The 72,089-nt window shown below is 41.2% G+C and overlaps 1 protein-coding gene across 2 annotated transcripts; it reads left to right on the top strand.

Annotated features, from left to right (window-relative positions):
* The first annotated feature begins 36,299 nt into the window (after positions 1–36,299).
* ZIC3 (Zic family zinc finger 3) lies at positions 36,300–47,575 on the top strand. 2 transcript variants are annotated; one of them, XM_037063760.1, is made up of 4 exons: positions 36,300–36,324; positions 36,663–37,889; positions 38,939–39,102; positions 39,921–40,116. In XM_037063760.1, the coding sequence occupies exons 2-4, from the start codon at positions 36,827–36,829 to the stop codon at positions 40,098–40,100; spliced, it is 1,407 nt and encodes a 468-aa protein (XP_036919655.1). In that variant the 5' UTR covers positions 36,300–36,324; positions 36,663–36,826; the 3' UTR covers positions 40,101–40,116. The 2 variants fall into 2 exon arrangements, with proteins under 2 accessions (XP_036919655.1, XP_036919656.1); XM_037063761.1 differs by lacking the exons at positions 36,300–36,324; positions 39,921–40,116 and adding an exon at positions 47,055–47,575 and having other exon boundaries at positions 36,386–37,889.
* Positions 47,576–72,089: the final 24,514 nt, after the last annotated feature.

Raw genomic sequence — 72,089 nt, 5'->3', positions numbered from 1 at the left:
TGCCAGTCACAATAGCTACTTGACCTAATAGGCTGAGCCCTTGGTCACAAAAAAAAACCCATCTGATTAGTCTGACAAGGCATAATTTTGGTAAAGGCATGAGGCTGTTACCAGTCTGTGGTTTTATTATTTAGATCAACATATTCTAGATTCTGAAACTAGCTATCTTTGCCCTGTAGGACCTAGTACCACTTTCCTTGTTTGTAACAGGTATCAAATATTTATTTTTTTAAAGATTGTATTTATTTATTTTTAGGCAGAGGGGAAGGGTGGCAGAAAGAGAGGGAGAGAAATGTCAATGTGTGGTTGCCTCTCATGTGCGCCCTCTACTGGGGATCTAGAACACAACCCAGGCATGTGCTCTGACTAGGAAACAAACTGCCAATCCTTTGGTTCACAGGCCAGCACTCAATCCACTGAGCCACACCAGCCAGGGTCAAACATTTATTTTTAAGTTGAATTGGATTACTCGGTGGGTTTTTTATGTCTAAGAAATGTTGTTTACTACATATGATACTTAGAATACTACTATTAAAAAATACCCAGTAAAATTCCAAAGGCACATATACACATCCACATATACATATATAAAATAGCTATTGGTCCTAGATTATTTTAGTTTGCCTTTAGCCAGTTGCATTTTTTAAAGTTTCCAGACACTTCCAGAAGCAAATAGGCACCACTTAAATGCCACAGCTAATCACTTTTAATTCTTCCAGCAGTCATTTTGATAATATTAGACATAATGAAATCACTTATCAGAGTCTAATTTCCCCTATGCAAAATAGTCCATTTTAATTCAGGTTTGGAATCCCTGCCAGAGTTCTCAAGGCTGCTCTTTCAGTAGTGTCATTATTGAATGAATTTATTTTTATAATAATAAATTCTTATACAAGTAGATGCCACACAATAACACAGAATCTCAGGTAGTTTTTCCCAATAGTTGTCATGATGTATTATCATACTCAATGTTATATGAGTAAATAAGAAGCTGACAGTTTTTGAACTACATGAAGTGTCCTAATGGGGATGACTCCTAGATCCTTGATAATCTGTCATAACAATAAGGATCTAGATTAAATAAATCTTTTAAAATCAGATATGAATAAATTGAGAGCAGAATTGTTATTATCTTTAATATAAATACAGATCGGAGCACATCTTTTTTTAAGGCATAATTTTTCTTCTGAACTATGCAGTTTATCTGGAATCAAGGTCCTTTATGTAATTTTAGTCCATAATTTAGATACTCGAGTGTGTTACACCATTTTTATTTTTTAGAGTGACATGAGCTTGGTTAATGGAAGAAAGATGCACCCCTGAGGATTCTCAACTAAATAGGACAAATCAGTTTCCTATTTGGGTCAGACAAAGTCAGTGAAGATACTTGCTGAGTGGCCAGGAAATGGAAAGGAAGTTGAAGAAAGAAAAATGGGAAGGGAATGAGTCAAAGTCATATCCTTGGTCTTGACCATTTTTCTTCACAATGGGATCCTCTCTCTTCTTCAAGTTCCTTCTTTTGCATACAAAACCTGGCAGCCTAAAATTGCAGGAAAAGTGGTGGCACCATTAATATCTAAAGCATAGAAATGCCCTAGCCTGCCCACAGACTAGCCAACTACTCTGTCTTTCACCATAAGACTTGGAAAATATGAGCTCACATGGTATGAAAAAAAAAGCCTTGTCTTAAAGTATCTAAAGAGAATAAAACTCACTGTGAAAGTGTGTTTTATTCATTCCACTTCCCTGTCTTGGTGCATCTACATCCTCACAAATGGATTCTTGCTGTACCAGTCATTATTCATGTTACAATGTTTGGACCAAATTCATAGAAAAAGATTCAGCCCTAACTCTCTTGCATATTTTTGTTATTGTTGTTTAAGTCAACCAGATCTGTGTCTCATTAACTGCTTGTCATATTTTCATATGTGGATCAGGAATTGATCAATAGATGACAAAATTTAATAAAAGGAGCTCATTTCTAGAGAAAGGAGCTCGTTGCCATGCCAACTATCGATCTTCTCTGATGGAGGCTCAGCAGTCAATCACAAAAAGGTCCCTGTTAGGCAGGCCCTACTGTCTGTCCATAGGAAATCACTGAGTTGCCAGCCTCAAGTGAGTTCCTATAAATGATTTCAGGTTCACAGTACAGAGAACTGTGCTACACATGTCTGCAGAAAAGACTTTCTAACTCTTGTGGAGGACACATTTATTCCACTGAGCACCCAAGAATCTTGTCATATAGCTGGTATGGAATGCAATATTATAAAAAATAGCATAGTATTCTACCTTGTGCCATGCTTAGCATATTATACTCATGGAGAAAGAATGAACAGCTTGGTCTACTTATTACGGCTTCATGTTTATGAAGTGTAAATGTGGAGAAATCTGTTTACTCTCTGTCATTATGTACTCACTTCCTAGGTGTGAGAAAGATTAATAGCGTTTTTATCAAAGAGAGATCTGGGTCTGTACTATGTTGTATAACATAAAGGCCAGAGGGGGGGAAAGAGAAAAAGAATAATAATCAAAGAACTCTTTGAATTTTTGAAACTTTCAAAACTCCTTTAAAGTTAAGAAGTCATCAGAATATTTGAAAATGTCACAGATTCTAATTTGAGGAATTCCAATGGCTTTTACATAAACTATGACATCTTCAAATATGGAAACTGCATTTTACTGTATCATTACCAAATGAATAAAGTGCTTTTAATATTTGTTCAACAAATACTTATTTGAGTGCCTAAAAAAATAGAAGGCAAAGTTTATGAGTGTGACTGCTATATTTTAACATGTTTTTGGAATTATACTGCCCTATATGTTGAGACAAGAGGTAAAGCTGTGTTATTTAAGCCTTGTTTAGCAATCTTTAAGCCCCAGGATCATGGAATCTCCCCTCCCAGTCTACTAAGAAACTATGTCATGATGGTGAGAGAGGCCCACACTCAAAATAGAACCAACCCTCATATATATAGTGAATTGGTTTGGGGCAAACATGCAAAAACTGTTTAATAGGAAAAGAACAGTCTTTTCAACAAACAGTAGTGGGAAAACTGGATATACACATGCAAAAGAATGAAATTGGACCCTTACTTTAGACCATATACAGAAATCAACTCAAAGTGAATGAAAGACACAAATATAAGACCTAAAACTGTAACACTCAGAAAAAAATCACTGGAGAAAATTTTCAGACATTTGATTTGACAGACATCATGGATGTGACACTAAAAGCATAGGCAAAAAAAGAAAAATAATTGATCATTAGATTTCTTCAAAATTAAGAACTTTTGTACATTACAAGATACCATCAAGAAAGCAAAAAGACAAACTACTGAGTGGAAAAAATATTTACAAATCATATGTCAGATAAAGCATTGATATCAAGAATATATAAGGAACTCCTACAGTTCAACAACAAAAAAACAAACATCCTAATTGAAAAATGGGTAAATATAATAAAATACATGTATTTCCAAAGTAAATATACAAATGGCCAATAAACATATGAAAAGATGCATAACATCTTTTGACCAAAATGGAAGCATAGGTAAGCATGCCTTGCCTCTGCACACAACTATAGCAAAAAATACAGCTAGACTACAAAACAAATATCATCCAGAATTGTCAGAAAATTGAGCTGTGTGGAAGTCCCAAAACCAAGGACTTAAAGAAACCACATTCATCCACATGGGTAGAGAGGTGTGAAGAAAAGAATGGGTGGTCCTACATCCATATGTGGTGGATAAAAAATGGGAGGGGTACCTCAGGAGTGAGAGATCCCAGCCCTAGTTCAGACCAACTAGCTGAGGGTCCCAGTACCAGGAAAATAGGTCTCCATAACTTCTGGCTATAAAAACCAGTGGAGTTTGGAGTAGTGGAAGAAATTGTGTCCTCTTAAAGGACCTGCAATGGACTTAGGACTCACACAGATCCACCATGTCTGGGATTCAACACCAGGGAAACACCTGGAAGGGCACCAGTGGCATGTGGGGAGAAAGTGAAGTGTGAGTAGGGAACGAGATTCCTCCCAGGCAAAACTCCAGAGGCCAGGCAGCAGCATTGTCCCCTCTGTGAACCCTCCCCCACACAGAGCCACAGAGTAGTGACATGGGTTGCTCTGCCCTAATGAGTACCTAAGGTTCTGCCCCATACAATGTAATAGGTGTACTAAGACAGGGGGTCAAAGAAGCTCTACCTAATACACAGAAACAAACACAGGGAGGCTGCCAAAATGAGAAGGCAAAGAAATATGGCCCAAATAAAAGAACAGAACAGAACTAAAAAAAAAAAACCCTAAAAAAATGGAGATAAGCAACCTAGCAGATGCATAGGTCAAAACACTGGTTATCAGGATGCTCCAGGAACCCACTGGGTATTTCAGTGGCATAAAAAAAAGACCCAGGCAAAAATAAAGGTTGCATTAAGTGAAATAAAGAAAAATCTGGCCTGGCTGGTGTGGATCAGTAGATTGAGCACCAGCCTGTGAACTAAACTGTCACTGATTCAATTCCCAGTCAGGGTGCATGCCTCAGTTATGGGCCAGGTCCCCAGTGGGGGCTGCATGAGAAGCAACCACATATTGATGTTTTTCTCCCCCCCCCTCTCCTTCCCTTCCCCTCTGTCTAAAAATAAATAAATAATACCTAAAAAAAGAAAAAGAAAAATCTACAGGGAATCAACAGTGGAGAGGATAAAGTCAAGAATCAAATCAATGATTTGGAACACAAAGAAGGAAAAAGTATTCAATCAGAACATCAGGAAGAAAAATAAGAATTCAAAAAATGAAGATAGACTTAGGAACCTCTGGGACATCTTTATGTGTACCAAAATCTAAATCATGGGGATGCCAAAAGGAGAAGAGAAAGAGCAAGAAATTGAAAGCTTATTTGAAAAAATGATGAGAAAAAAAATTACCTAGTTTGGCAAAGGAAACAGACATGCAAGTCCAGGAAGCACAGAGTCCCAAACAAGATGAACCCAAAGAAGCCCACACCAAGACACATCATATTTAAAATGCCAAAGGATAAAGATAAAGAGAAAATCTTAAAAGCAACAAGAGAAAAGCAAAGAGTTACCTACAAAGGAGTTCCCAAAAAGACTGTCAGCTGATTTCATGAAAGAAACTTTGCAGGCTAGAAGGCACTGGCAAGAATTATCCAAAGTGATGAAAAGCAAGGACCTGCAACCTAGATTATTCTATCCAGCAAAGCTATCATTTAGAATTGAAGGGCAGATAAAGAGCTAAAGGGAATTGTATAAATAAAAGAAGATCAAAACAATGAACATTAAAATGGCAATAAACTAATAAATATCAATAACTGAATCCAAATAACAAACTAAACAAACAAGCAGAACAGGAACAGAATCGTAGATATGGAGGTCATTTGGAGGGTTATCAGTTGGGAGGGGAAAAGAAGGAAGGGTGGAAAGGTGCAGGGATTAAGAAGCATGAATTGATAAGTACAAAATAGACAGGGAGGTTAAGAACAGTATATGTAATGGAGTAGTCAAGAATTTATGTGCATGACCCACAGGCATGAACTAAGGCGGGGACTGGTGGAGGGAATAGGGATACCAAGTGGAGGGAGGCAAAGGAGAAAAATTTGGGCAAACATAATAGCATAATCAATAAAATATATTTAAAAAAGAAAAGATGCACAGCATTGTTCTTACTCATTAGGGAAAAAATTACAACTACAATAAGATACCACTTCATTTCTACTAGGATGCTTATAATTTTAAAAACAAACAAACAAAATAAGTGTTGATGAGGATGTAAAGCAATTATAACTCTAGTGTGTTGCTGGTGGAAATGTTAAATTGTTCAGCCACTAGGGAAAACAGTGTTAATTTCTCAAAAGGTTAACCATAAAACTACCATATTACCCAGCAATTCCACTCCAAAAGAACTGAAAACAGCAACTTAAATGGATGTTTGTACATAGAAGCCTTATTCACAATAGCCAAAAGTTGGAAAGAACCCAAGTGTTCAGCAGCAGATGAAATTAATAAACAAAATATAATATATACACACAATGGAATATTATTCAGTCATTAAAAAGAATTGAGTGTGTTGCATTGCTACAATATGGATGAACCTTGTGACATTATGCTAAGTAAAGTAAGCAAGACACTAAAGAACAAATATTGTATGATTCCACCTATATGAAGCAAGTAGTATAGTCAAATTTATAGACACAGAAAGTAGAATAGAGGTTATGAAGGGCTGGGGTGCAGGGAAGTGGTGAGTTATTTTTTAATGGGTATGGAGTTTCAGTTTGGGATGATGAAAAAGTTCTGGACATGGATGTTGGTGATTGCTATACAGCAATTTAAATGTGGTGGATGTCACTAAATTGTACTTAAAAATGGTTAAAGTAAGCCATAGCTGATGTGGTTCAGTAGATTGAGTGCCAACCTGAGAGCCAAAGAGTTGCTGGTTCAATTCCAGGTCAGGGTGTATGCCTGGCCTGAGTCCAGATCCCCAGTTGGGGTGTGAAAGAGGCAATTGATCAATGTTTTTTCTTGCACATTGATGTTTCTCTCCCTCTTTTTCTCCCTCCCTTTCTCTCTGTCTCGAAAATAAATAAGTAAATCTAAAAAAATAAAGTGATAAGTATTATGTTATGCATATTTTACCACAGCAACAAATAAACTTGAGATACTTCTTTGTTTAAAAAAAGAAAGAATCATCTGTTATCATTTTCTTTTCTAATTAATACCCTCAACAAAGATGTATTTCTTCACTTTCATCCCAGTGTCCTATGGTATAATAATTACATGTTTTTTTCTCCATCTTCCTCACTACTGTGAGTATCTTGTAGCCAGAGGTTGGCTTTTCTTTTTGATAGAGTACTGGATAAGAATGTGAACTTTTTAATCCACTGTGGTACATTTACACAATGGAATACTACACAGCAGAAAGGAAGAAGGAATTCCCACCCTTTGAGATAGCATGGATGGAACTGGAAAACATTATGCTAAGTGATGTAAGCCAGGTGGTAAAAGACAAATGCCACATGATCTCACCTATAAGTGGAACCTAATCAACAGAACAAACAAACAAGCAAAATGCAACCAGAGACATTGAAATAAAGAACAAAGTGATAGTAACCAGAGAGGAGAGGGGAGAAGGATAATAGGGAATAATAGGGAAAGGGCCTTCAAGGAACATGTGTAAAAGATATATGAGCCCTGGCTGGTGTAGCTCAGTGGATTGAGCTCGGGCCTGCGAACCAGAGGATCGCAGTTCGATTCCCAGTCAGGGCACATGCCTGGGTTGCAGGCTGGTTCCCTGCAGGCCAGTTCCCAGCAGGAGATGCACAAAAGTCAACCATACATTGATGTTTCTCTCCCTCTCTCCTTCCCCTCTAAAGATAAATAAATAAATTTTAAAAAAGATATATGGACAAAGCCAAAGTGGGTAGGTTCAAGGGTGGGAGGTGTGGATGGGTGGGACAGGGGGGCATGGTGGGGTGAAAATGGAGACAACTGTACTTGAACAACAATAAAAAATGAAAAAAATTATAAAAGAAAGATAGAAAGCAAGCTTTGGATTCAGATAACCCTTAGAGTTTAATTTCAGATCTGCCACTAACTAGCCAGGGGAGCTTAAACAAATTATTGAATCTCTCTGTGCCTGTTTTCTTACATGCAAACTGGAGATTGTTATTTATTTAAATATTTGTTTGCTTATTTATTTATTTTTAGAGAAAGGGGAAGGGAAGGAGAAAGAGAGGAAGAGAAACATCGATATGAGATAGAAACATCAACTGGTTGCCTCTCACATGCACTGGGGATCGTACCCGCATCCCAGACATACAACCTGCCCAGACATACAACCTGACTGGGAAAGGAACTGGCAACCTTTCACTTTGTGGAACAACGCCTAACCAACTGAGCCACACTGGTCAGAACTGGAGATTGTTTCAAATAAGTGCTACAGGTAAAGTGCCTGGAAACATAAGCATTCAAAATGTCCTAGGTGTAATAACATTTTAATCACTAAAACTGTGAGTTTTTAAATGTAAAAATTAATAACCCCAATAAATATAATTATTTATATTGTAATTGTCATGCCCAACATCTAATGCAGACCTAATACATAACTGGATAGTAGCTGGTAAGTTGCAGTGTATATGTTTTTACCACACAGTAAGTATCAAATGTAATGAACTCTTTCCTTATCTATCTCCTCACTAGATTGGGAGTTCCTTGAGGGCTGAAACAGCCTTATTCCAGTACCTGCCCCATGTTGTATAATACTTGCTACATAGTAGAAAATCAGTAGGTGCTTATTAGATGGAAAATGAATCAATAAGATAGAGAGTTGAAAGATGGCAATGAAGTAGGTGAGAGCAGATTCCACTTCCCCCTACACACAGGAGAAAAACCGGGCCGATCTATGGAGGAACAGAGCAAACAGCCAATAGTACCCCAGCATATATGAAAATAAGAGACTAGAAATTGTAGCGGACACTGAAAAACCAGAAGGTGAGGAGACTACTCCAGGACAATAAGGTCCCAGGGACCAGCACAGAGAGGCAGCTGTAAGCCCCAGGCCCAGCGCCCAGTGCTGAGTCTACCACAGACTCTTTGGGAGCCCAGGACTGCCACAGAATCCCTGGAAGAGAACCAGGTCAACTGCTCCCTCCCTCCCTGGCCAAGCAGGGCTGAAGCAGCAGCAGAAGAGACCTGGTTGCTTGAAGTTGCAGAGAGGGGAATAAGGACAAAAAGGCAAACACACAAGGGCTATGATCATCCGTAGAGTCTGTGGTCGCGGGCTTGGGAGAGTTGAGAGCCCCGCAGTGATCTGCACTGACCCTGATAGTCACTGGTCTGGCTGAAGAATTGGACTGTACTGAGCAGCAGGCTTGATAGGAGGAATTTCTCAAAAAGAAAAGCTGTTTGGGGAATTCTCTTGTGACAGCCTCTTGGCCTACTCCCCACCCAGCCAGGCTGCAGCAATCCCGAGGTTCCTTGGAAGGCCCTGTGTTCCCCCATAGCACTGGGAAGGGTAGCGCAGCCTGGCCAGGTTCGAGAGCCCGCACCCCAGCCCAGGGCGATGACCCCTGAGGAAAGAGTGCTCTGAGGAAGACCTGGGTCTTGGGGCTTTGAGGAGAGGCTCCAGACTAGCTCTTGGGAGAGGGCTCACAAGACTAGCTGAGTACACATCTGGGAGAAAGGCCACACCAATCTCCCCTCAGCCTGCTTCAGCCACCAAGACCAGAAAAACTGGGTTTGGCCAATTTGAAACCAACCAAAGGTGTTTTTTTTAACTAATCTTTTATTTTTTTTATTTTTTTAATTTTTTATCCTTCAATACCTTTTTCCTCTCTTTCTTTCTCTCTTGTTTTATTCCTCCTTCCTTCCTTTCCAATTTTATATCTTCTTCCTCAATTCTCCTGCCTTTTTTTAAATACCCACAAGTGAGACAAAAAACTTGGAACTGTGAAAGGACCAGAGTTTGACTCAAAGAAGGGGCATCCCAACAGTTGAGACAGTGAGAAAAATCTCACTTTCCTATTGCAGAGAACCTGCAAGTTACTGCATATTTGTATCATTATTATTTTTTCATTATTCTTACATCTTTTACTTTAATAGTATTTTTGTACACCTATTCTTTCTGTATAGTCTTCTAAGTTTGGCTTGTTATAATGTATCATTTAACAGGTTTCCCCTGTTCTCTCCTCCACAGTGTATTGCTAATTTACTATCCTTCATGTCACTTGTGTTCCTCTAGCACACTACTCAAAGTTCTATACCTCCTATTTGTGTTATCCAGATCACATAGATTCTGTCATACCATTGTTGCTCTAATATTATTGTAAATAATAGCTGTTCTATACAACTGTAAATACTTCATATCACCCCTCCCAGATCTTAGCCCAGTTCACGGTTTCATGAACTCTGTTACTGTAGTGGTTAACTCTATTCTGTCACACACTACACATATTTACTATCCTTTACTCTCACCTTACCTCAGAATCTGACCTCCAACAACCTCACTGCTTTCTAGATCCAACTAAAAATCCTTGCCTCCCCAAACAAGAGTCTTATCTTCTTTCCATCCTTTCTTAAAAGTGGCTAGTTGGGTTGAAGATTATGGTTAACACTATACATAGCCAAAGGATCTCCCATCTCTTCTCTACCAGCTGCTACAGTAAATATCATAGAATACTCTCCTGCTGTCATAAACACTTTTGCCTTCCCCTCCAACTCATCACAAAAAAGAGTAGGTGGAAGCGGTGAACACCAGGATACCCACTGGAAGAGGAAACCCAACAACAAAGGAACCACCAACAGATAACAACAGAAGAAGGTGAAGAAGGGAGCAGAAACCACACAAACCTCAATCCAGGAGGAAATACAACTAAGTAGTGGAGAAACTACCTAATACAAACAACTGAACGAGAGCAAATGAGAATTCTCAAAACCTTGTACACACAGAAGGACTAGCTTCAACAAAACCTGCCCTCACCAGCACAACAAATTACAAGAGGTGGTAGACAGAGTGACCATCAGTTAACCAACTGGTGGGAAAGACCCACAAAAGAAAGACCCCAAAACAATCAAAACCCAAAGACAAACAGAGCCAAATTAAACGACAGCCCAAGACTAGTGAGCTTAGAAGATCAAGGAGACCACACCACTAAATCTCACAGGTATTCTACCACAGAAGTTCACACCATAGACCTCGGGGGCCAGAACAAATCAATTTAAGAAGATAAAACTAACAAGAAGCGTCTCACAAACAATGGGAAGACAAAAAGCAATCCTCAAATGAAAGGAAAGGAGGAAGCCTGAGAAAGAATGCTAGATGAAATAGAGGCAAGTCAGCTATCAGGTATTGAATTCAAAGCACTGGTTATCAGGAAGTTCAAAGAGCTCACAATGAGCTACCAGAAACTGCAGGGCAACTACAATGAACTCACTGCAAACTATATCAACAATAAAAAGGAAAATAAAAAGGAAAAGAAACTATCAACAAGGGCCAAGAGGAAATGATTAATACAATTTCTGAACTGAAGAACACAATAGACATTTCTCCAAGAAGGACATACAGAATATCCAGAGACACGTGAAAAGATGCTCAATATCACTAGCTATCAGAGAGATGCAAATTAAAACCACAATGAGATACCACTTTACACCAGTGAGAATTGCCATCATAAACAAAGCAACAAACAACAAGTGCTGGAGAGGTTGTGGAGAAAAGGGGACCCTAGTTCACTGTTGGTGGGATTGCAGATACAACCACTATGGAAAACAGTATGGAATTTTCTCAGAAAACTAAAAATGGATCTGCCTTTTGACCTAGCAATCCCACTGCTAGGAGTATACCCTAAGAACCCTGAAACACCAATCCAAAAGAACCTATGCACCCCAATGTTCATAGCAGCACAATTTACTATAGCCAAGAGGTGGAAGCAACCAAGGTGCCCATCAGTAAATGAATGGATCTAAAAACTATGGTACATTTACACAATGGAATTCTATGCAGCAGAAAGAAAGAAGGAGCTACTGCCCTTTGCAACAGCATGGATGGAACTGGAAAGCATTATGCTGAGTGAAATAAACCAGGCGGTGAAAGACAAATACCATATGATCTCACCTTTAACAGGAAGCTAAACAACAAAACAAACAAGCAAGCAAAATATAACCAAAGACACCAAAATAGAGAACAGGCTGACAGGGACCAGAGGGGAGAGGGGAGGGAATTTCAGGGATAAAGGGGAAGAAATGTTTACAGGAACAAGTATAAAGGACACATGGACAAAAACTAAAGCAGGTGGAAATGGGAGGGAGGTGGGGAGCACTGAGGGGTGAGTTGGGATGTGAATAAAAGACAGATAACTGCACATGAACAACAATTAAAATAGATTAAAATTTAAAAAATGAATCAATAAGGACCTGGGAGCATTGGGAAGCCAGGTGAGAGAACCCAAAGGAAAGGAAAAACAAGGAAAGAGATAAGTACTGGCTCTATGTTCATTCCCATTAATTCAGAATATTCCTAGAGCTCTCTCAAGACTTGGGAGGTCTTGAGATTATTTCTAATAAGAAATGGCATTTCCTCATTCATGCTTCATAATTAGAATGTAGCAACTGCTAAAAGTTGTATTGTATTTGCCTGCTTATTTATCTCCCTTGTCTAAGACTGCAAATACCTGGTGACAAAGGACTGTCCTTTATTCATTGTTGTGTCCCAGAATCTAGTGCTTGATACATACTCCTAGGTACTCAGTGCATGTATAATATATATAAGAAGCAGAATAGAATTGGATCACATGTTCACATTTTACTTTATTAAAGAATGCTTACATTGGGGAGACGGAAGTCCTGTCACAGTGCTTGATAGAGGGTAGGCACTCAGTGAACACTACTGAATGAATGAACTTTATTCCCTATTCATATGGTGAATATTAAGCTTGGGATTTTCTTTTCCTGAGAAGAACACTATAGAACATTCCTTACTCAACATCTCCTAAGCATATTTAAATGATTTCCTGTTCATGATGAACTTAGAGTTATATAAATAAGAGTCTGTCCATGTTTTCAGATATTGGGGGGGGAGTATGAGATAGCAATGAATTGAGGAGCTATAAAAGGGAAAATAACAAAACCCTCCAAATTTTTTATCTAAAATACATTAAAATAGCAGACATAGAGAAAGTGAAAGAAAAAAATAAGGAAAGTGGGAGAGAGAAAACTCACGATGTTTGCACCCTATAATCTGGAGGGAAGAAATTAATAGAGTTTCACCTTTATTTAGTATGATAGTATTGTCTTATTATGACTCTTCTCTCTCCCTTCCATGCAGTCTTCTCCTGCAATAAGCCCTTAGAAAATGTTTTTGCATTTACCAACTAGTTCATATCTTCTCGCTGTTTTCAGTTTGAGGAGTCCAGGTTAAAAACAGTTCAGTGAGTTGACTCCATTTTGCATAATTGTCTTCTGAGTTCTATATTGAGTTCTCCTGACTTTCTTTTAAATTATCATTATGAGATTGCCTACAGTGTCTGTTCATCCTACAACATACTTTACCAACAGAAAAAATGAATCAGTCCATTCTGGAATTGTGTTAGTGATGGTTTTTTTTTACAATCACCAGTGAAAACACCAATGTGTGGTTTAGCCAGGGAACAGTTACAACAGTTACAATGTGTGGTTTAGCCAGGGAACAGTTTATTAGTATTGAGAATCGCAATCAGCCATATCCCACTGCCTCTGGTTACATAAGGCTGTCAGCTGTGTCTGCAAGCAGACGTGCATGTCATCCACTCTCCATGACTGATCCACAGCACTCTGGCCTCGCAGGGACCCAGAATTTAGCTCCAGCAACAGGTTAAATCCTGCTAGAACAAACTGTGTGGGCAGGTGCCAAACTCAGCTACAAAAAGTGCTTGAAACCCAGCCATCAGAACCATCAGTGGAACTTACTGCTATATGGAAGTTGTGTGTGTGGTGGTATTTCTTATAACACAAGCTAATCTGCATCATTTGGGACCTTGCTGAATTTCTTTCTCAGCATAAATGTCTGAAGAGTGCTGATTACTCAGGCTATTACTTTGAAAGGATCATTTTAATTATTTGGTAGCAAAGGTAGTATTGACATACACAAAAGTGGGGGTTCTCCATTTTCACAAAGAAGAGGTCTGCAAGTATTTCTAATTACAAAAGGCAAACTAGGTTTCGATTTGTACAATATGCAAACAATAAGATAAAATGCTAAAACCTTTGGGGGATTTACAAAGAAATTGTACAAATTGTGTATCTTTATGTCTCACAGTATAGCCTCATTTTATCTGTAGATGCACCTTTCCAGTTTGGGTTTTGTGTGTGTATGTGTTGGGTTTTTGTTTGCTTGTTTGTTTTTTGCTTTTTTTTTTTTGAGGAAAGGCAATTTGGAAATTCCTCCACACTCAGGCATGCTCCATCCACACCATCTTTTAGGACTACTTAAGCCTATTGCTACTCCGTTTGAATTCTTGTATTATATGAAATCTTGCCTCTGATTTATGTCATTTAGCAACTAAAACTAATCTAGTATTGCAATAAAAATAGCTCTTATATCATGAGTATAAGACACACACTGGGTTTTATTCTGAGGAGACAGTGAAGAGAAGGACACAGTTCTCATCATTCCTTGAGAAAGAGCTCACAGGCTAATGAGGAAGAGAGTTGAGGAGTTGTGATCTCTTGTGATTCATGGTGTAGAAAGGGGCAAGGCTTATTTTCAGACATACCACAAATAATAACAGAAAACCCAAACTACAACCTTTCTTTCGATTTGTATACTTACTCTGCACTATTTCTTAAAAAGGGGGTTGGATACAGATAAGTCCAACCCAGTAATAATTTTTAAAAATATTTTATTTATTTATCTTTAGAGGGGAAGGGAAGGAGAGAGGGAGAGAAATATCAATGTATGGTTGCCTCTGGTGCATCCCCTGCTGGGAACGGGCCTGCAACCCAGGCATGCGCCCTGATTGGGAATTGAACCTTGATCCTTTGGTTTGCAGGCCTGCGCTCAGTCCACTGAGCTACACCAGCCAGGGCCCAAACCAGTAATAATTTAAGTCAAAGCCTACCCTGTATTTTTAGTTCTTTTTTTAAATAATGTTTTTTAAATATTTTATTTATTTATCACTAGAGGGGAAGGAAAGGAGAGAGGGAGAGAATTATCCATGCATGGTTGGCTCTTGTGCATCCTCCACTGGGAACTGGCCTGCAACCCAGGCATGTGCCCTGACTGGGAATTGAACCACAACCCCTTTGTTCGCAGGCCCACGCTAAATCCACTGAGCTACTCCAGCCAGGGCTAGTTCTTAATTTTAAATGTCTGAGAAGTTTTCTTATAGACACAGAGGGAGATTTTTAAGAAGAGCATTAAACATTTACTCAGCAATAACTAGGTGCCAGGCACTGTACTAATCCTTTATTCATCAACATAATTCTTTTCAAAAATGGGGAAATTGAGGCTCTGAGAATTTGAATAACTTGCCAGAGTGACACAGCTATCTAGCAACAGGGCCAAGAAGGGCTTCCCACTCTTCACGAACACATAAGCGTGACTGTTTTATTTAAATATTGAGTCAACATGATTATAAATCACTGTTTCTCCTCCTATTACTGAGGCAGGACACTACAGATTAGAATTTGAAATGCATTTCACCTAAGAAAATATGTTATAGATGGTATTCAGGCGTGACTGAAATGAAGTACAAAGGAGGCAAGAAATTAAATCACAAAGAGCAGGTCAAGTCAGAAACCACTGAACAATAAGATGCCTCAAACCCCTATACCAGTCAGATCCTTTTTTAAATGTCAATCTGATAGATCATCCAAGGTGCAATGACTATAAGTCTTGACCCCAAGAGTTTAAAGAAAAAATTTTGCCTCTCTAAGCCAGATAGAAAAAGACTGTTAACAACAAAGCATACTTCTTCAAAATTATATTCAGAACAACTATCTGAGCATACAGCATACAAATGCATGGACACTAGACTCACATGGCCAAAGCTACATAATTCTACTTGGTAGCCAGGAGAAAGCCATGGTATTTCTAGAGCTTTTAACCCTAACCATATTATTTCTTCTCCCAGAAAATCCAAAGTAGTCGAGAACCCAAGCATGGTTAGATTCTTCCCAAATCCAATGAGGTTGCCTATCTAGATAACCTACTGTTTGGTTGAACAGAAAAGTAAGCCAAACTACAATCATCTATGCTGCAACAGCTTAGAATTCTCTTTCTTCTCTTCATATACATATTCAGATTTTTGATATGAAAAAAATATAACAGTTATTGAAAGGCAACTGAAAATATGCTGACTCAAACAAGGATGGCTTAAAGTTAGGGACTCATTGATTACAGAATGAGCTGTCTGAAATGTATATTACGTAGACTTAATAAGAACTTAAATGGTACAAACCAAATCCAAATGTAAAGAGTACACTGAAATCATTTTCTTAATTGAGAAATACTTTCCATGATTTATTACTTTATATTAAAATATTTTTCTTACTTGTGAAAATATTCCTTGTGGTTGATATTTAAGGAGTCCAGAACTACTCAGCCCATAGCTCACAAGCTAAACTGAATGTGATCCTGCCAAAGACATCAGCTGGCTAGGGTTGCCAACCTTGTCACTGTCAGATGCCTCTGAAAACTCTGAGAGATAATTGTGCCCTCCCTTCAAGTAGCTTCCCCACTTCAAGCTAGGAGCTTTCAAGGCTAGGTTGAGTGCCATCTGCCTGGTTGGAAAGACTCCGCCACTGTGGTGCTAGCACGCGCTTAAATGCTTGGAGAGGATTGAGAGACAAAACCCCACATGATTTCTGACTAGTGAATTCCCTAAGGAACAAATACCACTTCCTGCAGTTAGGCTAACCAAGGCCAAGCAAAACTACAGGAGTTTAAAATAGTTTTCCAGAGCCCTGGCTGGTGTAGCTCAGTGGATTGAGCACGGGCCTGCGAACCACACAATCGCGGTTCGATTCCCAGTCAGGGCACATGCCTGGGTTGCAGGCCAGTTCCCAGCAGGGGACTCACGAGAGGCAACCATACATTGATATTTCTCTCCTTCTCTCCTTCCCTTCCTCTCTAAAGATAAATAAATAAAATATTTAAAATAAAATAAAATAGTTTTCCAGAGACATAAAATGCTGTCCAATACAGGTGCAGTTAAAGAATATATACTTTTCAACTATGATTGACAGATTTAGCCAGAACCTGGGATCATCATGTCCCTGGGAAAGAGGTTGGTGCATTCTTACCAGGCCACAGTAATCTGCCTCTATTTTATCTGTTCAGCTGCACTTTCCCTCGATCTGTATTTGTAAAGTAATGGATAATGGATATTTCTTGTTTATTTCTAAGGAAAAACCCTCTGCTCAGAAATCATCCAAAGAGCCTAGAAAAGCCATGTCCCAGGCCCCTTTCTGGCTCCACCCAACTATTCTCTCAATGCTATCAAACTGTATCTCGACTTTTTACACAGAACTTTTGTCATAGTTCTTTAGGAGTGGAAGGGCTTCTGGAATCATCCAGTCCAGCTATCTCAGATTAATTTAGGAGTTCAGTAGAAACCCAGATAGCTTAAGTGACTTATCGAAGATCACTTGGCTAGTTTAGGGCACCCCAGTCAAGTGCCCATTGTCGTCTACACTTCATCACCTTCTTTATCTTGAGAATACATTTCCACCCCTCAGCTACTGGCACAGCTCAGGCCCAGGATTGACTCAAGGCATTGTAAGTCATTGTCATGCTTCTGGGCACCTAATTAGGGGTAGAAGTTGAGTTGAGCAGTTGATAATTAAGCACTATTTTAAAAGGGGAAACTGATGAGGTTGCAGAAGTTCAATATATAATCCCAACCCCCACCATGTATTTAGATCAAGGCCAGTTTCCTCCCTGCCTTCTACTTTCAATCCCTTAGGTTTAATTTTGTGACTCCTCTCACAATTCTGGGCTCTATTGATAGTCTTCTTATCTTCACTTCACCTGATAAGACATTGGAATGGAAATGAAGGAAAAGACAATCTTCCTGTTGGTCCACATTACTTAAGGGTCAGGATCTTGGTTGGCCTGGGCAGCAATGGGCTGCGGGATCAGGGAAAATTTGCTCTATTATAAGGAGGGGGTGAGGTAGCAGCTTAGCCCTTGTTAGGTCTGGACTGATAAGGAGTCAATTAGGGCATCTCCAGATGACAATAGAATTGCTGTTTGGGGATCTGAGGGACAAATGCATCTGTCATCACTTGGTATCACCACAAGCAGGATAAGGTACTGTAATCATAGACTCATGTTTGGAAGAGATTTTAAAAGTAACTTATACAACACATTTTTATAAGACCCCACAAATATGGTGAATTACATTTACCCCTTCTAGCCATTTTGCATGCTTTGACACATTACACAAGAAGCCACTTTATCAGAGATTGTTTTATTCACATTAGTAGCTATCACTGAATGACCACTGTTATTTGTCACTCATTCATTTTCATTTAATTCACCGGAAAATCCTAAAAATAGAAACAATTTTTGACCTCCTTTAACAGTTCTTAAGTCACTTGCCCCAGGTGAAGAAACTAGTTAGTGACAAGATGTAGAAATTCAAACTTTCCCAAAACTATTTTATCAAAGCCTGTGCACTGGCAGAAAACTGTACTTGAACAACAGCTAAAATTTAAAAAAAAATACTGTGCACTGACCACAGGACGTTTGAGACAGAAAGAATGAGTGAATGAAAGAATGAATTGTGTGGGGGGAAGAGAGTGTGTGAAAGAGAAAGACAGACACAGAAAGAGAGAGGTAGAAAAGGAGAGATTCTGTGGGATGGAGAGGTCAGAGTGGATTCCCCATAATCTTAATTTGCACAGAGTATAGGAGCCAGTTAAAACTGGCATTCTGAGGTGAAGGAGGCTGGGCCACTGACCCCCATGCTACGTGGACTAACAGCAAAAGCTACTGCTTCCCGCAAAGCACCCTGAATTCCCTTCTGAAAGCCCCTCCGGATCTGTGCCAGACATGTCTGTCAAGACTAACAGCAATGTTTATTCATTTATTTACTCACTCCTCTGTCCCCCATCTTGAGACATTCCAATGATTTAAAAAAGTGGCACACTTTTTCTACTTTAACCTTTTCAGAGCAAAAACCTGTGCTCATTTCCCAACTTGAAGCTAGGAATGCTCAAGGCTAGGTTGAGTGCTGTCTGCTTGGTTGGAAAGACTTTGCCACCGTGGTGCTATCATGCACCCAAGCATTTCCTGTGTACAAGATTTCTGAAATGTCTACAAGGAACCATGTGTAGGCAGGCACTCCTGTTTACACTTGACCCCATGCTTTACAGACCCAAACAGGTTGTAGCCCTAAGCGAGTTTGAAACACCAAGCAGAGTAGCAGGGTGCTCTGCAAATCAGGACACTTTCCAAACAACCTGAGTTACCAGGTACACCCTGTAACTCTCCCACAGACTTTCTGTGTACTACAATAAGCTTTAGGATCACAGACTATGCAGAGTCATGCTCCAGAGGCACCTCCAAGAGGTCAGGGGACTTCCCAACCAAGGTCTTTGCAAGCTTGTCTCAGGAGATGGAGACTACTGGCATCAAGGCCAGCAACCAAAAGAAACAAGAACCTTCAAATTCTGCATTAGTCCTCCAAGATCAGTGAATTCCAACAGTGTTGTAACATGACAGTATCACAAACATATTCTCTTTTGATTCTGATATCAACCCAATGAAGTGGTAGTAGGGAGTAGGAGATTAACATTATTTCCAATTTAAAAATGAGGAGGAAACAGAGAGGTAATGTGAAGTTTCTATGACTGGTCAGCTGCAGTCTAGACATGACTCCAGATCTTGAATGTCACACCAGACTATTGCTGAGGCCAGATGAGGTGAACAATTATTTCTCCCACCCAAAGCCTCTCCTTTAATTTGGCACTTTTCAGCCTCAGAAGGTAAAGAGGTTAAGGACCACAATCCCAGTTAATAGAGAAGGCTTCATACTTGGGTGAAGTTCAGTGGAGGAGGGACCTACTAGATTCTAAACACTTGGGGGCAACACACTTCAGCCCTGTGCTTCAGTTTCTTTATATGTAGAGTGAGAGATAATAGTACCAACTTTGGAGGGCTGTGGAGGGAATTTCTTGAAACAATTTATCTTCAGCTCCTTTTATTTAATAGATGCTAAAATAATCACTGTTTTCTTGCTTCCCTGGGGCACTCTGAACATCTTATTTTTTGCGAAGTTGTGAAGTCATTTTCTAAATGACTCCAAAGTCAAAGATGAGGTGGGGAAGATGATAGAGAAGGCAACTTTGGTCTGGCTAGAAGCAGATGTTAATTGGGGAAACTAATTGACATGGAAGTCTAAGAAAATCATAAATGCAAAAGGTAGAAGGCCAGTTGGTGCCCTGGACAGACCAGAGGATGGTTTTTTGCTGGCCAGACTGGCAGAGAGGAATCAGATTGGGAGCAGTGGGAGGAAGGGTGTTCATGCCAGGGCCTTTCAGGGTTGTCAGACTTCCTGTGCAGAACACCACATGTTTGCCCCAGGCTTGCTCGTTCCTGATCATTGACCCTGGGGAGAGCAAGGGACACATTCCTCCCACCTGCCTCTTGGCCCGGGATGCAATGCACAGTGCCCGAGGCAGGTCAAAGCAAAAAAAAAAAAAACAAAAANAAAAAAAAAAAAAAAAAAAAAAGGAAGACACAGTCTGGGAAACCACAGCAAGGTTCAGGATCCAAACATCTGGGTAGTGGGGATCATTCCACGTAGCACCAACATCATGTTGCGAGAGAATTCAGCAGACTGCTGGAATCTTCATCTATTGCCTTTTCCTAGTGCATGGGACACTGCAGGTCCCACCAAAGAAATGGTCATATGTTGCAGGAAAGGAGCTATTTGTGTCTGGTGTTCTCCATGGGTGTGGTTTTATGAACAGGCTGCAATCTGACCCAACACTGGAGAAGCAGCAGAATGTTGAGTCTGCACTCTCTTGGACCGCCTGGAATTGATTGGGCCCAGTCTGAGATCTGCTGCGTCTTTTTAGCAGGAGTTAGGATCGCTTTATTGTTATTATCCTTAAACTTACAAAGGCCCCATTTTTGAAGAGGCAGCTCAGGAGCAAAGTGGCCCTCTGTCCCCCAGAGAGTAGGTGCGGCCAACCCCTTTAGGTGGAAGTCCAGGGAAGGAATGGCATAGCCAGATGAGCCAAATGAGCCCCCACCCCACCCCTGCTGCTGCAGAGAGGTTATCTCTGGCCTTCAGGAACTCCAGGCTCAGGAACTGAGGTGAGAGAGGTGCTGCACTGCCAAATTCCCAGCAACCTCTGGCTGCTGCTGTGGAAAACATCCTGTGGGCTGTACTCTGAGGACAGAGGAGGTAGTAGAAGGGTAAATCAATTTAGAGGACAAATGGGCTCAAAGAAAATTTTTAGAAAACCTTATGAGAGGAGAGTAAGGGGGACAGGCTGGAGTCTATCAATTTGCTTGAATCTACGGCAAGACGTGCACCCTTGAGAGAAGGACCCTTCCTTTTACATTTGGAGAAATTGAGGCCTGGATAGGGGTCAGGATTAGCCCAATGTCAGTTAATTTATAGGAACCTAGGTGAGGCTGGAAGCTAGCTCCTAATTGCAACTTCAATGATGTGTGACACTGTCCCTTCCCTCAAAATTAGATTTCACACACCTTGCCACACCTACACCTTCCCCATCCTCCAAGAGAAGAGCTAGAGCAAGAATGGAGGCCACCTTGTTTGTCCAGGCAGCAGTAAATCTTAACTCCATGGCCTGGAGCCTTCACTGCCAGCCACTCCTCTGGGTTTGTCCTAAGACAACAGTGGGCTCTGGAGAGGAAGTGGTGCAGGTGGCTGGCTTCTTTGAGTCAATGTGAAAGCTGGCTGTGGGAAGCTCCGGCAGGGTTCTGAGTTCTTTCTGGGCTTCCTGTCTTGGCCCTGGTACTCTCAGCAAGAACTGGTCGAGTACTTAGGCAGTTGGAGAGAGCCCAAGAGGGACGAGTGTGAGGGTGGAAGGAGAATTTGTCTGTGTCTCAGGTGGCCAGAGAAAGCAACTGGGGAAAGATTCAACTCCGGCTTTTGTTTAGGCTCTTCTGCCGGTGTTCTAGTAACCACAAGGCTTCCCAGAGGACCTTAACTTGTCGCCTGCCTGCGTGTGAGTGCTTGTTTTCCTGTCATGGCTGTTGACAAACTGCCTATTACAACCTCGAGTTCACACTTGAACTGCTTTGTGCTTGGAAATAGAAACCGAAATACTTCCCCCTATCCTCAGAGCCATGATGCAATATTTTTAAAAGGGTAATAACCTGTTCGCAGGAGGCAACAAGTAGTTTCTCACATTGAAATAATCCATTTTCAGGCTTTTTGAGAGGAGATTATTATTATTATTCCTCATCTGAGGGCATGCTCACTGATCTTAGAGAGAGGGGAGGGAGGGACAGAAAGAAACTTTGATGTGAGACCGGCGCCTTTAGCAGGAGCCCTGACCAGGTACTGAACCGCAAACCTATGCCTGTGCCCCTACTGTGAATCGAACCCACAACCATTCGATCCACCAGACGACGCTCCAACCTACTGAGTCGCGCTGGCTAGGGCCATTTTCAGGATTTTTTCATTTGAACATTCCTATGTACCAAGAATTCACTCGGCTTCCCATTGTACATAGCATTTCAGGAATTTTCGTGTGGTTCTGCCCGTCAGAAACTGCACTGGCGTGGTCTGAGAGACACAACAAAATCCCAACCCTTGTCAATTTGCTAAACCAAGGCTAACGAAACCCCTCGCCCCTGTATCTTATTGTGGACAGTCTCCTGGGCCCCCAGCAATGCGGCTACTTTCTGACTTGGAATCTTCGCCCAAAGCAAAACCTATGCTTTGTCTTGCAAAGCTGGGAAGGGGAGCAAGCCCCAAGGCAGGCTTGCTGGCTGACTCCTCGGGCCTCCCGGTGTACACCAGGCAGTAGCAACTTTCCTCTTACCGCTGCGGGGAAGGAAGGAGCGACCCTCTTCCACCCCGCGGCCTTATGTGCAAAGGTACGGGAAGAAACTTTAAAGAAGGTACCAACCAGCAGGGACTGCTTTTCACGGACCGAGCCGTGAAGAGATGATGAGGGGAGCTCTTGGGAACCGTAATGCGCCTGGCAGTGTTGGACGAGGATTCCGGCTGATCCGCGTCCGAACCACCGCCTGGGACCAGACCCAGAGGCCGGGCTCTAAGAGAGGCTGGGAGGTTCTTCTTTCCTCGTTTTGGAGTCAGCCTGAGGAGCTGATCCTCACTGAGGAGATCCCTGAAAAAGCACTGGGGTGGATTTCACTTCCAACGAGACAGAGCCTGGGAAATGAGCAAAAATTCAGGGAAGCCGAGCTCTCCCCTCCCCTCATCATTGGCTCTTGGATGGGCTAACGCCCCTACCAACAAGTGATAAGTCCTTTAGGAAATGCTAGAGAAAACGATTGACAGGAGAGGGAAAGAGCTGTGCTTGGGCACTGGAGGGGGCCGTGTCCTAGTCTCAGGGAAATCGAAAACGTGCGCAGAGACTGAGTGTATTCTGAGACAAGGAGATATATGTATTAGTGTGTGAGGTACAGCCAGAGACAGAGAAGTAAGAACAGAGGGGAAGAATGGACGGATAGATAACACTGGATGACAATTTCGAAATTCAGAGTTCGGTCTATTCTACAGTCGCGTAAGTATTACACAGCTTGCACTTGTTCATCCCCTGAGACCTTAGCCAAACCACAGTCTCCTGGTTCAATTTCTAAATGAAACTCGAAACAAAAGCAGGCAACGATTCCCGGCGCTGCCGGAAAGGAGGATCACAAAGCCTCTTCCCTTGTCTCCCCTCCTGGAACGGGGGAGCCAACCAGAAGATCAAAAGCTTCCACATCACCACAGTGGGGAGAGCTCCCAGTCCTAAAAGAGGCTGACTAAACCGAGTGGAAGGGGGAGGAATCTGTGATACTCTGGAGCTGGGCGGCTCCTGACAACCCTTTCTTGCATCCGGAAAAGGCACGAGTGTAGGCCCTTTCTCCCTTGAGTTCTCTCTTGGCAGTGGTTTACGAGTTTATACCTGGCCTTTCAGGGCCACCCGCGACTGCCCACAGCTCCGTGGTCCCCAAGACTCTGACTGGCAGCTGTAAGCTTGGCCGCGCCTGGGGCCACCAATTCGGTCTCTAGCTGGGTCTCTCAGGGCTAGGATTCTTCGAGCACTGCCAGGGTCTACGTTTTTTCGTGGCCCCTCAAGGGAAGAATGTCCTTTCTTGGAAGGCTGGGGCAGGGAGAGGAGAAAACTGCTGTTTGCTAGAAACCAACGCCCTAGCCTAAGCTCAGGCAAGGCCATATAAAGACACCTCTTTCATGGGGGTGACTGGCCCTGACTCCTCTCCACCACTCGCTTGGGGCGTAGGCACATCCTGAGGGGTCCTGCAACCCGCGGTGGTCAAGATGCAGCGCCAGGTTGAGTTGGGTCGTGCTTTCCTGGAGCAGACCGTCCAGGAGAGCGGCTATTAAGCTAATCCAGGCCAGTGATCGCCGGGTGGAAGCGATTGCCGGCTGTGGCGATCCCACAGCCATGATAAGCCAAGTCCCCAGCATTGACCCGAGTTGACGTCGGGATACCCCCGCGAAGTTCCCGCCACGTGAAAAAACCTGGATCGTGCACAACGCGGCAGTGCCTGTTTAGGGCCGGATGGACACTCAGGGAGCCAGCCCTGCACAGTCCGCAGAGCCTCATCATTCATTCCCCTGGACGTGCCGGTAAAAATGCATCAAAACAGGCTGCGGAGCGCGGTATAAAAGCACAGCGGGATGAGCTGCTTTCCAAAAAGGATCTCAGTGATTGGACCGGGCTCGGTATGATTGACAAGAGCTTAGTTTGGTAAAGGGAAGACACGCAAGCTTTCACAGCGGGATAGCTTTTCTAAAATATATCACACTATCCTTTGAAAAGCGCCGCACACTATAAGGAAATAACGTTTCATGGCTTGCTTTACCTTGCGATGACATTTCTTTAAAACACAGCGAAGATCAAAAAAGGGAGAGAGAAATAAAATGTGTTGCAAACACAATGTTTTAATTAGTTTATTCAGCATGTTGCTTTTATCTGACGTACACATCGCGGGTTCCCCTTTAATTAAACAGCCCCTCTCGAGTGGCAACGGACAAGGAAAACAGCCGAGGCGCTGTGCCCCTAGGTTCCCTTTAGGAAAAACGGAAGGGCTGGCTGGCCCAAGAGCCAAGCTCACAGGCCCCGATGCCCTGTGGGCCAGGATCAGCAGGCTGAGACTTTGGTGCTTCGGGAAGCGATGGGACCCGAGCGCCCCATGGAAGCAGAGAAGACGGAGAGAAAGAAGAGAGAAACGGGAGGGAGGTTTCTCCCTCCAGGGACCGCAGTATGAAGAAGGCTGTTGGAGTAGTTCCGCTCGGCGCAAACCTGTAATCCCCTCCCCCACCAGGCTGCTTCTCACCCCCCCTCCTCTCCTCACCGCCAGCCACAGCCAACAGCCCAAGTCCCTCCTCCCCAGGCCCTGTCTCTGGTGTCCAGGTTGGGGGCGGGGAACAAAAGGCACCAAAAGAGCTCTGGGGTTTCTTCCCTCTCCCCAGTTTTCAGACTCCGACTTCCGCTACTTCGCCCTCTCTGGGTCCCAAAGTAACGACTGACCAACAGGAAAAGACTTTGAAAGCATCGGCTCACTGAAAGTTCGGGCGCCTGAGGAGTTGTCATAAGTGGCACCTCAAGAAAGGTGAGGGAGAAATAATGGTAGGCCTGGAGGCCTACTTTTACACACACACACTACAAGCTTACTTCTTGGGAAGCTCTACAGACTTTATCTCCACTTATAACCAACCTCTTCCTCCCACACATGACAGGGGCCTGGATTCAGTGTCATCATAGCCCTGAATCCTGGCACAGTGTCAGCCCATGCAGCACTCTCTCAACAGTATTTGCTGCCCAGGCTGGTAGGTAGTGGTGGTAGGTATATTGTAGCCTTAAACTCATAGGACATTGTTTGTCCATTTGGCTGGTAAGATCAGAAAACAATATATAAATCTGAGGAGTCTGGTGAGGAGAAGGATAAGAATTATACATTTGGCTCTTTAGACAAATCTCAGAACACAGTTCAGTAAATTGACGGACTGGCCATAAGACATCCTCTCCTGTCCAAATTTGTTCTTTCCTCTGAAACTGGGAATGGAAGTCAAGATATTCAGCCTGAGAAAAAATGCAAAAAAAAAAAAAAAGATTTTCAGCCTGGGAGCAAGGATGGTGGTAAAGCCAGCTACTATATGGCTGGCATGCCTCTTTTCCATCCTTTGCTCAGAAGAAAATTACCTTCTGACAACTTTCCATTCAAGGAGATGAGACAGAAATCAGGGTCAACTGCAGATACCTTTGTCACCTGATTTAGTAAGCAGAGATGTCTGAGATGTTTCCTCTCTTGGAGAAAGGAGAAAACTCATGATTTTTTCACCAAATATTTTTAAGTATGGTAGTTAAAATATTAGGATTTGTGTAAATGTCTGAAATTTATTACCTTTATTTTCAAGGATTCTTTTTAAAATTGTATGCACACAATTGTAATAGTGTGCATACATGTAATAGTACACTTGGAATATTACTCTCCGTGTAATAGTACACATAAGCAGCATATATTTTGGATGGGACTTTTGAAACAACTGCAAGGATCACTTGATAATAAGCAAAACAATTCATTTAATATGTGGTCAGAATTCAGGAAATTCAATATTACAGAGTATATGCACAAAATGCTTTCTCCTTTGTATTTTCCTTTAAAGGCTCTTTTTCCTCCATTAAATTTTTTGTTATGGACCTACATTATAAAAACAATCAATAAAATTAAAGGCTATATGATCACTGGTAGAGTAGTGCCAAGCCAGCTTCTGGAGCAGTTTGCCTCCCAACTTTTCTGAGCATTACATTCAAAATAATGATTTTAACCTACCACAGCTGTAGAATGACAACATAGCTCAAGAACAAAGCTCATGTGTGGAACTCACCTATAAGTCACTCTCATATAGCTAGTCTTCTGTGTGTGTGTGTGTGTGTGTATGTGTGTGTTTAGGGGAGTTATGGAATTGTAAAATTAAGAATTGTAATAAGCCTCAAATTGTTACCAAGTGATCTTCAAAATAGCTTTAAAGGGTCAGAATGTAGGCGGTATTAAGTGGAGTCCTTGATTTGGAAGACTAAATATTGCAGAAGAGGTCAAAAGTAGAATATGATGGAAGAGACCATTCCCCAAATTGGGAAAATAATGAACTCAAGCTGATTTCTTTCTTGCTTACCAAAAGATAAACTCTTCTTAAAAAGTTCCATTTGGTTATTCATCCCAGCAAACTGCAGTAACATATCGGGATTGGAAAACATATAACATAGCATTGTGTTTTTAAAAAATAATAAAGAAGCTCTAATAGTTACCTGAAACATTCAAATAATCAATATAATATTCATGATGGACTTATTCTAAAACATCAAGTCACACATTTTTTCCTGGTGTTAAAAATGTTTGTGGGTCTGTGTGCATGAGTCAGTCATGATATTGTTTACTCGTATCTATCCACAATACCTAATACAGTGTCTTGCATGTAGTAGGCAAGCTGTAAATACTCTTTTAAATAGAGGAAATCAGCTAATGTATTGCCCTTGTAAATAATTTTTTTTGCTAACAAAAAACAGGTTAAGTTTCAAATTACTCTGCAACTTCATTTTGTGCCCATTTCTTTCTGCTTTCCACAACTTTAGGGAGATGTCTCTGAAGCCTGACCAAACTGCATGATCCCTGAACAGCTCTGCTCCTTGTAATTATCTAGAACCTAAGAGGTATAATGTTCCCTTCACCAGTCCTGGGAGTCTACCTAGAGTGAAAGGGGAGCAGCAAAAATTTTTTTTTTCTGGAGAACAATTCCAAGTGAGAAGAAATGCCTCTCCATTTCCGTCTTCTTTTCCTTTCTTCTGGAAGATTAGGACTAGACTGGGTAAGATGGAGAGAAGTGGGATCAGAACAGCTCTTTTCTTCAAGTGACTTCATCCCTCACTGTCTTCCAGTGGAAATTTTATTCTGTAACTGCAAAAGTGTAGCACTTTAGTTGAAATAAAATAAATGGGACCATTATTTCCCCCAGGGGCAAATCAGTTCTTGACTAGAAGCCCTCGGGTTCTTGCATCCCAGAACAGGGCATGTCAAGGACATAGAAAGCAGAGGAGGCAGGAGTTGAAGGTGAGGTGTTTCTTCATGGGAACATCTGATGGGCAAAGGAAAGAGATAAGGATATCAGTCTGGACCAGGGAATCAAAGTTTAATCTCAGAGCATACCAAATTGGTGTATCTTAGAATTGGGTACTGATGCCAAAGCTAAAAATGTAAGCCTGGAGCTCTGGCTGGTGTGGCTCAGTGGACTGAGTGACAGCCTGAGAACCAAATGGTTGCCAGTTGGATCACGCCTGGGTTGTGGGCCAGGTCCCTGGTTTGGGGTGCTTGAGAGGCAACCACACATTGATGTTTCTCCCCCTCTCTTCCTCCCTCCCTATCCCTCTCTCTAAAAATAAATAAGTAAATACTTTTTTAAAAAATGGAAGCCTAGAAGGACTGCAGAGTAGGAGCAAAGGGGCTCCAGATATCGACCTACTCTAGCTTAGCCATTCTCTTATTAGAACATCCTGAAGAGCTTTTAAAAATCATAATATAGCACTCCTCCTTAGATCAAATGAGTCAGAATCTCTGGGGTGGATCTCAGCATCTGAATATTTCAAAGATTTTCAGGAGATTCCAATGTAGAGCCTAAATAAATGGGTCCCCCTTCACTGCTACGGGTGTATTAGAAACTGGGGAGGACAGGCAAGCATGTACATGTGTCATAGTGATTAAATAAAGGCTATATACACCACTGAGGCAGCTAGTTTGCATCAGTAGGAAGTGTAGGCTGCCTTGGTTTCAGAAATACTTAGAGTCTAAAGCCACTTCAAGAAGAAAAAGGGAAAGGTAAAAAAAAAGTTCAGAAGCTTTTTTGTAAAGTAGGAAAGTGATACTTACCTGATGGTAGTAGAGGGGTCTTCTGCAGTGCTCTTGATGCCACTGAAATGAGGTAGGTTTGGCCCTTATAACTAGTGCTGAGGCAGTAGTGGAAAAGGTGTTGTAGGCCTCATTTTTTTCACCTTCATTTAATAGGTAGGACCTTTATGGGGTGGGGAAGCAGAAGGACAAAAAAACAAATGTTTACTGATAAAATGTGTTTCAAGAGGCCCTTGGTGCTAAGGAAATCTTGACCTTTAGCCTTGGATGCCTGCAGAGGGGCTTCTGCACAGCTGGTATTGACTGAAGCCTGTATGTTGAGGTCAAGAGAAGGACATGTCTGGAAAGGAGAACCAAAGGCTCTGAGAACTCTTGTTGACTGTGCTCAAAGGCCCATAGGGGTGTTCTTGCTCAATAAGGTTCTTTGGTACTTAAAGGACTCTCTGTTAAAGTGAGAGAAAAGGGGAGAGAAAGCAAAGCACATAGGTATTGGTGGGCCAGGTCAGCAGCATGGAACTTAGACTCTGTGAAAGGAAGGAATGGTGTCCTTGGATGGACATAGTCTGGACAAATTAGCAAAGGATGCACACAGAAGACCCCAACCTCTGGTTTCTATGGGGTGGCAAGAGGTTAATACACTGGATTTCAACCTGCAATGCATGGACCCTCAGCGTCCCCAGTGAATGGGTCCTCAACTTCTGCAGCGAATTAGACCTTGTGGTGGGCTTCCTTTGCACACACAGGGCTTCCTTCAAAAGAAGTTAAGTTCCTGTTCTGAGGGGAGGGGCAGGAGCCCTAGGGGTGGGACTTAAGGGTGGGGCAGTACCAGAAGGTACTAATCCCTAAAATCTGCTGTTTTACGCAACCTCCCAAGAGTTGAGGGTTTGTCTAGGCTGTGCCAGGAGAATACTCGCTTTAAATCTCATGTCCTCCACAACAATCTCACAAAATGGTCCCTATCGAAGAGAAATGGTATTCTCACTGAGCTGGAACAGGAATGTCACCTGTGCCTTTCTTAGGCTTGTCTTTTTTCTTGGCTTTGCTGTGCTAACCCAATCCCCAAGCTGGTTTTCTGCAAATGGCCCCTCTGGAAAAGCCTAGGTGAAGTGTAATCTACCAAAGCTGAGTCTGAAAGGACAAAGGTTGAGGGCAGGGGGAATTGTAACCTTAAAGAGAAATTCCAGATAAGGCCAGAGTTGTAGAGGAAAGAGAAGGGAGGGGAGTAAAATGCCTAAAAGGACAAACAAAGGCAGTTGCTAACCAACTGGGTTGTTAGGAGTACTTTGGAACTTGTATATTAACCTACCCTTATAGTTTTAAAGGAGGGCATTTAAGTAGGGATCCTAAAATTCTTGTCCAAGTGTACTGGCAGATGGCATTTGTCTGGGGCGGGGGAGGAAGAGGAGTATTTCTGGGAGAGAGAGAGGGGACTGGTGAAATCCAAGCCCTCCCTGAGGAGGAGCCATTAAATTGGGGAAGAATCCACTCTTAGGCCTGGGGAATTGGGGTTACTTCCTTCCAGCTTCCTGAAGGTAGGCTATTCATCTGCCTCAGCCTGGACTCATAGGCCTTGCTTGATTTGGCCCCTGAAGTTGCCCCTCAGGGCTCAGTCAAGCAGAAAGGGTCAATAAACTATGTATCTGTAGCTAAAGAAGAAAGACAATAAAACTACCCTTGGGGTCAGAGGTCACCTAGTTGAGGATTGAGATATTCACAACTCTTTTTCCTATCTCCTCTCTTCTTGTCTCTTCTTTCCCCCATGAGTTCATTCTCCCTTGATTTGTTATTTTTCATTTTTCTCCAAAGTCAAATTTATCCCTGGAAATAATTGAGGGGTGAGGCTGGAAAAATTATGTCATGCAAAATGAAGCTTGAAAAATAGAGTGATGGTGGATAAAGCACACCACCGATTAAGAATATTTAGCCTCTGCTAAGGCTGCCGTCCAATCCTAGTTGAGGGGTCCACAAACTTTTTCTGTAAAGGGTCTGATAGAAAATATTTTAGGCTTTGTGGGACACATTCAGTTACTGTAGCATAATCTCTCCCTGCCCCTTCCTTCTCCTCTTTCTTTTTCTACTTATAACCCTTTAAAGATTAAAACACATGTTCTTTGCTCCTGGGATCATACAAATATAATAGGCTGTGGGTCAGATTTGGCCTGAAAGCTATCAAAGCACATTCATACTACAAGTTACTCTAATTCACCTCCACTCTGTCTTGTTTGGTGTTAGAGGAAAGAAAAGGGGGAGAAAGGAGGCATCCTATTTTTTAAATATGAAATCCCTTTTTTTTCCTTTCCCCATCTAGGAAAGAATTAAATGAGTGGCTCCAAACTAAATGCAAAAACAACAGGCAATTAGATTTTAAAAAATGCCATTCCTGAACTATATGAAGTTCCTTGGGAGTTGAAAGGGCTGTGAATAATATTTTTGGGTGGAATTCTCATTCTCAGTTTGGGCAAAAGAGAAGATATTCAGGTGATGCAGTCTCTGCCCCAGGGAGGAAGGGAGGAAGAAGAGGAAATGATGGGATAGGCCCCAATCAGGAAATAAGGCTTGAGAACAGATACCTTGGGGGGGCCTCAAACCTAGGCATCAAGGATGTGACAGTCACTGCCAGAACACATTGTGTGGTCCATAGGTAATTTTAGGTGCAGGATCCTGTCTCAAGGTAGAGGAATGAATGAGCAAAAACATCTGGATAGTCAAATGGTTCTCTCTACTTGTTTTGGAGCTGAAATCATTTATATTTTAGAACTAATGGAGAGTTTAGCAGGTAGAAGGAACATGGATTCCTGGGTAAATGTGTGCTTCAGAATGTTAGGCAAGCTTCATACCCCGAATTCATTCTCCTTATCCCATCTCTTCAGATCTCTGGGGAAGAACTTGTAAACACAAATGAAATGCACGATTGCATACTTCTTTCTGCCTTGATCTCCATCTCTCCTTGCCTTGGTACTCCCCGCCTGAAAGGGGTTCTGATCCTAAAAAAAAGGGAAGTGCTCTTCCAATGTTAGTTTTTCTTCAAGTACCCAGAGCCACTGCCAGTGTACCTTAGAGCCTCAAGGCTAATATCTAAGTGTCCCCAGAGTAGTAAAGGTACTCACTGGTACAAGACTTGGCTGGCCAGGGCCACATCTCACCATGAGCCTTGCACCTAGACTTGGCTAGTTACCAAGCAATGTCATAGGATTTCACTCCATTTCCTGTATTTTCAGGGCTCTCTTCATTATTCCAAACTAAATTCTGGTAGCTTTAGTTCAACTCCTTGCTTTCCTTCTCCAGACTCAACCCTATTTACTTCAGATGGTGCCTCTGAAGTTTAAAACACACACACACACACACACACACACACACACACATCCCCTTGATTGACAAGTACAATGAAAATGTCTCATTACTGACTTTTTTGCGTTTCATTACATTGGGCAGTGATATTCCTTGGACTACAAAGGACAAAGGCAAACTATATTTTTAATAGACTTGATTAACAATGTCTATTTGTGTTTTTTACATCTAGTTTTAAAGGTATTTAGAGCTTATAAAATATTTGTCAAATGATGAGACTTTAGTGAAAACTGTGATGTAGCCGATAAAGCCTGGAGTCCAAATGAATGGTTGGCTGGCGAGTGTGTCCGAGGTCTTGGAGCTCCGGAGATAGATAGTTCAGCTCAGCCCCTGAAACCAATTAAGAGCTTTAGCTTAGCATAAAAATAAAGAGGAGTTAAAAACGCATTCCTTTCCCAGCTTTCTTCTCCCTTCATTTTTTTATTGCGATTGCAGTTTTGCCTTTTAAAAAGATTTGGGACTCTGAAGAGAGGGCGGGGGTTTATGTAAAGAAAGTGTCATTTACCAGAAAAAATAATCCAGTAATAGTAAGTTTCAAGGACATGTTTCAACGAGAAGCACTTTGTGCTCCACTAAGGAGAGGCAGGGGCACCCAAATTCAGTGTCTTGGAATAATTCCCTTCTTGGATTCAAAGATTCATTTATTGAAATAAATCAGGAAGCATTGGCAGAACGGAAATCCGCTTGCTGGGTTTAAAGGGTCTTTAAAATGTTGCGAGTGTTAGATTGCAAGTCTTTTCTAAATAAAAAACAGAAGAAAAGACTGCAGTGTTTCCCTTGGACTTAGAGAAAATTGCTAGGTCTCCGATTTAGGATAATTTCATGTCCACCACAGAAAATGTGTTTGAGAAAGAAATCCTGCCCGATAACAGAACTTGCAGTATGTGTTTTGTTTCTTAGGATGCTGGAGTGTAGAGATAAGTGCTGCAAACTGGGGCTTCGGGTTGTACAGAGAAACCATCTCTCCTGCCCCTCTGGACATTCTGTTTTCCTCCTGTTTCTTCAAGATGAACCTCAAAAACTAGGACTCAGAGGTTTGCTAATTTGGCAATGATCAGTTCCTCTGATTTTATTTCTTGCTTCAGATTTGGACATAAAAATAAATCTTTTTCTTATTTACTGTTTGAGCTCAGTGTGAAGGAAAGGATCCTATTATATTTCCTATCCATGCAGCCATGTGGATATTTAGAACAGACCACATACAACTGGGGGACACATAAAACAGATTTATTGGTTAATTTACACTACCTAATGCACATGTAAACCCCAGTAAGCCAAAGCTGCCCAGAGAGCCTCGGTTACAGCATAAAATAAGAACCACGGCCCCTGGGTTCAAGCTGCCCAGCCCTGCCCAGCCCAGCGAGTGCTTTCACCACCTGAGAAATGAAGAAACTAGAGGTCTCTTGTCATTTGCCCCAGCCTATGTGCAGGAAGAACTTCTGTGCTCTCATCTTTTAGCCACCACGCTGCTCTCAGATTCAGTTCCACAAAGCCCCCTGTCCCCTGAAGTTGTTCCTAGGGTCTCCTCGGAAAAGCGAGTTGAGAGGTAGGGACTGCAGGTGATCCGGGAAATTTCGCATTATTATTGTTACCTCACGGGAGTGGTTTGCTGGGGGCATCTTTGTTTTCACATGCAGTAACTTGCTGTATCTGGAGATATTTTGATTTCTACCGTGTTTCAAGGGTCAGGGTTCCCCTTCCCCCAAAAGGAAACCCCCACCCAAACCAGCCTAAATAAAATTCGAAATAGCTTGCCTCTGCCTTGCTGTTCATAAAGCAGCCAGACTGTCCTTTTGGGGGCATCTGGGTTCCCTGTAACCCATCCAGCGACGACATCTCCTCAGAGTCGCACCCTCTGGCTTGGCCGGGCTGCCCCAGGAAAGGCTCCACCGCCCGCGGTTTTGGCCTGGCTGAACCGCCTCAGGTCGGCCCCTTAACAAGCATCTCCCCTCCCCACTTCGCGGTTGATGATCTAATTGAATTATGCCTTTTTTGTTCCTGTGACTACAGAGCACGTGCTGGAGGCAATTAATTATCGGAATGTGGCCATATCAAAACGGACACTGGGCACCGGGTAGGTCATCCGCGGCAACATTCCCCTCTGCCCTGTGTTAGGGACCCCTCCCCCCAAAGGGGCAGGTTGGGCTCCCTCCACCGCCCTCTGCCCTCAGCCTCGTTCCCAAAGTCTCAAGTCCCCTAGTTCTAGGAATACCTGACGGGGCTTTCCGGAAACCCTTGGCCAAGCTAGGGCTCGACAGTCACCGCTTCCCTGCCCCCGAGCCTTGAGCCTTGAGAATCGCTCTCCTCAGGACAGGCACTGTGAGGAAATCCAAACTTTTTCAAACCAATTACCCCCCACCACCACCAAGGTCCGTGGGGGTCGGAGGAAGGTGAAGAGAGGTAAAGTGGAAAGTGAATAGAGAGGAGAAAAAGAAAGAACAGCAATCCTCCCTTTTTGTAAACCTGACTCCAGGGAATTCATTTGCATGATTTAGGCGTATTGTTCTCCTCTGAACCCCACTCCCTCTTCCCACCCAAAGTAACATTCTGCGGAGAGACACTGAAACCATTATTGGAGAGCTAATTCTCAGTAAAGTAATAATTTAAGTTAGCAGTGAACTCACCTTCCAACCTGGAGCGAGAGTTCTATGTAGAGGGAGAATTGGAGCGAGTTTGATAGGAGGGGGTAAGTATCATAAGTGTGCTACTGGCAGGTTCTCCCCCCAGCAAACGGGCAAAGAAAGAAGGTGAAGTGTTGGTCTGGCCAGGCAGACTGGGGAGCAGAAGTGAAAGGCTGCAGTTATAAAGCGCTGTTTTTAGGCGGTCTCTCCCAGCGCCTCTGAACTTGATCAGATGTTTCCTACAGAGAGATGGCGGCCAGGCTGTGAGGCTGCCTCAAGGCGCAGACTTTGGGGCTTGGCCCTGTTAGGGATGTGACAATCACAGCCATCTTTTTCCCTGGCCTTTTCTTTCCACTCTCTCTGGCCTGTATTCTTTGCAAATGCCCCACCAGACAAAAAAAAAAAAATGAGTGGATTTACAGCTTTGTCTGAACCTGGTCATTATGTCCGGAAAGACTTTGCACCAGACAGAAGGGGGGAGTGGTCCCATACACAACCTTGGGAAGTAAATCCTTAATGCATAAGAATTCCCGTTGCTGCTCCGGTAGAAGTAGAAGATAGCAAAGCCTTGGCTGTTGGAGGGGTGTGTGAGGGGGGAATTCTATCTCACAGTGTTCATTCCCACCCCCTCCTACATTTGCTTTTGAAAATGTTGAAAATTTGAGGCTGATTAGCCCCGTGGCTTGAAAACTGCATGGATCCTGTTTGTGTCTAATGAGTGCCATATAGTGTGCTTAGCTTTTTGTGTGCATGTTTTGTGTACACTAAGTATATTCTGTGCAGATTTAGCATTTGTGTTTGTGTGTGCATTTGCTGTGTTAATGTGCGCGTGTTTACTCCGTTTTCTGTGTAGTTTGTGGTGTCACTGGCTTTCGCGCTTCCTGTTATTTGGTCGTGTTTGTGTTTAGTGTGGCGTGTTCCTGTTTACTGTGTTTTGTGCATGTTTCCTGCTGCGTGTGTGTGTCTACTGTGTTATATGTTTGTTTGTGCTGTGTCTGGTGTTCCGTGGGGAAGGGGTGGGGAGCGGCAACTTATAGTCACTACTCAAAACTAAAGATTCAACTCTTGGTTCAGCGGGAAGAGAAATCAGCTCTAATGATAATCATTTCTCCTTTCTTGGGTATCAAAGGGCCGGGAGCAGCTCGGGCACAGACGGTGAGCTGGCCAACCTCATTCCGTGGTCTCTGGACCATCAGGGCCCATGGTGGCATGTAGGGAGGATGCAGCTAGTGGACCGTGAGCGCGGAACTGCTGAGCTTCTCCTGGGATCGGCGCCCTGTGGCCGCCAAGGTGGCACATTCTCGGGATGGTGAGGCGCCTCGCCAGCAAAGGGAACGACCCTTGTGAATCAAAGAGTTCGTTTGGCAAAACTGGGTACAGCGCACGCGAGGGGTGCTTGCCCGCTTCAGGACGGAGGGAAACGAAGGAGAGGCCTTACTCTGCCCTGCGGGTCTCTGGTTGGAACCTGGCTCCAGCTCTCTACAGCAGCTTGAACCCGACCAAGCTCACTTGCGGGCACTCTGCCTCAGCCGCCTCACCTGCCAAGCGCCTGGTCACTGCCCAATCAGAGGTGGTCGCTGGACCGTGGCTGCCATGTTCCCCACTCCGCGCTGCCAATCAGTGTAGCGGCGGCCAATGGGTTGCAGGGCCGGGGGTCAGGTGACCGCGGGCCAGCTGGCTTCCCATTGGCGCGCGCCGCGCGGCCTCCCGCTCTGTTTATGTGAAAGGAGTGAGTGATTGACTTTATCAGTCCAAGGACATTACTCAAGAGGCAAGGAGGCTGGGACTCGCGCGGTGAGCGGCGCGGACCTAGCCTGCCTCTTGCCCACTGCCCGCCCGGCGGTCGCGAGCCGGCTCTGCTATTTAGCGCAGCCCAGGCTGCAGACCCGTGTGGAGGGAGCCTCCGGGCCCCGCGGTTGTGCTCTTGGGGAGAGGAGGGGTGCTTGGGACAGGATTGACGAACTCCGCCCTCCACTTGTTATTTTGCTTATTTTTCTTTGTGCGCGCCTTTTACTTTGTTAAACCAGATTTAGTCCTAGAGTCTTTCTCATCCCTTCCCCTCCCATCCTTCTACCCCCTCCTCCCTACTCCAGCTCCTTCTACTTCCCCTCCTCCCTCCTATCCCTCTGCAGGAGACTCGCAGCGACGGAAAGTTGCAGCCCCTGGTACTGCCTTGGGGGTCTCCTGGCAGTGTCCAACCGCCGCCACCCCTCTCCGACTACAGCACTTCGGAGATCTCTTCACCCGCACCTTCGGTCTCCACAGCCGGGTCGCCTGTACACAGAACGCCCCACCCATGACGATGCTCCTGGATGGAGGTCCACAGTTCCCTGGGCTCGGAGTGGGCAGCTTCGGCGCGCCGCGCCACCACGAAATGCCCAACCGCGAGCCGGCGGGCATGGGGCTGAGTCCTTTCGGGGACTCGCCCCACGCGGCCGCTGCAGCCGCGGCCGCTGCCTTCAAGCTGAGCCCAGCCACTGCTCATGATCTATCTTCTGGCCAGAGCTCGGCGTTCACGCCGCAGGGTTCGGGTTACGCAAACGCCTTGGGCCACCACCACCACCACCACCATCATCACCATCATCACCACACCAGCCAGGTGCCCAGCTACGGCGGCGCCGCCTCCTCCGCCTTCAATTCCACGCGCGACTTTCTGTTCCGCCAGCGTGGCTCCGGGCTCAGCGAGGCTGCCTCGGGTGCCGGGCAGCACGCGCTCTTCGCGGGTTCGGCGAGCAGTCTCCACGCTCCAGCTGGTATTCCCGAACCTCCAAGTTATCTACTCTTCCCCGGGCTGCATGAGCAGAGCGCGGGACACCCGTCTCCCACAGGGCACGTGGACAACAACCAAGTCCACCTGGGTCTGCGCGGGGAGCTGTTTGGCCGTGCGGATCCGTACCGCACGGTGGCCAGCCCGCGCACGGACCCCTACACGGCCGGCGCACAGTTCCCAAACTACAGCCCGATGAACATGAACATGGGCGTGAACGTGGCGGCCCACCACGGACCTGGCGCTTTCTTCCGTTATATGCGGCAGCCCATCAAGCAGGAGCTGTCGTGCAAGTGGATCGATGAGACTCAGCTAAGCCGGCCCAAGAAGAGCTGCGACCGGACCTTCAGCACCATGCATGAGCTGGTGACACATGTCACTATGGAGCATGTGGGGGGCCCGGAGCAGAACAACCACGTCTGCTACTGGGAGGAGTGCCCCCGCGAGGGAAAGTCATTCAAGGCGAAGTACAAACTGGTCAACCACATTCGAGTGCACACAGGCGAAAAGCCCTTCCCCTGTCCCTTCCCGGGGTGCGGGAAGATCTTTGCCCGCTCCGAGAACCTCAAGATCCACAAGAGGACCCACACAGGTAAGGGAGAAGGGCGGGGGTCACGGGATCACCGCGGCACAGCGCGGAGAAGGGGACATTCAGTTTGAGGGCAAGAGAGAGAGGGGCGGCGCCTCCAGGGCCTTTTGAAAAGGGAGCGCTGTCCCGGTCCCTATGTCTCTCCCCTTTCTCGCCCCGTGGCGCTTTTGCCCACTTCTAACTTCCCGGGCACACTGCTCTGCCGTCTCAGGACCTAACTGGAAACTTCTGGCACCCAGGAACAAACTGACGCCGCCTCTTTTTGTCCCGCTTTCTGGGTTACTATGAAGGGACTCCGATTGTGTTGAGAGCGTATTGCTTACAAGCGATTTAGCTTTCGGCACACATTCGGGAACGGCACCATAGAAATGCTAATGAAAGCTAACTTTCGGTAACTTCCGCTCTTTTTTACTCGTGATTGGCATATCTCCTAATTAAATGACTAATACCTTTGTCAAACTATTTTTATTTGGAGTTCCAGGTTTGATTCAGTCCTTCGGGAGGAAAGCTAAAGTAGAAAAGGCATCCCAGTTTCGTGGCTTGCTCTTGAACATCTTGTAAACTGTCTGGAGTCCCTGGATTTATATAGTTTTCTTTCTGAAGGTTAAGTACGACGACTCAAGATTTTTAATACTGGTTTAGCAAAATCGCTGCATTTGAAAGAGGCCAAATTAACAGATACAAAGGAGGAACTGAACCGGATTGTCTCGTGGCAGAATGTGGCTTCGAGTTGGGAGCCATGGGCAGGGTAGGGTGCGACTACAACTTAGGGGAAACTTTGGAGGAGCCCGGGGCTTTCCCATCCTGCGGGAGAACAAAGGGATCGGCAGGTTGTGAGCCAGCCTTGCCCCACCCCCGCCCACTACTCCCCAAAACCGTGAGCTCAACCAGCGCTCTCCATTTTTCTCCAGGGAAAAGAGATGTTGCAGCCGCTCCCACTCGGCACTCCCTCTCCAGGAAGATCTCCAGGCGCTCCGTCTCCTGCTACTCGGCTGTAGGAAGGTCCTGGCCCTGACCATATTTCCCCCGCTTTGCGTTTTTGCCTTTTGCAGGTGAGAAACCTTTCAAATGTGAATTTGAAGGCTGTGACAGGCGCTTTGCCAACAGCAGCGACCGCAAGAAGCACATGCACGTGCATACCTCGGACAAGCCCTATATCTGCAAAGTGTGTGACAAGTCCTACACCCACCCGAGCTCTCTGCGCAAGCACATGAAGGTAATTACCTCTTTATTAGCGGTCCGCGGCTTATAAACACTCGGCCCAATATCGGGCCGCAGAACTGAAGCGCCCGTGATGCCCACCTGTATTCTCCACTTTAAATCCGATTTGCTCCAGCCATGACACCTAGAACCCATTTTGGGGACCCGGAGTGGGGCGGGGGAAGAATACTGTGGGGAGGAGGAGGGAGCGGAGGGGACAATTGGTTGTTTACTGGGAAGCTCTAACCAAGCTCGCCAGGGCTTGAGGTTGTAGTGGCTTCGTCTTCCCAGCTCAGTTCGGAGTAGGAAACTAGAGTGCCCGCGCCGAACCCGGGGGTGGGTGGTTCGTTCATTCGCTCTCCAGCTTCCCATAAAACAATAGGGCTGACAAGCGAGGGCTGATTCCCACGCATTTATGTGAGACCTAGCAACGCCTTGGGTGCTTGCGCCACCTTTCTCTGTACCTGCTTTCTCAAGCCAAACCGGGTTTGGTGAAACCTGGGTCCAGAGTATTTTATAGGGCTCCCAAAGACTAAGTGTTTATCCCACTCCATCTGCGGAGAAAACATTTTTGAAGGGGCATGAATAAAACGGCGCCTTATTCTTTTTCCATATGCCAATATTAGGATTGAAACTGTCTTGTTGGGGAACATCTCCGGGTTTTCTAGACGTTGGTAATACGGAAATTAAAAACAAACAAAATCAGCAGTGTTTCTCTTTTAAGTGGGTCACAAGGCTGTTTTGCTCTTACAGTGCTCAAATTCTGCTCTTGTTTTTGCTTGCACAATACCAGTTGGAATTATATTCATTATAATATATACATGTTAATTTTAGGTTCATGAATCTCAAGGGTCAGATTCCTCCCCTGCTGCCAGTTCAGGCTATGAATCTTCCACTCCACCCGCTATAGCTTCTGCAAACAGTAAAGATACCACTAAAACCCCTTCTGCAGTTCAAACTAGCACCAGCCACAACCCTGGACTTCCTCCCAATTTTAACGAATGGTACGTCTGAGGACAAATACAAACACAAAAAACCCTGTTAACCATAGAGTGGACCAAATGCATTTTAAAAAGAAAACTGAGACCAGTCAAATGGAAATGAAGTTTTAAGGCAAGAGGCCATAATTAGGGCTATATCTTGTTAATTGCAATTGTCCAGGAAGGTTTTTTGGGTAAGATCCAAAAGTAGCCATGCCCTTTTCTCAGGATAAGGAAATATGTTTTCACATGTGAAGGATTAAAAAATATTTTCACTGTTTTTTCCTCCACTTTCTCTTGCTCTGCACATCCCATACCTAAACTCCTTCAGTTTATTTTAACATTTGTCCTGTTTCTTGAGAGGAAGTTATAGAAGGATTGGTGGTGGAGATGTTAAACTGATGAAAATTCTTCGCCTTAGTGGTGATTGTTTAAACTCTCACAGTCTTAAACCGTGCCAAAGTCCTGTTATGTCATGAACTTTTCCTCAAAGCATTGCTCTTGTGAATGTATTTTTTGTCTAATGGGGTCAAAACTGTTGTTCAGTATTTTTCAGCCTGAGGATGTGATGTTACTCTACACAGATTGTGACATTTAGTATACAGTTGCCTTTGTAAAAACTTTTTTGTAAATACATATCCATTGATGCCATATTTATCATTGTAATTTAATTATTGCTACAAGTGCCGGGAACTGAACAATATTTATGGATAAATGTTTTCTAACAAATTCTGTACAGCTTTTGATTATGACTTCTTTAGCATTAAATTTTATTGTTTTGAAAGAAGAACAAAATTTACAATTTTTGAACCACTGACTCCTTTCTCTTATTTTGTAACAGCCTCCTACAAAGAGGAGACATGAGCAGATGAATCTTGTTTGTTGGTATTTATAACTCACTCAGATCCTTTTTTAAATTGTTAAATTATTTTTCTACTATGGTATAGATTTCTTACATTGTCAGTTTCCACCTGGGAAAACCCTCCTTTCTTTATCTGTAGCTCAGATGGTTCTTGAACTGCGAGTTTAAATGTGTTTGTCCCAGATTTTCGGCATGCAAGTCAAATATTACTGATCAGTTCAGTTAGTGGCCATGACATTTCAATCTTGTACTTCAAAGACTGAGAACTGGATTTAATCATTCCTGCCCTACATATATAAACATTACAGTTACCTAATGAGTTTTATGTCCCTTAGTTTTTATTACTTTACATAAAAATGAACATTGTGGCAGGATGCACGTCTGTCTATTCTGTCGAGAGATCACCCATATACCCACATATGTTTGTATTTATCATTTATCTAATCAAATCTATTTAGTTATCTATATATTTTCAAAAGTAAGCATATGTCTGAAACAGTGGTGATGAGTGAGGCCAGTTGAGCCGTACTTACTATGGTTAAAGTGCTTAAAAGAACCATAGTCCATTTATAATTTTGGAAGGCAAAGGGATGTGTTTTGCTGTATATAATCAATAATTTTCACAATTATTCATAATGTTTTATAGCAGTGTAATAACTACAGCAGTTCTGAAATTATATTATAGAAAGGAAAACATTTGCAAAATATGTATTTTTAAAGTTCATGATTTGTAGGCAAAGATGTTAAGAGCATTGTTTCCATTAAAATCAATAACAATGAAAAATGGTTGTTTGCTTTGTGATAAAATATTAACAATCCACTTAATCTTCAGTGAAGCAACTCATTTAGACAGACAGTTGTTTTACAGTTTTATGAAGAAGAATCTGCTTACTATTTTGGGGGGTTGGAGTGGGTAGAGTATTGAGACTTTTTTAAAAAATAAATGAGGGTGCTGTTTAATATTGAGAGCCCAATTTCTGCATGGATAACCAACCAGCTTGCAAATCAGTTAATAGAATGTTGGAGATAAGGAATTGTAAAGAATTTAGAAATGTAATGAATAGGCTTAATTAAGTATCTTGTCTTGAAGGGACAATGCTCTAGGTTTTTCTGGTGGCAGTCAATTTGGTAATATAAATAATCATTTTGAATTCTAGAATTCTGTTGTTATTTTTGAAGAAATAAAGTCTTGGCACATCTTATTTATAACATTTTTGTATTTGGTGCCTGATTTTTTCAAACGTTTAAATAAATCAACCTTAAATTGACATGTTCAGAGAACTGATGATTTAAAAAAAAATGATTCCCTGGATACAGTTTAAGTAGTATATTTTAAGTTACCTACTGATGCTTATCAACAGACAATTATTTACAGTTTCTAATTGTAAATTCCTTTGGATAAATATTTTTTGTGGAGAATGGAGTTTTGTTTTTGTTTTTGCTTTTGCTTTTTTGCCCTTTCCTCTACTGGTAGAAAAGGAAAGGAAGGGCCTGAGTATCATGAACAGAGATTGGGATGATTTCACAGTGATGAGCAAGTAACCTGGTCTGTCTGCCATACCACTCTTACCCCAGACATTCCACTCTTGACCTTGACATTGAGGGTGCTGGTGCAAATTCCTATTTCAGGATTTTCCCCTCACTTCAAACCAGAGAGTGTTTTAAATGGTCAGCAAATTTTCACAAAGGGTATATTCACAAGATTGGGTGTGAATATGTTGTAACTCAAATCTAAATAGAATAGTTTTTTTTCTGAAATATTTACAGTGAATTCCAACAGTTCACTGTTTTCTTCACGAATTTCTTCTCCACCCCCACCCCAACTTAAACCTAACAAATGAGAGTAGAGTGGTGGGTTGGATGCAAGATTTTTTGAAACTTGCTTCTGCCCCCACCCCCATTACTTATATTAAGTATCTTAGGAGACATAAAGAAGAATTTCATCTTTACTGAGTAGGCTTCAATTGTTTTACCGAAAATTCTACTGTAAAGCACTGTGTTCTAACAGGAGAAAATGCCAATTGACAATGATGATAACAATATTAAGATAATGTAAAAGTTTTGCCCCCTACACAATTTCCTCTAATTTGGGTGTAGCATCATATTTGTCAAATAGTCTATGTCCCCTGCCTTTCTCGCTTTTTTTTTTTTACCAAGAAAAGCTTATTTTACTAGTAGAAAACTTTTCACAGATTTTCTTCCTATATTCTGAATTTGGGAGAGTGTATATTTGTATTCTTGAATTTTCAGAAGATATCTTAAAAGAATAAGCATCCCTACCCACTCCCCAAACAAAATCTTGCAATCCTAAAGATAAATCAGGGGGAAACCATGAATGTTAGTTAGGTTCTGATCTAAGTAATCTACCACTAATTTCTTGCTCCTGGCAAGAACTCTGTTAAAAAGTCCACTATCTTCCAAAATGGGAGGTTTAGTTTAAGATTTCTACTGTTGGGTGGAGAAGGGGGAGGTGTATACTTCAACACAGAAGTTTGTTATTCATTCAGTTTGGAAAGTTAAAGATCTGGGTCCAGGCTAAGCAGGGTAGTCAGTTTTAACTACTTCCAGGGTTGGAGAGCCAGTGGGGACAGCCTCTTTTAACAAAGCCTCCCAGGAAAGTTGAGTCCAGGACTTCCTTGCCCTTCCCCCTTCTCGCTGCCTGCTGTCTCCCCTGCTCCCTCTCCTCCCTTGTACAACTACCTGCCCCATCCAAACACACGGAAAAAGTCTAAGGGCATCTTTCCACTTAAGTCTCAAAGAATTGTCACTGGCGTGCCCATCCCCTGAGGAGCGGTTCTTCGCTTGGTAAGCAGGCTGATATTTCTCTCGAGGTATCTGACCCTCGGGGTTCAAGTCTCTAGTCTAAAGATTTGCCCGTAATGAGACCAGGCGTTCTGGAAGACAGGACTCCTACTCTGCTGTCTTTCAGGGCCCTCGTCGGGGCGCCCACATTCTCCGTCCACAAGTAGAAGCTGGGGTGGGGGTGGGGGGGACCTCATTTCCTACGGTCGATTCTCAAGCGGACTCGGCCCGCTGACCCTTTGACCTCCACCTACCGTGCCCTCGGCGCGGTAAGCCGGCGGTCGCCTGGGCTCCGAGGGCGCTTCGCGCCCCATCACCTCCTGGCGTCATTAGGCCGACGGGGCTGTAAAGCAGGAATCAGCCGCCGCCTAATCCGGACCTAGGGTCAATAGGGGCCCAAACAATGGTGAGCTCCGAAGGCACGGCGTAACGCTGGCCACAAATTTTGTGTTCGATTCCTTCTCTGAAGGCGAGGGTGGGAGGAGAAGAAGGAGGAAGGTACTTGTACACCCAAAAACTGCTCTGAGTTCCCGGGGCTCTTAAGCGAGTGTCCTTTACTTCGGCCCTCTGGTCTCTTCGCAGTGTTAGGAATTGGCGGGGTTGGCGAGGCCACGGACCTGGTTGGAGGCCCGTGCGAGAGGCTGCCCCTGCGGGGAGAACAGACTTTGAAGTGGGTTTTTAGCGCGCACTTGTGAGAGCCGGGCCAGGGCCGAGCAAGGACCTGCTGGCAGGAAAGAAGAGGCTTGGTGCGGGCCCCGACCCCTCCCCCGCTCCCCATAGCCCGAGCCTTTTCAAGCCTCAGCCTGGGGCCTACGGTCTCCTCCCCACTCCTGCACCTTCGCCCTGCGCAGGCGCACACCCCGCAGCCGTCGGGTCGGATTTTGCTGCTAGGTGGTGGAGGGCAGAGTTGAAAGCGCCTTTACTGCGCCGCGGCCTCCGCTGAGCCGCAAAGGAAGAGAAAAGAGGCATGTGGGAAAAGGGGGGTCGATTTGGGGGCGGCTCTTGAGTCGTGAACATGGCGGCCGGATGCGAACCCCCGCGGAGCGCAGCAATGCTCAGACTGTGAGCTGCAGAACTGTTGTGTGGTTTAAACTCTTGTATTCCCCAGTTCACAGAGCCCCGCAGGAAAATGTAGGTCGTGGTGGCCGCACACAAAATTGTTTTTTTAAAAAAGCGGAAGCAAATAAGTTCTTCCAGGGCATTTTGGGAGTGAGAAGTTGGAGAGCCTTCTGTGGGTGGGGGTTCCCAGGGGAACTTGGACGTGAAACCTGCCAGAGGCCGACCCACCTTCCCGTCCCGACTAAATACAGCCCTCATGGGTGAGGAATGCCATTTTGACTTACCGTGTACAGGTCAGAATTCCACAGCACTTTCCACTCCTTAAAAATGCCAATGAGTGGGCACACACTGTGTGATAGGACAGTAACAAGGCCCATGAAGCGAGTACGTAGGCACCATTCCCAAAGAACATGGTCCAGGTTATCAACACAGGCATGCCATTTCGACTTTGAACCCACCACGTTTCCCAGACCCCCGTTTTCTGCACATATGATTTAAACGTGGGCCTATGAAAAAATGTCGCTGTTGAAGCTCTTGTGTGTGCTCTAACAGCTGCTGGTTTTACATTAAAAAATAAAAAGGCCATGATCTCTAAAATTTTCCTTCAGCTTTTGCTTAACTGCCTTAATGCTGCGTGTGGAAGAACTGGTAGCTCTTGGATCTTGAACTCGTGTTTTCTCCGCCAAAAAATGCTGCAGATTCACTAAAATGTGAGATTAAAAATTGTGGTTCTTGACCCCCGTCTCCTTTAGGAAAATAAGTGACACAAATTCTTTCACATTGGGTGTTCGTGAAAGCCAACAGCTAGGGTAAAAGGCAACCTTTTCCGGGCTGCCCACTATCAAGTATTTGGGTTCCTGAAGGTTTGGGGCAGTTCCTTTAGGTCACTTTGGGGAGGCCCCCAGGTGGGTGGGCAGGTCATTAGAAAAAGCCGGCCTAGATCTGGGGGAAATCTGCAAAACAGTGCCTTTATCTGCAGAGAACAATTGATGAGGTTGTCTTTCCTCCTTTTCAGTGCACAAAGAATACGGCTTTGGAGCAAGAATTTGGAATATGCATTTAAGTTGTCGCGCTTTGCTGGAAACCCCTGGGCAATTAAAATAAGCATGCTCTGTAGTATTTTCTGCCCTTTTCTTATGTGCGATTCCTTCAAGTCAAAGGGACTGCAGACAGTTTGGAAACTTGTTTTGAAATTGCCACCCAACAGATCTTTCTCTTTTTTTCCCCTTTGGGTGAAGTTTCCTTCCTGGGCTCAGCCACTCCCCTCTACCCCCTCGCTGGACTATGGTATTGACATCTTTGAGATCAAAGGAAGTACATGGTGCTTGCTGTATACTTATTTTTCCAAGCTGTAGTTCAAACTCTGAGATTTGAGATTTTTCTTGAGTAAAAGCTCTTGGTACCAAAAGAGTGGAAAGTGAAAGTTTCATTCATTTGAAAAAACTTGAGCTACTGGTTAGGCAGTTTGTCTCTAAGGGCTACAGAACCCAGATTTTCTCTTAAATTGACTTTAAAATCAAGCTAAAGATGCACTACTGAACTGTCTCCCCTGGATACCTGTGGTGTTCTTTGGGTCATTTGATATGGTAAAAGTCTGGTTGACTTTCATAGGAGTTAATTGAATGCAATTTCTGCAAAACTGGAGAATGATAAATTACCAGAATGCAATTTTTTTAATGATGACCCCCAAAGGGCACTGCTTTTCCCACTGAGGTTTGGTTTGTATGATTACTATGGAAATTTACAGCTTGAAAAACACTTAGTTTTGCAGAAAGCATTTAAATGGAGTGTTCACAGCATTTGAACTAATAGTAGTTTAGAAACAAAACTTTGAATAAGATTAGAGGAATTCCTGTTTTGAAAGAAAAAGTCTGTTAAAACTAAAGAAAATATCTTTCTTTAAAAAATTATCTACCAAAGCAAACAATTTTGTGTCTCTTTTAATGTGGTGGTAGTTCTATCTGTTTACAAATTTGATGAATAGAGAGAAATGTGAGCTTTACAGTACTATAAAAATAGCCTTCACCAGGTGGCAGGTTTATAATGTTTGATTTCTAATAGCATGTATATGTTATCTAATGTGTTATTAAAACAACCTATGTAAAGACCATTTGAACATAAAGTGTTAAAAATAACAGATTCCATAATGTTTTATTATAAACTAGCATTTAAAACAAAATATCCAGTAACATTTTATGAAATTTTTCTAAAAGTAAATGTAGCCTATTTGGAGCTATCTGCAGTTCACTTTTTTTTTTTTGCCAGTGTTGTCCTGCTTGGTATCCGGGACAGTCTCTAATTCCTGATGAAGAACTTGATACTGACGTTGGTTTGCAGCAGCCAGACCTCTGTAACACTTCCTATGCTAAATGCAGGGTTAATGCCGAACCTACTGTGCAAGAAATGATTTACCGATGAGGTTTCAAAGAAAACCACATCAATTTGATTGTCTGTTACCTTGAAGTGATCGTTTTAAGAGTAGTAGCTTTTCCCCTAGTATAAAAAGACTATTTTCTTCTTTTGGTGTATTTCATTCTGTGTTCAGCAATCTTTTGCGAAATGAAAAACCAAAAAAGTTCCCCCCTGTGAATTATAAATTAGAAGATGGAGGTGAAAAGTGGTCTAATTTATAACCCAGTATGTATTATCTCATGCATTGTGTTGACCTTGTTGAAAATCCCTTTCAAATATCTGCATTCAACATGTAGAACTAAAGTGTTTTAAACTTAGAAACATGAACACTTGTTTTATTAATTTCATATTTGTGTTCAAAAAGCAATACCCAGGATCCCTACAGCTGTTGTTTGACCTAAATAAAACCATTTAAATTATTTTGTGATTATTGTCTTATTACAGTGACAACTACAGCCTCTAAATAACCTTGATTAATGTGTTGAATTGAGACAATTTTTATTCTATTCATATTTCTCATGATATAGCTGGGAATTCACTGAGCAATAAATTTTGAGGAAAAAAACCCACTGAACAAATCCCAACCAACTGTTTTGACCTCTCAGTTTTTTCCTGGAGGGACTTACCAGGTACTGGGGTGGTCAGGGGAAGAATTCAGAGTCAAGGATTGATTAGGGTGATTAGAAGGAAGAACTGCAGGAAGGGTTTTGAGAGAAAAAAGAGTATTTGAACACCACTACTTGAGTGAGAAAGACAACACTGAAGATAAACTCGAAGGAGAAAGAGAGGCCTCTGGAGAGTAGGCATTGCAGCATGGCTGCATTACATGTACATTATTCAGAAGCCCCAAAGTAGTTCATGGCTCAGATAACTTGCAACCATTGATTAGAACACTTATAGAATCATGAAATATAGTTGTTATTAAAACACAAGTTGTTATCAATTGACTGTAATGTTAGACAAGATGAAGACACTTTAGAAAGATTCTTGGAACTCTAGATACTTGATTTCTCATTTTATTTTTTAAAGATTTTATTTATTTATCTTTAGAGGGGAAGGGAAGGAGAGAGGGAGGGAAATATCAATGTATGGTTGGTTGCCTCTTGAGCATCCCCTGCTGGGAACTGGCCTGCAACCCAGGCATGTGCCCTGACTGGGAATCAAACCTCGATCCTCTGGTTCACAGGCTTGTGCTCAATCCACTGAGCCACACCAGGCAGGGCTGATTTCTCATTTTAAATTTAACATGTGTAATCAAATCTAATCTGTGAGTGGCCATCATTCTATTTATTTAGCCTGATTATGCCATGATGAGGTATTGTAAAGTTGCAGCCTGATAGAGTATAATCCTACTGGTTTTTTAGATCCAGTTTTATTAAAATTTCTGCTAAGTAGACTGATGATACTGTCATTTTTTAGGTAAAGGGGAAACTACTCACCTCTCTCTGATTTTTTATGTTCATTTATTTTGTAGTAGGAATATAGGCCAGTCAAGAAAAACTATAATTCATTGATTCTTAGCTCCCTAAAACTTGACATTTTTGTATCCCCATAACAATACTGGTAGAATTTTTTTTGTTTTTTTTTTTTAAGAAGAGATGTTCTTTCACACAGACAGTGCTGTATTATAATGGGCTTATTTTTAAAGCCCTTAGAAAGGTAAACTACAAAGTTCTGCATGAGTCAGCTGCATTGTGATAATAATACCTCCTAGGTTTATTCTAAGGATTAAACAAGAAAATACCCACAAAGAGCCTGGCACAGAATCATCTGTGAACAGATGTCATTTCCCTTCTTTTCCTCTTGTAAGTAGCTTTTGATTTTTGCTTTGAATAAAATTTCTTATTTTTAATCTTATGGAATATTCTACTAAAAACTTACAGTTATTTGTACTGGGGTGAAAATTAATGCAGCCTTCATAAAATAGATGTAGACTTAAGGGCATATAAGAAATACAGCATTTCATAAGCATAATCACTGGATCAGGCATGTGGGTTTATGAACACAGCTATGAATATTTAAACACACAAAATTAAAATGTTATTAAATGTCTGTTTTTCATTATCTTCCAATAAATATACTTATGCTTAGATAAAAATAAGTTGTGTACTTAAAATATGTAGACATAGTAATTTAATGGTTTACTTTGATAAAACTTTTAGTCAACAGTCTTATTCTTACTATATTTAAATTGACAATTCTATAATGTGAAAATTGGTATTTGTATTTAAAATATTAAGTTTTATGACATCTTAAATTATTCAGTTTCCTTCTACTAAATTTATGTTATTATTGCATGGGTGAGACTATAAAGTAACGAGACTGATTTTCTTGTGGATCTTGAAAGGTAGCTCTGAAAGCAATTCCCAAAGAGGTGTCCCTGAAATGTTTTGACCAATGTCGGCATCCTTAGAATAAGTTTATGGACTCCCTAGGTGATGGCCTCACTCAGGATAAAAAACAAAGTAAGCAACAGAACTACCAGTTTTATTACTTTATAGCTACACTTTTGGTTTTATTATGTTTTAAAAAGATATCCTGATTATTTTATGTTAAGAAAATTGAGGCTTATGGAAAGTGTAGAAATGCTGTATTACGGCATTATGAAATGTATTTTTCTCAGTTATAGGTCGATTTATGCAGGAAAACAAAACAAAAACAGCAATATACTAAGCTCTTCTCAGATGAACTGAGTGGTGAGTATGAGTATTTCTTTCCTTCCCACCGATTTTGTGGACCTGGAGATTCCCAGAGAGTTTGTACTGCTGAATAATAATGGGTTTTGCACAGAGGCCTTGGAGGCTTTTCATTATTTCTTATGTCTCTCTCTTTCTTTAACATTTTATTTATTTATGTTTAGACAGAGGGGAAGGGAGGGAGAAAGAGAAGGACAGAAACATCAATGTGTGGTTGCCTCTCATGCACCCCCTATTGGGGACCCGACCTGCAACCCAGACATGTGCCCTGACTGGGAATTGAACAGGCGACCCTTTGGTTTACAGGCCAGCACTCAATTCACTGAGCCACACCAGCTAGTGACTGACCCTACCCTATTAAACGTGGGGGTCAGCTGTGTTAAACTTAAATTTTAAGTATTGGTTGTGTGTTACCTAGTAAAAGCAAGGTTATATTAAATGACCAGTTTCAAAATTAATAGCGAGTGTAGTGCTGTAGGATCTCCTGTGGATATATCCTCTTATAGGTGTACTCACTCTATAGTCCAAAGGACCAAGTCAGTCAGTCAGTGCAGTCTTCCCATAGAACAGTGATGGGGTTGTGGGGTGGGGGCTGAAGAACAAATTTATAGATTCTTAGAGAAGTGTTCCTGCTCCTGTTGCCTTTTATTGCACTTTCCTTAGGGGAACAGTCTTTTTAAAAAAAAACAGGTCACCAGAAACTTCATGAGTGAAATGGTAAAAATGTTATTGCCAACAATCCTCTCTGTAAGTGGCCCAGAGTCAATAATGGGGAGCTATTTGTGGTGTAGATAAATAAATGAATTTAATATTTTGTTATAGACAAAGTTTAATTTTTGTTATAAATGATTCACTAATGTTACCCAGTCAGAACTTACACAGAAAAGCTACAATCATATTTTTATAGCTAATCATCAGCAGAGTTTGTAATTGGTTGGCCAGCTGATAACATTTCTAAATAGCCAGGGTAGCTACTGAAATGTGATATCTTATTGAATGTGGTGATGACCCAAAACAGAAGGTATTTCGTTAACTTCTGACCATTGACATACTAAAGGAAGACATTCAATTGAGCAACATCAGTGATTTCAATTGATTCATCAATTGCCAGTATCTAGCAGCCATCAGGTTTCACTTTGCTAACAAGCTCATATCTCACATGTGATGCCAACAGCTCTGGTCTTTCAAACAGATGACATGTTTGATAAAGAAATCTTTTCAGAATCATTATGAACTTCAGCATTTGTCTTTTCTTCCAGCACAGCATCTGTGTATCTGTTCCATGGGGCGTCAATTCCTTGATCATTTCTGAGCTTTCCATGATTTTAAAGATTGATTTGTGGCTACATAAAAATATGAAATGAAACTTCTTCCATTGAATGTTATGTTATTGAACACTGAAACACAGTGTTTATGTCCAAGGCACTAGATTTTGAATGAGACTGCCCAGAAGTGACTTTCTGATGAGATATTACTGTGAAAGAAGTTGAGTACAGGAGGGAAAAGAAGCCCTAATTAGGGAAAACTAGTAAGGACATCTTTTTTTATTGTCTTTGCTATGGGTACTTAAAACTTCACACAACCTTCACAGTGTTGAAAAGGTTCTGAGCTCTAAGGCATTTCTCTGGACTGGTAAAATGAAAGTTCACTGGTCCAACTGCTTAAAAATGGATGCAATTCATACTTTAGTGAGCCCTGTTTAACTGGATAGTTTGCTTTTATGCATAAAACTGAGGATGTCTTAATCTCTAGTTTGCATGTGTCTGGATTGCTTGCGTCTGGCTCCATAAGATTCCCTGTAATTGCATATTGACTAATTGCATAATATAGCTATTTGAACACTGCATTTAGGCCCAAATGCTTTTATTAATGCTGTAATCACTTCAGATAAGTGAATGAATATTTGGAATATAGTACTTAAAAATCTGAACACAGTCCAATAAGTACTTCACTATTTAAAAATAAAAACTATAAAATAAACTTTGAATTTATATTTAACCAGTATGGTTTCCTATTGGGAAAATATTAAATCAGAAAAGCAATTGAAAGTTGATAAATATGAAATCTTGATACACAATAAATATTTTATCAAATCTATACTTGCTTTTAAGTGTTTTAAATTGAGCATCTACATATAATATAAGCATGTTAATTAAGATTAAATTATTTTTAAAAAGTAATTGTGCATTTGTTTTTAATTTGCAATCATCTCTTTAAATGTGTGGACTTGGCCATTTTTTTTGTTGGGGTGGAGGAGGATTGCTTCTGTAGTCTACACAAATTAAAACTTATTTGGTACATATGTGGTGTTTAATAAAGAAGTCATGGCTTCTGTGTGCACACGTATACATTGATTTAGATTAAAAGTATGTGTTCACAGTAGTTTGGTGTGCAAAACTGAAGTTCCTGGTAGACTTTTTAGGTAAAATAGATGATAAAACTCATTTATGCAGTGCTATAAAATATTACAATTTCTGTATTAACTGTAAATTGAGCATCTCAAATAGTTGTGTTTGGTTGTTAAATGTATTGTCTAGAATAAAGAAGTGGAGGACCTTACAGATCCTCAAGTTGAGCATTAACCTCAACCATATGTGATGTGTCACAAGCTTACCCCCACTTAAATGGTTAAATTCAGGACACAATCTAAAGATCATTTTAGGAACTTTTCTACTTTAAGCTTTGAATTATATTCCTTGATTTCATTAGGGTAGCTATATGTAATTGAAGCTGAAACTTCAGCCTTTTCAAAAAACATTCAATATCAATGGTGAGGTCATTGTTTATATTTAAACTAGTTGATTCATTAAATCTGGCGGATGTTCTGGCATTGTGCAGATAATTGTGTTTATAAGGACATAATGAAGTAAGGAATTATGCAGATAGCTAGATATTTAAAAAACCCTGACTTTTGCACCTACCATGTCTCTGGCTTGGCACAATGTCCACCAATAAATGAGTGTTGAGTAAACTCAAAGTTTGTTTATATCAATTATACTATGCAACTTAGTTGACAGTTTAGTTTTTGCTTATTTATATATTTCCACAGAATTATAGGATAAGGAGGCCAACTGATGAATGGCTTGTGAGTTGCCAGTATCAATGTTTCTCAGACCCAGCTCAGATAAACCGAATCAAAGTTATCTGGATGCCTTTTAAACAAGTGTTCCAGGTGAATCTGATGCCAAAAGGTCGAGAAGCAATGATATATATGAAAGTTTTAGAATTACTATTTTACACAGAATGTCAAAACTCTTTACTATCAATTTATCTACTTGTTCACCCATTATCTTTAAGAGTCAGTATATCAAAATGGCCTGCTCAATTAATAAACTTCAAAATGATTTTTGTCTGAGGCAATTTTTTCCTAGTGTGGATGATTGTCTCAAATTCTCTGTACTTCATTTTGCCAAAGTAGAACTACCAACCATTCAGAAACTCATAGAGGTAACTCTGAGGACAAATCGGCATCTACAATCAGGGGGTAGAATCCTCAGCATGTGTTTGTTTGATTTAACATTTACCTTAAATGTAAAACCCAAGCCTTTTTGTATTTCTGATCATTTCCCATTAATTATGCCAAGGGTCCTTCTCCATATTTCTCTAACTTTCTATGTCAATGCTCATGATATATTAAAAATGATAATGTTATAATTATTGTGCTGTCTTAAGAATTCTAGCACTTCCTGAATCTGAAAATAATGCCCTTGTTTTCTCTATAATGAGTAAGAACAATAATTCTTTCACCTTCCCTGTACTTTTATTAGACATACATTACAACAGTTTTAGTTGGAAGAAAAAGTCAACTCTAAAATTAACTATTAGCATTATAGATGCTAAAAGATTGTTTTTTCATTATATTAAAGAAAATACCAAATGCAGCTAGCAGAGACATTTAGTTCTCTGCACTTTCTCAGTCATAGAATGCTCTCTGCAGAGTGTTTTCAGTACAAGTAGTTCCAACAAATAATAAGCTGTGTTCCAAAATTTGCTTTTGAAGTTTTAGGTTATTTTATACTCACAATTTATTTCTTTCTAGAATCATTGATAGAGTCCCTGAATTACCTCACAGAAAGTTTAAAAATTATTATATTTAAACTTTAACTCACAATGTAGTCAGACAATGGAACCATAATAGTGCTTGGTGACTCAACTACAGATGCCAAATGCAGCCCTTGGCTCTTCTTCCCCAGCTGCCTAGACAGAATGGGGGCAGTAATGCTGGAAGTAAAAAAAGAGGACAGCACTCTGCTCTTCTTCTGTATCATCCCCTTGTGGTTTGGGTAGGCCTGAGGAGAGTTCTAGAACAGGAGTGTGCATTGAACTGGGTTTCTGATTGGGATCCAGGGTTTAACTGATGATAGGGGATGGAGAATGGGAATAAATTGGCATGTGTGTTGGAATTTGCAAGGCAGGGGGCTTTGTAAGGCAACATCTTCCCTCTTTTCAGAACCACACCCCCTACCCTCTCTTTTTCCTATTCTGCTTTGAAAAGCTCTCCTTTATCTTGGTTAAAAGCTTTGGTTTCCAATCAGATGAAAAGTAAACTCACTGAATCTACCCAAATTAGAGAATAATGAAAGAGTGAAAGAAAAGCATTTTAGCAGTAATTGATTATTTTTTCACTCCAAAAAAGGAACTGTACCCTTAATTTAATTTTTATATTTTTGTTTTGGCAGTAACCAATTATTTCTCATTCCAAAAAGAAAAGAAAAAAACACATGCTCAACTTTGTGTGTGCATTTTTGTCCCATGTGCTTTCAAAATATGAACATTTCCTCAAAAGAGCACATTAATTCATATCAAGTCTATTCTATCATGAGGACAAACTATAATAATGTTTAAATAAATAGTGTTTGCAGGGAAAAATGTACAAAATCAGAGAGAAAGTACTATTTTTGTCTTTGTCTTCTGGATTTTTTTAGCTTCTTTTTTCTAGGTTACAATTTCCTGAGAATTTTAAGTTTGCTAAAATCAGTTCATCTAATAAAATAGCTCAACCTGTAAAATTTTTAGTTGTGTGTTTCCCAATTTTAGGCTAATTTTATAAATATTACAATTTCTTATGTTTTTTTAGTACTGATTTTTGTGGTTTTCAATGGCACATTTTCTGCTAAAGGTGTCAGAACAATTTTTAATGAGACCAATAATGAAATAAATATAATACACTTATAATAATTTGCAATAAATTGTGGGTCATTTAACTCCAACCTAATGTTAAAGAGAGCCCAGGTATGACAAACCAGAGTATTTCTAACACCTTTGGAACTCATCTCTAAATTCCTACATATTAAGAAGTGTAATTGAAAGGCCACCATTACAGGCTGCTCTTATGAAATGTCTTTATTCTTTCTTGTCCCTGGGATTCTGGAGAGGATTAGGGAGGTAGCTGATTACTAATGTATACTCAGTAAATGCCCCCCTTCTTAGTGGTGCTGCCTCTGAGTAGTTTTCATTGGCAGTTTGTGAACTTTCTTGGATTTTTAAAGACTCTCCTTATTGTTCCATAAAATGCAATTTCCTTTGTCTTTTCAGTTCCATTTCTGTTCTTAGAATAGGGCTTAAAAGTAAGATAAAAGGTCTGATACTTTCCATCATAAAAAGTTGTAATGACAGGTCTCACTAATTAAAGTGTAACAATAGAAAAAAATAAAGTGTAACAATGGGAAGATTAGCCTTTCAGTTAGCTTTGTGTTGAGTCAATACAGTACTTTCAAAAGTCATAACTCAGAACATATTGGAGCGCAGCATCTTTAAATATATACATTCACACATGGATTTTATTATAGTATGCACACCAAAGAGTGCCATGGACAGTAAGGCTTTCATAATGCAGTAAATAGGAGAACTTCCTATTTAGGTGTAAATCTTTGTGGTAGTAACCAGTCTACTACTAAAGTAAGAAAGACCTTAAGGAGAGTTGGAGGGGTACACTGTAGAACCAGGCTCTATGCTAATTTTGTAACATGAGGTTTCCTCTGGCTTCCTTGGTATCAGAGAATTTCAGCATATCCTCTTTTAACTGTGTGTGTTTCCTTCCCTCAATGAATGAGCATATCTTCAACCCTGCCTTAATAAAGTAATATTCCTTTCTTGTGACTTCAGTACCTAACACATTATTGGAACATTAGTGATCCCAAATATTTGAAGCTATGGAAAGGTATTCAATGTGTAAAACATGGTACACAGTGGCTATCTTTGTCATTATGGGTCATAAGATAACATATTTCTGAGTACTATCTAACTATGTACTTTTCTGGAGATATAAAAATAATCAGAAGAGCTCTAGAAAAATCCAATGAAGAAGGGCTAATAGAAAAGGTGAGAGAGTAAGCAGGAGATAAAGTACTGATGTTTACATCATGCTTCAACAAAAGTGTAATTTAGGATTTTTTTAAAGATTTTATTTATTTATCTTTAGAGGGGAAAGGAAGGAGAGAAGGAGAGAAATACCAATGTATGGTTGCCTCTCGTGAGTCCCCTGCTGGGAACTGGCCCGCAACCCGGGCATGTGCCCTGACTGGGAATCGAACCATGATCGTCTGGTTCACAGGCCTGCACTCAATCCACTGAGCTACACCAGACAGAGCTAGGTTTTAAAATATTTTTTAAATTAGTAATTAGGTCTTCATTAACAAAGAAATACGTGTGATTCTTTTTGTTTAAACTTTTAGGTTTGGTCCAAGTTCCTAACTTTAATACAGGTTAAATATTGCTTGTTTTCTATAATATACTGTTTTAAAAAGAAGTCCCCAATGGGCCAGCTGGTGTAGTTCAGTGGATTGATGGTGGGACTGTGAACCAAAAGGTCGCTGGTTCCATTCCCAGTCAGGGCACATGCCTGGGTTGCGGGCCAGGTACCCAGTAGGGGGCGTGTGAGAAGCAACCACACATTGATGTTTCTTTGCCTCTTTTTTCCCCTCCTTTCCCCTCTCTCTAAAAATAAATAAATAAAATATTTAAAAAGAAATAAAGAGGTCCCTGATTCATACTTTGTCATCATTAATTTCAGTGCATTTGAGACATTATTCAAGCTGAAGTGTCTGAATCAGGCAGAAACATTGGGTATGTTTTACTATATTTCAGCCCTGAAAATTTAATATTGTGACTTTGTTCCAATTTGGAATGATCACAATTCTAATTTTTAAATGTTTGTGTTCCTTAAAAAAATTAAAGCACTTAGCCCTGGCTGGTGTAACTCAGTGGATTGAGTGTGGGCCTGTGAACCAAAGGATCGCGGTTCAATTCCCAGTCAGGGCACATGCCTGGGTTGCAGGCCAGTTCCCAGCAAGGGACACATGAGAGGCAACCATACATTGATATTTCTCTCCTTCTCTCCTTCTCTTCCCCTCTAAAGATAAATAAATAAAATCTTTAAAAAAATTAAAACACTTAACAGAAATGTCCTGTCTTATGTAAGGTGACTGTAGCTCAGTCACATGGGGGAAAGGAGACAAGAATCACAACAGATGAGAGAAAAGGGGTGTGAAGTAAAACTAGGTTTATTTTGCATAATATTGAGAGATTATCCTTTCTTCACTTCTTTGGCTATTGAAATTAATATAGGAGGATTGTGTTGGCATTCCTTCTTTATTTAAAAAGTATTTTACTGTTTATGCTATCAAAGTTGTCCCAATTTTTCCCTTGTTCTTCTCCACCCAGCCCACCCCCCACTTCCATAGTCAATCCCCACATTTGACTTTCTGTCTTAATGATTTTATAATCATCCCCTCTTTCTTGCACATTTACCTTCTTTCTTCAAGCTCTAATTACCCTTTAACCTGGACTATTGTCTTTCCTTACTATTTTCCCCCTTCAGGCTCTCACCAGTCTCATTTTACACCTTACTATCAGATTAATGTTCCTAATACCAAACACTGATCTTGTCATTTCTGTGATCAAGAGCCTTTAATACCACCCCATCACTTATCAAATTAAGTACAAATTTCCTATCTTGATACATAAGGCCCTCCTAACTTAGGCCTAGCCTTATTTTATCAGATACTTTCCTACACATCCTCTGGTCCAGTCAAAATAGACTCCTTGGAAAGTAGTTTAAAATAGTATCTAGGAGTGCTCTGGCCTCATTAATCAGTTGGTTAGAGCATCATCCCAATACACCAAGGTTGTGGGTTTGATTGCAGGTCAGAGCACATACCAGTGAATGAATCAATCCATGGATCCATAAATAAGTGGAACAACAAATCAATGTTTCTCTATTTCTCTCTCTCTAAAAATCAATAAATTAAAAATTAAAAAATAACCAGGTGCTTTTGTGTAAACCCAGCTGTGTGACCCCAGGACATCTGCTTACCTTTCTAATCTCAGTTTCCTCATTGATATAATGAGGATAATGTCAACATCTGCCATATAGGGTTGTTGTGAGGACTGAACACATGATGCAAACTTCATAGACATTTTTGGGAGCAGCCAGTTATTTTCAATTATTTCTATCAACCACTCAATGGTTACTTGTTGTGTGACAAGCACAGATAAGAGCTAATCCTGGAGAGGAATACAGAACTGGCTCTCAGATAATCTAAAGAAGCCTGGGGAGATGCCTACATTGACACTCTTTAAGTAGCTAATGATCAAATGCGGGTGGTAGTGGTGACAGATATTCATACCCAAAGTTAAATTATAGAAGAACTCAAAAGTTTAGGGCAATATTACAAGAATAGTCTCAAGTCTCAAAACTATGTATGAACAGTTGCCAGGTGAACAAGATAAATTTTGTGATTCAATGGAAGGCAATATCCTGGTGGTTCAGTGTGGTCAGGGAAGGCTTCCCGGAAGAAGAGGGATTTGAGCTGAATAGGTTTTAGATAGGAGGAAAAGTGTGAGGGGGCTGGAAGGAACATACATCAAGGGTAGCATGTCCTAGCTTTGTTTGGGGGAGCTCCACCTCAATGAACTCCTTTAGTCATAAAAGCCTTCAGTTTTTGTTCATGAGGGACCTTATTTCAGAGTGAGATGCTAATCAATCTGTTTGGTGATGTAAATTGGCTTTCAACAAACTATTCTCCAATAGTGTTAGAGAATTTCTCTTTTTCTAAAGATGGATTAAGCTTGGATTCCTGCCTCACCCAGATGGATGTGGCTTTTGCTCTGGGATCCTCCCTCCTCTACCTCTCGCCCCACATACACAATAGATTTGGAATTGAGAGCAAGAGAGGCGTTGGCATGTTTGATTTTTCCTTAGCCTTAAATTGGAGGAGGGCTGTAATAAGCAACTGAGTTAGACCTGGCTTAGTGCTAGCTAGGTTATGTGAAAGATGAACTTACTTGGTATTATTTCAGACTAAATATGCCAGCCTTTGGGAAATGGAGTGTGGAGTCCTGATTATTTGTCTGGGTTATGGTACCTGGAGATGAGGAGTGGGGCTTCCCCAGGAGGACATGGAGCATCTCAGTGTCAGCCACTCTGGGATAGGAAAGTGGACCAATGATTTTAGATGACAAGGCAGGAGTTTCTCCTTTTTCTGGAGCCAATGGGAACTGGGGCTGGAATCCTATGCATGGGAATCCCTGGAGATTTATCTTGGTGTAGATTTTGAGCTGTCACCTGCTTTGAGGATACTTCCAGACAATGGGCTGGAAGTTGAATGTGGATTGTAAAATGTAAGTTGGTAGTTGTAAGTCACTACCTCAGTTGTTTCTATGCCACCTTGCATACATTCTGTAATGTAAAGTTCTGTTAAATATTACAGCCTGTATTAAAGGAATCAGGGAGAGCAAAGTCCTCCCCTAGAGGTAGGAGGTGATCTGAAATAGGGTCTTTCAAAGTTCTTACTGCCAGAGATTCTGACTAAGTAAGTCTGAGATAGGGTTTTTGAATCTGTAGTTTTAGCAAATTCAGGTGGTTCTGATGCACATTCAGGTTTGGAATCCACTTCTCTAGGCTGAAAATATTATCACCATTCCTTAGTGAGTTTTTATATAGTCTTTATTATATTTTTCCATTACCATATGAAACATTAGAATGCTTTTAACTTGATGAAGAGAAATTATGAAAGTCATATGCAGGATAAAGAGAGTTTCCTATGTTAGACTTTAAGTCATTTTGATATTTTATAAGACTATGTTCATGCTGTAATAAAAATATAGTAAAGATGAAAGAAAACAGAGTTGAGAAATTCTATTCTGGTCCCTCTCTCACAGGTCTGCCAGAACCACATGAGGGGTGGGTGGTAGAGGAGCAAGGCTTGAATAGTGCAAACTGTCATACAAACCTTGAGTGCTTGTTAGTGATAAACATTACCTTTATAATCAGGAAAGAATATGAAAGTGGGATTTTTAAAAAATACAACCAAAAAAAGAAAAGTTATGAGCAAATATATTTTTGTAAATCTCATTACTCTATAGATGATGAGGATCCTTTTGTCATGCAAATAATCACTCCCTGTTTCTCCTGTGTATAGATACAAAATTGTTTATGGTGTTATCCTTGAATGAGACCCATATGACAGAGAATGCCCTAGGAATTCCAAAAATGTTTATATAAATATAATTTGAGAAAATCTGACACCTACTACACAAAGTTTGGTAACTTCTAATGGTATATCCACCACTAAAGTGTGCATTTCAGACAATCAGGTTTTTCTCTTATATACACCACATCTTATTAATGACTAGATGTCACAAGAAGTAACTAACCTATTTTATATGATTTGAAAGTATTTCTTTTACTAAGACTATTGAAGAATATGCAGAGTTACCTTTTGCGTTTCATAAAGTCAGAATTTCTCTATATTCTTTCAGGTATTTTAAAAAGAAACCCCAGGTAGATTTCCTAGCATTTGAGTCTTTACTGTGAGCCTTTCATATAACCAGGTTTACTTGACCTTGGGTCTAGTGGATAGAAACCCCATGTGGGAATACTTCTTTCCCAGAGCTGTAACTTCAAAGCCTCGGGGAACCATTTGAATAGTAATATTGTTAAGCACTAACAAACAAACACTCCTAAACTGTCTTCTGACCATCCTACCACTACACTTTTGCATGCAAAACATTTTTCCATTCATTCCTAGCTGAACTTCTTTGCGCAACTTCAGGTTAAGAAAGCATTTCTTTGATTGTTTTACTTCCCCAATTCCCTCCTTGTGAGGATTGCATTAGGGACCCCAATTCTCTCCTTATGAGAATTATATTTGGGAGGTCTCTTTTTTGCCTAGCAGATGGACACAAAGAAACTTTGTCTGAGGTGTGACCTGACCTTCCTTGAAATTCGAGATCAACTTCTACTTGAATTTGAACTTTTTGAAGACCCAGAGATAGGAAGTTTCCATATAAGGATCAAAACACATCAGAGTAGGACAGATTGATTTCGGCTGGCAACCTAGCAGGTAGAATTGCTTTGCTCAGCAGCTCAGAACCATGTATCCCGATCACTAAAAACCACCTCACAAATGTCTGCTGATGGATCCCAATGGTGACTGGAGACAGCCTGAGGATAAATCAGTGCAACCTATCTGTACCACTGGAAAAACAAATCAAAGCACCTCCTAGTTAATACCATCTTTCATTCAACAGTAATGTCTGTGAGAGACTGTTAGTTCACAGCAGTGTGGCAAGCACAAAGGAATATAATTATAGTAGTGCAGGAGGCTGGTGCCTAGTGAACACAGTGGTGCCCAGTGGGGGACACTGGTGCGTGGCAGGGGTTGAGTGCAGGAAATGAGGAAAGAAATGGTGTATATGCTACATGGTAGTAGACCTTGATGTCTGACGGGTTTGATCATAAACACAGGTGAGATGCTGCTGGTCCCAGAACTGCTTGAAGGGCACTTTGCTGGATGACACATTCCCACATAAGTAGAAATATAGATTTTCATGGCCCTATTGTACTTACAGGCTGGCAAAGCCTGAGGAAACTCAGGTTATGTAATCTATTAGTTAGTGTAAGAGACATGGTATCTACTTTTGAAGAGATTCCACCCACATCTTAGAGGTTTACTTAGATGGCAATAAAAGAAAGATTATAAAAAGTGACAACTGAGGATGTCGGTGAGGACAATTTCCCTGGGGACCATAAAAATAAGTGGGTTCTCAGAGTGCTGCAAGTGGGTACTGAAGAATAAGTGGTATTCAGAGAGCTGGAAATGCAGAAAGGGCCTTCCAGATAAGGAATGTCCTGACCACACAAGTTGAACCCGTCACCATGTGGGGTCCTCTGAGTAATACCTGGAACTGTAGACTGGGCCAGGCTGCAGGAAGGTGCCTGATTGCCCAGTTTTCCTTTGGAGTTGAAAGGTGTATCAATGGAAAGCACTGAAGACTTTGCACTGGCACACTGCTGTATGTTAGGTAGACCCTGTATAAGACAGAGGAAGGGTTTGTGGGCTGGAAAGAGAATTTACAGCCTGGGAAATCTGCTAGGAGTTAACTGCAATAATTGAGAAGTGAAGTGTTAAAGGTCTGGAAGACCAAGTAGAGAAAGTGGAAGTGAAAAGAGAGGAAAAGAAAACCAAGAGAGTTGGTGAAACAAAATTGATAAGACTAACCAAAATCGACAGACTGGGAACTGACTCTCAAGAAAGAGGTTAGTCAGAGAGAATGAATATTTGAACCTGACCAATTGGGAGACAGATTGATAGAAAAACGGAGGAGCTACTTGACATTAGAACTACATATTTTTAAAATCAGACAACTTGATTTAATTAATGTCTACAAGTCACTACACCCAACTATATACATATTCTTTTTTAATTTATTTTGTTTTATTTTATTTTTTAAATATATTTTATTGATTATACCATTACAGTTGTCCTATTCCCCCCTTCATTCCCCTCCACCCGGCACACCACTCCCCAACCATTCCTCCCCTTTAGTGTGTGACCACGTGTCTCTAGTTCTTTAGATTCTGTATTTCCCCTACTATTCTTGCAATCCCCCCATCTATTTTTTACCTACTGTCTATGCTACTTATTTTCTGTATCTTCTCCCCCTTTCTCCTCCTCCCACTCCCCTGTTGCTAACCTTCCATGTGTTCTTCATTTCTATGGTTCTGCTCCTGATCTAGCTGTCCTCTTAGTTTGCTTTTGTTTTAGGTGTGGTTGTTAATAACTGTGAGTTTGCTGTCCTTTCACTGTTCATATTTTTTATCTTCTTTTTCTTAGATAAGTCCCTTTAACATTTCATATCATAAGGGCTTGGTGGTGATGAACTCCTTGAATTTGACCTTATCTGAGAAGCACTTTATCTGCCCTTCCATTCTAAATGAAAGCTTTTCTGGATAGAGCAATCTTGGATGTAGGTCTTTGGATTTCATGACTTGGAATATTTCTTTCCAGCCCCTTCTTGCCTGTAAGGGCTCTTTTGAGAAATCAGCTGACAGTCTGATGGGAACTCCGCCCCCACATACAGTGTCACAACCCAGCCACTGAGTTGCCCCACCCTGGTGAACACCTAGGGCTCTGCTCCTCATACGTAACAGGACAGGCACGAACAGTCGAAAATATGGCTCAAGAAGAACTCAAAGCCCCAGAGCTGATAACTCTAAGCGAAAAAGAAATAGCGAACCTCTCAGATGCACAATTCAAAACACTGGTGATCAGGATGCTCACAGAACTGGTTGATTTTAGTCACGAATTAGAGGAACATATGAAGGCTAAACTAATTGAAATGAAGGGAAATGCACAGGAAACCAATAGTGATGGAAAGGAAACTGGGATTCAAATCAAGGGGGTGGACCAGAAGGAAGGAAGAGATGACCAAACAGAAAAACTGAAGTTACAAGAATTCAAAAAAATGAGGAGAGGCTTAGGAACCTCCAGGACATCTTTAAACATCCCAACATCCAAATTATAGGGGTACCCAAAGAGGAAAAGAAATGACCACGAGTGGAAAACTTATTTGAACAAATAATAAAGGAGAACTTCTCCAGTCTGGCAAAGGAAATAGACCTCCATGAAATCCAGGAAACTCAGAGAGTCCCAAAGAAGTTGGACCCAAGAAGGAACACATCAAGGCACTTCATCATTACATTAGCCAAGATGAAAATGAAGGAGAGAATCCTAGAAGCAACAAGAGGTAAGGGGACAGTCACCAACTATATACATATTTTTTCAAGTGCATATGGAACATTTATCAAATGTACCAAGCTATTAATAAATCTCAGTATATTTGAAAGTACTGAAATCCTAATAAACATTTATCTGAATGTTTTTAATAAGTTTAACAATACAACTGCTTGTTAGACTACTAAATATAGCCCGATCTTCCCTTCTGCCTGCCTTCCCTCCCTCCCAGCCCCTTAACTCCAGTCTTGCTTAAATTTCTACAATTTAGAAACAGATGCTGGTGATTTTACTTTCAACACAAACGGGAGCATGACATATATATTGTCCTACAAGTTCATCGACTAACAATATGTCATGGATATCTTTCAGTGTTATTGCACATAGATTTTTCTCAGTCTTTCTAATAGCTATGTTGCAGTCCACTATATGGCTGTACCATTGTTTACTTTACCAATGCTCCATTGGTACACATTTATGTTGTTTCCAAATATATATTCTTATAACCAATGCTTCAATTAATATCATGCTCATATACTTGGGTAAATGTTGTGGATGAATTCCTAGACAAATTGCTGGGCCAAAGGAAATACACAATTTAATATCATTTGGTAATATTGCAAAATTGCTTTCCAGAATATTTATCTGATTTAATTCTTCCACTAACAGGTTAATCAGGACCTCTTTGTGGATGTCTGTGGCAATTTGTCAACCTGCTTTTCCTACAACTACAATAAATAATGTTTTCCCCATTGGAAGGGATTATATTAGTCAACAGAATTCTAATGAATGAAGGGTTTCTTAATTAAAATAACCAGAAAGTCATTACTTGTAAATATATAAACAAGTTGATTATAGCAAGAGGTTGAATACTTCTAATAAGCATGTGTGGATATTAAATTAACCATGGTTCACAAACCATCCATGGATGCATGGTTGATTGGAAATAACTACTTCACAGTGGTTATCCAATTCCTCTTTGCTAACTGCCAAATGATATTCCTGTTTGTTTGATTTTATGGTTTGACATAACTCATGATACTCCCAAACACATATATGTGTTAAGTAAAAGCATATTTTTAGTGGATATTTAAGAAATTGAAATACCCAATGGAGGATTAGGAAACTAGTTTATTTTTTCTTTTTTGATTCAACTGAAATTTGTTCACTGTGTACAATATACTAAGAAAATACCTTATTAATTGCTTTAGAGAATATGTAGATAAGTAAAACCTGGTTCTTGTCCTCAAAATGCTCATAGGGAACAGACAGGAGCCTAGGATGAATATAAAAATAAATAGAAAAATGACTATATAGCCAAGGCAAAATAAGAAAGGTGCTTAAAGAGAAGCACAAGGAAACTACTATGAAAATTCAAAAGACAACAAATGCATTTTGTTAAGGGGGCAATAGAGAAATAGGTGATATTGGGGAGGTGCATTAAAGAAAAGCTTTCAAAAATCGTTAGGAATTTTTCTGCTAAGACAGTCACTTTTGGAACCTCAAGGCCACCATGCTGTGGGAATCAAAAGCTACACAGACAGTCCATGTCAACAGCACAGTTGAGTGGAATTTTCTAGTCAACCCAGCCCAGGTGCCAGATGTGAGTGAGTTTTCCATTGGAGTAATTTCTGGTGAGTGAAGATAACTTCTGGCCATTTCCAGCCCCTAGCCATTGAATCATCCAAGCCATTTAAATCTTCTCAGCTAAGTTCTCTGACACTGTAGAGCAGAGATAAGTCATGCCTGCTGTGCCCTATCTACATTTCTGCCTCGCAGAATTCATGAACATGAAAAATGGTTGTTATAGACACAGAGAAACAGACAGAGACACATGGATAGGATTCCACAGGTAAGCTGGATGTGGTGAGAGTATTTCCAGCAAAGGAAACCATATGAGCAGAGTCCCTGAGATGAGAGACCATGACTGTTTACAGAACAAAGAACAGTCCAGGTAGGTTGCCATCAAGAGTTTAAAGAGGGGGATAGGAGGATATCAGAGGAGGTCTGAAAATGGAGAAGGTCGGATGGTAAGCAAATGTACCCTCTTTGGTAAGCAAGAGCTATCTAGCAAAAGATGAGCATCAGGCCCTTGTTTTTTGAGCCAGGAAGAGAAACATTAACAAATTCTGGGCAAAAATTAAATTTCATATTACTTTCTTCTTGCAACTCATCTTTTAAATTAATAAAAATGTTCAGCCTTCCCTGATTGGTGTGGCTCAGTAGACTGAGCACTGGCCTGTGAACCAAAGGGTCACTGGTTGGATTCCCATTCGGGGCACATGCCTGGGTTGCAGGCCAGGTCCCCAGTAGGGGGGCGTGCAAGAAGCGACCACCCATTGATCTTTCTCTCCCTCTCTTTCTCCCTCCCTTCCACTATGTCTAAAATAAATAAGTAAAATTCTTTTAAAAATGTTCAACCTGACATTCATTCAACATATAAATGTTGAATGTTTCCACAAATCTAAAATTACTAAATATACTTAAATTACCTACTAAGTTTAGATCAGCCATTTGTTTCTTATCTTTAACATTAACTTGTGTGATGTCTACCATTAAAATGGTTTTCTGTCTTCCACTCACTTTTGTGGAGGAAAAAAGAGTCACAACATCAGGACTGTTGAGTAGGTTCTTTCCACAACACAAGTGTAGCTCTTGTTAGTAAAGATAAAAATACTATTGTATAAAAAGGAAAGGTTTATTTTTTTTACTTTATTTTTAAGTAGAGTCAGATTTTTCACTGTTGGGACTAAAACATACAATATGACTAAATTTCAAAAGAGGCTATGTGAAAGTGGTTTGGAAAGTATAAAAGCAATATTCAAATGCAAGTTATTATTACTATTACTGAGTTGTATTTCTTTTTCAAGTGTTGAATAAATTGTTTACTTATCTGAATATTCTCATTTTATTTATATTGAACTTATTGGGTGACATCGATTCATAAAACCATGCAGGTTTCAAGTGTACAATTAAATTTATTGGGGTGAGATTGGTTAATAAGATTATATAAATTTCAAATGTATAATTCTATGAGACATCTTCTGTATATTGCATTGTATGCCCACCACTCAAAGTCAAATCTTCTTTCATAACCATATATTTGACACTCTTTACCCTTTACTACCCTACCCCCTATGAACTTTTGTTTGTTTTTCTTGTTTATTTATTTATATCCCACATATAAATTAAATCTTATGATTCTTAATTTTTTTCTGTCTGAATTATTTGGCTTAGGATGCTATTCCCAAGATCCATACATGTTGCCAAAAATGATAGTATTTTGTCATTTTTATGGATGAGTAGTATTCCTTTGTATATGGGACCACATCTTCTTTATCTAGTCATTTATCGAACAACACTTTGGTTTCCATGTCTTGGCTACTGTGAATAAACCTGCAATGAATGTAGGAGTGCATATATCTTTGCAAATAAATGTTTTAAATTTTTTTAATTTAAAAAAATAATTATTTTATTTTTAGAGAGAGGGAATGGTAGGAGAAACAAAGTGAGAGAAACATCAAATTGTGGCTTCTCACATGCCCCCAACCAGGGACCCAGCCTGCAACCGAGGCATGTGCAGTGACCAAGAATAGAACCAGCGACCTTTCAGTTCACAAGCTGGTGCTCAGTCCACTGAGCCATACCAGCCAGGGCTCAATTTTTTTTTAGTAGATACGCAGAAGAGTGTTTGCTGGTTCATATGTTAACTCTCTTTTTAATTTTTTAAAGAATCTCCATAGTGTTTTCCACAGTGGCTGTACCAGTTTACATTCCCTGAATGAGGGTTTCCCTTTTTCCAAACCCACTCCAAAACTTGTTACTACTTGTCTTGCTGATCATAGTTATTCTAACAGGTGTGAGGTGGTAGCTCATTGTAGTTTTGATTTGCACTTTCCCAATAGCTAGTGAGGTTGAACATCTTTTCATGTGTCTGTTGGCCATTTCTGTTTCTTACTGAGTTATATTTCTGAAGCATAGAGATCAACATCATATTGCCTATATTCCTATATCCCTTCTTTAGGTGATTCGGACTTTGTGCCTTGCTAAAAAGAATATTGCCTCAAAATAAAAACAAACATACAGCCCTGGCTGATGTGGCTCAGTGGATTGAGCACCAGAATGCAAACCAAAAGGTCGCCAGTTTGATTCTTAGTCAGGGCACATGCCTGGGTTGTGGGCCAGGTCCCCAGTGGGGGCACTCTATAGGGAACTACACATTGATGTTTCTCTTTCTCTCTTTCTCCCTCCCTTCCCCTCTGTCTAAAAAGAAATAAATAGAATTCTTAAAAAATAGAAACTTTCTTTTAAAAAATTAAATAAAAACAAAACATACATATGAATAACTCCTATATAAGAAATATATTTAGGGTAATCATAATAAACATGCACAATATCTACATTCAGGAAAATACATGTGTGTGCTTGTGTGTATTAATATTATATGGCTGTTGAAAGCCATATTAGACCTTTTGTGCTAAAATTCAAAAGCATATAATACATAAAATAGTTTTCTTTCTTCATAATAATAAAAAGATAATAAAATAGTCCTGTTTGATACAGCTTAGTGGATTGAAAGCCACCAGCCTATGGACCAAAAGGTCAGTGGCTCACTTCCCAGTCAGGGCATATAGCTAGGTTGTGGGCCAGGTCCCTAGTTGGGGGCGTGTGAGAGGTAACTCATCTATGTTTCTCTTGCACATAGTTTCTCTCACTCTCTTACTCCTTTCCCCGTCTCTAAAAATAAAAAAATAAAATATTTTTTAAATATTTGAAATTTGTCCCAGAACAATAAGATTTCTTAAATTTCAAAACAGCTCCTGTTTATTAAGCATTTACTATTTCTTTTTTAAAAATATTTTATGTATTTATTTTTAGAGAGGGGAAAGGAGGGAGAGAGAAACATTGATGTATGGTTGCGTCTCACCGCCCCCCTTTGGGGACCTGGCCTGCAACCAAGGCATGTGCCTTAGACTGGGAATCAAACCCATGACTCTTTGGTTCACAGGCAGGCACTCAATACATTGAGCCATCCCAGTCAGTGCAGCATTTACTGTTTCTACGCATCAAGTATTGTGCCAAGTACTTTATGCAACATCTCATTTAAAACTTACAGCAACTCCAGAAGTTAAGTACTATTAAGAGGAAACTAAGGTACAGGTAATTTAAATAATATTTTTAAAGTGTCCCAATTAGTAAATAGAATTCAAATAAAATGCAGTCAAAACAAAGGTGTCCTGAACCCCATGTACTGTTCATTAAAAGGCATTTTAATGACTTTTGAATTATTGACTTTGAATTACTTAAAATAAACAAACAAAATAGAAACAGACTAATAGATGCAGAGAACAGACTGACAGCTGTCAGAGTGGTGGGGTGTTGGGAGGCTGGGTGAAAAAGGTGAAGAAATTAAGAAAAAAAACTCATAGACACAGACTACAGTCTGGTGATTACTAGAGGAAAAGGAGGATGAGGGGAGGTGGAAGAAGATAAAGGGGGGATAAAGGAGACTTGACTTTGGGTGATGTACATACAATATAATATACAGATGATATATTATAAAATTGTACCTCTGAAGCCTGTATAGTTTTATTAACCAATGTCACCCCAATAAATTCAATATAAAAATAAGAGCCTCTGACTGTGAGAAGGAACTTTAGAAGTCATCTAAAATAACTTTAAAAAAATCTTTGCAGACTTCTCAGTAAGTTTTTTAAATTTTTAAAGAGATTTTATTTATTTATTTTTAGAGAGGGGAAGAGAGGGAGAAAGAGAGAGAAACAGCAATGTGTGGTTGCCTTTCACATGCCTCCCACTGGGAAACTGGCCTGCAACCCAGGCATGTGCCTTGACTGGGAATTGAACCTGCAACCCTTTAGTTTGCAGCCCACTCTCAATCCACTGAGCCATGGCAGCCAGGGGTTCATCCAAAATAACTTAAACTAGAGGGACAGGTGTTGGTAAAATGATAGGAGGATGCCAAAGGAACTTAACTGTTTTGAAAATTGCTCAGATCTAGCCCTGTAACAGGTAATGTAGAGGAACTCTCATCACACGAATGTGGTGGAGTGCAGGACACAATACCCCAAAATATGGCACTTTGGCATATTGACTATTTCAAGTAGAAGGAATTTGAGAAATGGCATGTGCAGGAAGGATTTTCTGATCTTGCCCTGAGACAGGTCATAAGACCTTTATGTGAGAGGTCACATCCCTATTCCTGAAGGAAAGGAGCATCCTTGTCTCCAAAGAGAAAGGGATGCTGAAAGGAATCTAAATGAGCAGACCTTGCTGTTTTCCCTCGTTTACTACACTTATCTCATACTCTTTTTCGTCCTTTCACTTTCTCCACTCTTCACCAAACCTAGCATAAAAACACATATTTAGGCCCTGGCTGGTGTGGCTCAGTGGGTGAGTACCAGCCTGCAAATCAAAGGGTCACCAGTACAATTCCCAGTCAGGGCACATGCCTGGGTTGTGGACCAGGTCTCCAGTGAGGGGTGCATGAGAGGCAACCACACATTGATGTTTCTCTCCCTTTCTTTCTGACTCCCCACCTCTCTAAAGATAAATAAAATCTTTAAAAAACTCACAGGTTTCACTGCTTCTTTGCATCTTCATTTCCTTATGAAAGCTCCTGCATGGATACAGACCCTGGCCTGTGGGGGGTTCATATGTTGTGGCTGTGATGGACAAATTCACACAGACTACAGGAGTCCTGTGGAGAAAAAGGGATGGCACGGCCACTCTCTTGAGTGGGAGGGGGCCCTGGCCCCTGCCTGGACAAGGTTTATTGCTTTTCTGGGCACATTACATCAAGGATGGTCCTCATTTACTATGCACAGGTTTGCTTTAGGTGATTACCTTTTACAGAAAACAAAGGAGAGGATGTTGCTAATTACATCAAAGAAGAGGGATATTTGCAAATGCAAAGGGAAAAGAAGTTCAGCTGGTTACACTTGTCCTTGGGAGGTTTAGCATAGATTTTAGGAAGTTACTTTAAAGATATGCAGTAAACATTTTCTGCCTCAATTCAGGGTGAGGGAGTTTTAGCAAAAGCAAGCCTCAAAGCAGCTTGGGTACAATGCAGGCCTGATTTCCCACGGCAGAACCTATCCATGGGCATAGGTCCTGTGTGCCAGACCTTGTTCCCCACTGGCCTGTTTGAGTGGGAGCTGGGCTACATTTCCCATGCCACAAGGAACAGTTCCCTATACTGCATCATGTAAAACTTATATTAAATAAATTTGTATGTCTTGTTAATCTATGTTTTTTTTTGTTATGGGGCCACAGCCTGTAACTTACAAGGGTAGAGGAAAAGATTTTTTCTCTTTTATACCATTTGCAGGCAATGAGAAGTGCTGTATCAGAACAGGAAAAGGAATGCTCCAGGTTTCTGGCCAGAGGACTGTAAAGGAGGGTCTCAGAGAGGCAGAAACTTAACCTGGAGAGAAATCCTGTAAAGTGGTGTGTGAGCTCCTGGGCACATCTCTGAGTTGCAAAGCAAAGACCACTAGACCTAGTTTCAGAGTGGCTATTGAGTGGCACATATGCAAGACAGATTCAAATAATTGCAAATGCTCTGAAAGCTAAACTGACATTGGAACCGCATCCCACAGAATTTGGGTCAGAACTTGCAGCCTGAACCTAACAGGTTTGCTACCTTCTAAAGCAAAAACAAAACAATACACAAAAGAGGAAAAAACACAAAACCACAACACTTTTCTTAGAAACCAAACAAGATCTAGACTCTCATAATATAACACTCAAAATGTGCAGAATACAATCCAAAATTGCCAAGCATATGAACATATTAGAAACCTCCACTTGCAAGGGAAAAAAAAAAAGATTATCAGATTTCAATTCCAGGATGACACATATGTTGAAATTATGACAAATACTTTGAAGCATCTATCATAACCATGGCTCAGTAAATAAGGGCAAATACTCTTTGTCTTTCTTTTTCTGCCTTCCTTGTTTTAATTATGCATTTTATGTAATTCCATTTTTCTCCTCTCTTAGCATATCAATTATACTTCTTTTTAAAAAATGTTCTTTAGTGGTGGTTCTAGCGTTTGCAGTGTATATCAACAACTAATTCCATTTCAAATAACACTATGCTACTTCACAGGTAGTGCAGGCACCTTGTAACAAAGTATCCCCAATTCCTCCCT

Source organism: Sturnira hondurensis, unplaced genomic scaffold, assembly GCF_014824575.4.
Source record: "Sturnira hondurensis isolate 20B ecotype Veracruz unplaced genomic scaffold, ASM1482457v3 Scaffold0014759, whole genome shotgun sequence".
NCBI lineage: Eukaryota > Metazoa > Chordata > Mammalia > Chiroptera > Phyllostomidae > Sturnira > Sturnira hondurensis.
Note: the sequence above shows the minus strand (reverse complement) of the source record. Positions and strands in the feature narration are given on the sequence as shown.

What these genes read in the sequence shown, in the direction of transcription:
- ZIC3 (XM_037063760.1), top strand. Translation starts at nt 36,827, where the DNA reads ATGACGATGCTCCTGGATGGAGGTCCACAGTTCCCTGGGCTCGGAGTG. An exon ending in CCACAAGAGGACCCACACAG is followed by an intron (nt 37,890 to 38,938) that starts GTAAGGGAGAAG and finishes TGCCTTTTGCAG; the next exon opens with GTGAGAAACCTTTCAAATGT. An exon ending in CTCTGCGCAAGCACATGAAG is followed by an intron (nt 39,103 to 39,920) that starts GTAATTACCTCT and finishes TGTTAATTTTAG; the next exon opens with GTTCATGAATCTCAAGGGTC.